The following is a 72,089-nucleotide window of genomic DNA, read 5'->3' as shown; positions in this document are numbered from 1 at the left end:
CAAAAGTATAATTTCTTTCCCACGGACAGTCAAGTTTTGTAAGACATTCTTCGTGCAACTACGATAATCGCGTAATGCTCACCACCCCTGCCCATTTCGATCTGAATGAGCATCGTACCGGCGTGCGGTCGTGTATCACTATTGCGTGGTGCACGTTAAAGACCCCAGGCTATAGCGTTAGTACTGCACTGGCTAAATAGCTCATCTACAGCGAGTGACTCGTCGCTACCTTGAAATGGGTGACCAACTACACGCGGTTATAAATATCCACACAACCCCAATTATTATCTGGTGATCACGACGAGCGTACGGAGAGAAACTGAGGGCGAGGAGGACGCGAGAGCGTGTAAGGACGTCGGAGCGTATATAGCTGCTCTGTCTCTACGGCACCCCCTCCATCCAAGCAGAACGAAGAGCGTTGTCTGCTCCTCGCACAATGTTTCGCCTCCAAAGACGTTCGGATGCGTCGGAACAGTGAGAACCACTGTAACGATTTGCTAAACCCCTAATGACGTCTTGCCTTTACGTCTATAAGCACTGATCGCTCTAATCAAAACTCGCCGCTCTGATGTCCACGCGTGCTCTCATCTCGTCCTCTCCCGGCAGTTGCTCTACGTATAAGAGAAGGAACTCACCCATGTTTTGGGAACGAAAAGTTGTCAACTGCCGCAGCCTACTTTCCGTCGGCGGCGTATCCTGAGGAGGCTTTGCAACTGCATCTCGATTCGCCGATCATATATTTCTTACGATCTTAAATGTAACTGTTAAGCTTACGCTCACTATTGACGATCTTGTGACGACAAAGCCAGGAGTGGGATTAACCTACAATAGTTTCAAAGATGCGATTCTATTAAAAGGTGCGAGCTACTAGAAGCTCCAACTCTTCGGAATGCCATTCCTTTTACACTGCGGCATCGAGCAATGCATCCGGTTGTGGCCGAAATTAATACCCCAAATGATGCTTGTGTACTCACCCAGTTGAAGAATGTATCGAGCTATTCTATCTGGGCGATTCGCCTTTCTATGCATTTTTGCCAGTGATCGTGTTAGTTACGTTCAGTGCTACAGCTGTGTGAAAAAAAATAAAACATTTCCCTATTTTATTGGACTTTCAATCAAGACGGTTTTTGAAATTGAGACACTGGTTCTTCGTATATTACCGTTAACTTAAGCTGGTCCCTTCACATTGGGCAGGTTGTTGCCAAAGCGTCTAGAAAGCTGTGGTCACTACGAAGGACTATGATTCATTGCACTTTTGAAACGAAGCTAACAGCGTATAAAACTCTAATTCGTCCTTCACTAGAATATGCTGACATATTGTGGGACCCGCATTTACAATCGTATATCAACCAGTTGAAGGGGGTTCAAAGAGAGTCTCTTAGATTCATTTATAATTCTTATGGCCAAGAATCGCACGTTTCACCGTTGTACACTGCGTCTGGACTGCCTGAGTCGTCATATTGAAGGAAAGTAAATCGCCTAAAATTTTTACATCACATTATACATAACAAAACTTCTTTAGTTGTTTAAAGTTTGACGCCTATCTTCAGTTTAACTAGAGTCGTGGTACCAGACAGAAGCGTCAGAAACTAATTCGTGAGTTTCGTTGCAGGAAAGATGTCTTAAAATATTCTTTTTTTTCGCGTACTGTTTGTAAGTGGAACGAGTTGCCTCGCAGCTTGATGGACAGGGTCTCCTAAGCTTCATTCTCTAGTGCCATTGATGAACTTTTCTTTGCTTGAATGAACTATGCGGACTGAGTTGCTTACGTATTTTACTGTATGTTTTATTTGTTTTGCTGACCTTTTTCTTCTTTCGTACACTCACGTCTTGTCCCTCCAAAGTTGGCCGGCAATATCTTTCAAATAAATGAATAAATAATATATGGTTGTGTTCCACGAACCGCCCTATAATCGAGTGAAAATTGATAGTTCATTCGTGGGTTTTTGCCCCCAGCAACTGTTGATTGACTGATTTAAGTATCGCAACTATTTCGCAACCTCAACCGCAGCTATAATTCAATTACTCTTCCCATTCAGGAATTGTGCATTTACAGCATATCAGATTCATCTCCAGTCCGCTATCCACAAACGTTGCCGAATCTCATTCGTGTTCGCCGTGAGCACAGACCGCGCGAGTGCAGCGGCCTGCCCCACAACTTTTCAAGTCTCTATCGTCCCCACCAAGTCCCCTGGCGCCATCTCGTGAAAGCCATTAAAAGCTCCAAACGCCTGTCGCGTTTTTTAGGGCTGTAGTTTTTTTTCTTTTTTTTTTCTCCATCGATTTGCAACTTGGCGGGAAGTACGAGCGGCAATACGCAGAAAGAGGAATTGACATCGCCGCTGTCTCTTAGGACTTGAGCCAACGTTTACTGCAGTTAGTAAACTGGCACCTGAACGTTTTTTTTTTTCATTAACGTTTTTTTTTCTTAATATCTGTCGGAAGCCAAACAATTGATCCAGCCCAGTGCTTTTCTTTATTGGTCACCTGTCACCAGTAATATGCCTTGGGGTCTGTCTCAGGATGAACCTGGAAATGGAGACGTCCTTTGTCACATCGATAGCCGTCAGCACGTGACAAAATGTGGCTGCAAAACAAACTTCGGGTGGCAAGATGGCGTTAATAAATAGTGTCAGAATCAGCCAGCGCTGACCGCTGAGCTTCGTCACGCCAGACTAGTGTGAACGTTGAGAAGCATGAAACAATAATTTGGTCTGTATATGGCTAAGATGTCACCACTCAGAAACAAAAAAACGCGTGCCTACGTAGGAAGTGTACCTTTTATAGTCACTACTCACTAGTTACTTGTAGCACCAACGTTTTTCCGCACTGCGGTTGCTTTTTTAACTGTTCATGCGGAGGCGAGTGCAGATTTATATAAGAAGCTGTGAAACTGCGTGGCTGGGAATATGGCGTCCTTTAATGTGGCCACAGAAGCCTTTACATAATTCGCGTGACGGCGCATTTTCGAGCGTCAACCTTCATGGTAAGCAGCTTTGAAGCCTTAAGAACACAATATTGCTCGATAATGTGTGTGTTTGCAGTCAGAGGCGGTAGATGGAGGTCGCTCCGTTTCGCACGCAGCACGTGCACCAAAGGAAAGGCTGCGGTCTTTATTCCCTACTCGGAATAAACTAAATACAAATATAGATATAACAACGCCGAAAGACTAGGGAACTGTTGATTTTCACAATACTCCTCTTACTTTAGTATACTCATGAAAGCGCTGTAGCGCGCACAAACGACAGGGCTTTAATCAAGTGAAAGAAGCGAAAACTAGCTCGTACGACGCAGTTAATTCTACTAAAATGTATATATACAACAGTCAGTGACCACTTAAGAAACTCGGGGTGTACTGAGTCCTGAGCATCTCGTTATTGCACCATATCCAATCAGACTGCGGCATTAGACGATAAGATTGCCCACAAACCAATCACGAGGCGAGAATTGTGAACAAGCCAAGCACGGGTGAGTCCTAAACACATAATTATCGCACCATAGCCAATCAGATTGCGGAATTATACCCCTTCAAGGGGCAGAACGAAGTCCTGTGCACTTCAATACTACACGTTCTAGCGCCCCGCTATTACAGTGTCATACGGCACACGTGGGAAAATCTTAAAATTTAACCCTATATGGCATATAGGGTTAAAATTTAAGATTTTCCCACGTGTAGATTTTAAGATTTTCAGAACGTGTAGTTCTTAAAAAAAACAAAAAAACAAAAAAAAAACAAAAAAAACGGTGTTTTATAATTCACGGGAAGTTCTTTTGCTGTTTGAGACGAGAACGGGATTGTTAAGGAGAAATGCATATACTATATACATTTCTCCTTAATAATCCCGTTCTCGTATCAAACAGCAAAAGAACTTCCCCGTGAATTATAAAACAAAGTTTTTTCTTTGTTTTTTTATGTCCTGCTTTAGTGACCTGTTCAAGTTAATTTCTCTTGAATTCTCTCGCCCCCCCCCCCCCCCCCTTTTTCCAGTTTATTTTTTCTGATTCTTTTACTTCCTTTTCCACATAGCTAGTCTGGTCAGTCCCATCACTAGTTGGTATTTAAATGTGAGCTTTCGTGTTCGGTTCGATTCATTTTGCCTTTAAACTTTGATATCTGCATAAATGCTCGTATATTCTCCGTGCCTGCCACGCATCCTCCGTTTTAGTTAAACTGCATTAAAAGAACGCAGCCTGAGTTGTGACATTAAGCAATGCAAAGCGTCACGCTTGCATTGCCTAATGTCACAGCTCAGACTGCGTTTTTTGGTCTAAACATATGTTTCGGCATTGTCATTCGCTGAACTACCTCCGTAAGTTGCGGTGATTGGCTCTCCGAGGGTTGTGCGTGAAAGTAGACACACAAACGTTTTTTAGAGTGTGGTGTGTTTCCGCTCCCATGCAGTGCCAATCTTCCCACGCTCCTTTGTCGAATTTCAAATCCTAGTTGAACCTTTGACTTTATGCACAGTACCCTATTTCCAAAGGATACTCCCGGAACCATTACTCCTTTTCATGTATCCCTGACGACCTTGTATCTATTATAGTTCCACAGCTCCTTGAGTGTGCCTTGGTGCTTTGAAAAAAAAGGGGGGGGGGAGGGGAAGGGGGCGCCAAAAGAAATGCTGTCGCATCTAATACTGCTAAGTGGCACGTGCTGCTGTACACCACCGAGGTGACCACTTCAAAAGATGTAATGTCAATTCCCGAGTTACTGCAAGCCCATAATTATGAAAACGCACGTTTTGCGCTGTACCATCTTATTATGTCGCATGCACAAAAAAAAAAAAAAATAAAAATGGTGCGTATTATAATGGGCCTTCCCCGCAATCATGAGGCTCCATCTATCGGAAAACCAGAAAGTGTTTATTAAATTTTTGATAAGGCTTTCAAGAACACTATATTCAGATATTATACGTAGCTGGTATTGTTGTTGCAACCGCGTTCGGAACAAAATGAGAGTGTAGTGCAATGCGCCGAAGAACTGAGAGGTATAGGAGTAAACGACAGCCCGCGGGGAAGTCTGAACGCCGAGCTCTGGTTCGAATGATTCGTGGGTAGACCTAAAGCAAGCTGCCTCTGCCTCCACTGCCCCCGTCGAACGCCTTCGAGTGCGAAAGCCAAACGCCGGACGCCGGAGTTCCGCGTTCTAAAGCGTTTGACGACTGCGGTGGAGGGAAAGGCAGCTCGCTTTAGGTCTACCCACGAATCATTCGAACCGGAGTTCGGCGTTCTGACGTACCCTTTCGTCTTCTTCTTTCCTTCAATTTCCCGGGGCAGTGACGGTCAGCAACAGCTCCACTGTTGCTGACCGCCAATGTCACTATATCTTCACATGGTCGACACAAAAAAGTTGGGCGTCTGCTACGCAACTACGTATGCGCACACGCAACCCCCAAAAAAGGACAATTTTGGGCGGAGCTTCTTTTGTAGATCGTATATTGAAGTTCGTGCGCTTGCGCACCTCGAGCAGTGATCGAGGCTCTGCGCGGGCACAGTCGTTACTTCTTCCGAAACGTCACAGCGTTGATGGTTCCCAGTGGTGAAACTGCGGCTGGCTGTATTAGCCCCGAGAAGTTCGCGTGGCGCCCCCTTACGGCGAACCGGAGTGACGTCACGGCGAGGAGAGAATTTTTCCCCGACTCGCCCCGCTCGCCCTGTGGAGGCTGTGACGACGGTAGCTCTCGGCGCGCTCGTTTCTATTGAATTTTTTTTTTAGCGTGTTTTTCGTAGGAAGTGTAAATTTTATATGTGCCTTTATTGAGCCATGGCCTGTAGCTACAGGCGAAACTTCAACCAACATTTTTAGCATGGTTGACAGGCAGGCAACGCATGAATCACAGCTGTTATATAAAAATAGAGAAATATGGCCACAATTGCAGGAGCATCACTATAGATTTACATCTCGCACAATAAATGCTGCTGATAGTCTGAATGAATTGGCGGGTTATGTATACTATATTTTGTTTGTATCTGTGTTTTTAAACAAGATCGCCGAACCAGAAAAGCTGCATGCTGCTCGAGCCACATGTTAAATACAGTCTGGGCCATGGGGAGAGAATCACAAGTAAGACAACCCAAATGCAAAGGCAAAGTAAAAAAACAAAAAACAAGGAACATTTATTTTTTGTTATATACATTGCTCGCATTTGACCTTTGGTGGGTTCGGATAGTATTTCAATGGACTCCACTGGTGGCATCTGTGGTCTTGTTTATATCAACCCTCAAGTAATGTATAACAAACGTAAGCGAAGGTGCCTGGCTCGTTATTAGTCCCTTAAGCCCTAAAATTGAGATTTTACTTAAATCGAATTGTCCTGAAGCTAAAATACGAGAAGCTTTTCTCACGCAGACTGTCGCCCTTCACAGGTTCCACATTTTCTGCTACTAGTGCTGCATCTATACCACTGGACAGACGTTCGAATGCTTGCTTTTACTCCTGCTTTTCTTTGTTGTCAGAAAGTCCAGCTGTAGGGAGTTTGGAGGCTGAGGAAGCTTTTGGAACATTCAGCAGTATCTCTTTTAATTGGAAATGACAATTCAGACTAAACGGTGTATTTTCCCAATACCCAAGGCTGGAATAAAGAATGTCAGGAAAAAGTATAAACATTCCAATTTACGGCACTATTGCTGTGAATATTTTGAGCAGTTCGATACATATCGTACAGGCAGCTGGGGGCAATTCGGTCGTTTTGGCTGCTACCATAGAAACTAATTTCATTGTGCCTCTTCTAAGAAATATGCCTGCATACGTTTATAAACTATATAATTAATTCACGAAGAAGCTACATTTACGTAAAAGAACCCTGTTCCACGATCACTTCAAAGATCATCAGACGCAGGGCTTTTAAAACATCTGCGAATCAGCGCATGCAGAGTGGCAGCGCAGAGTCGGGGTCGCGAGCTAATTTGCCGACCACCCAAAGGCCCATGATATAAATGCCACTTCAAATGCCTTAAAAGCGGGATGTAATATCGTCCTAAATCATGAACATGCAAAGAACAGAATTCCAGCGTCTGAAACACTTGCGCCACAGATTCACCCACCCCTCGCAAGATTGCCTTGTGTCGTGTGGACGGACGGCGAGGTTCATCGGCGGAATTGCCTCCGCCGATAGCTTTCGGGATTTGTAACCCAATTTCAAAGGTAAAAGGGACAAAAAGGCTTATAAAATGTACGGAAGCACGTCAATATCGGCCTAGCTCAACATCTCGTACACCGGGTAAACGAAGTCCAGCTCCTCGAAGAGCTTGCGGCACACAACGCCAAACCAGGAAACCGGTGCTGGGAAGCGAGCCGATGCGAGATCGCGGAGCGGTGTCCTCCCCCTGACGTCACGGTACACCTCACCCAATCAGGGCGCGGCGACCGCAGCGACGCTTGTGTTCGCTCTCGGGGCTAATAGCCGCTAATCTCTGCATCGATAGCCCATCCCCTAAAAGAGGACGGGAAGGGTGTTTTTTTTTTCCCGCAAAAATGACATGCCGATGGCTCGTTACAAAGACCGCGGAGAATGGGACGTGCGGGTATCATTCCATCGCCGTCTTCATCGCTTGGACGAAAAATGAGTATTGATCGTTTTGCAGACAATTAGGCCTATCGGCGATGCCCGTAGGACCATTCTTCAAACGTATAGCCATCTCTTCAGCTTTTATAGCTATTTTTTGTGCGTTTCATTCATGTTTTTCTCTTTGTTTATTACTTTAGTTAAAGGAGGCAGACATCGAGATAATTGTTTTACTTGTTTTTCGTTGCTATCGTTTATCGAAGCTGCCCGTTTTTCATGCTTTACGTTTACACCCGCGAGCGAAATTCAGCGTTATAATATAGCTGATATGTTTTGACTGAACGGGTCGAAAGATATTTAACTTATTATGTTCTACTTGGCTTATCGTGTTGAATTAAATTGAAATGAATTGAACTTTATGTACCATTGCAGTGGGGATGGAGGAGGGTGGGGAAAAAAAGCCAGAATGGTGCGGCGTGACAGAGCTCTTCTTCGGTGCTTTTATCGGTCGATGCTGCAATCTTATTTGCTACGGAACAATAATAGAGAGTTTAAGTAGTGTAACGTTCGGCGGTGACGACAACGACTCGGCAGTCCGGGGTTGTTGTGGAAGCGTTTATTGTCCGGCATCCAGACGGAGAGAGCCGCTTGCTCGTCGGGGCAACCGATTACAATACCCGCACCTGACGTTTACAGTACCTGCGCTTACGCTCCCCCCCCCCCCCCCCCCCTTCCTTCCTCCCTTAACGGAGCAGAATTCAGACAGTGCGTGTCGCATATGCCGACAGCGCGCCATCAAGAGGTCAACATAACAGTACATCGTTCCCTCGAAGTTAAAAATCTTGGAATTTGTGCAGTGGGCCTAATAATATGTGTAGGCAAATTATAATGGCCCTCGGACGACGACCGACACCAAATCAATTGTCATTGCATTGCCGCTCACCTGCTTTGTCGTGCTTAGTGTGGAAGCATGTATCGCTATTCCTCCCGTCGAGGTGATAGGGATCAGGAGCCTCGGAGTAATGTCAGCATCAAGGACAGAGGCCACCGATCATACTCCTTAATGTCCCGCGGTCGCTCCTTGAGACGTGGGCAAGGGTCGTTCGGCACGAACCCTCGGAAGCCCATTCATTGGTGCGGGCACCTCCCGTAGTGGTAGCTGAGAGGTCGTCGGTCGGCCGTTCGCAACAGCTCCGTCTTCATGGGTGCTTTGTTCAGTGCGGACCTACGCTGGTTCTTCTCAACGTCAGGAATGCTTCGGCGGTGGGGTGTCCCGTTGAATGGGCATACTAATGGACAGCCGGTGGCGGTAGTCGTGCCATTGCGACGTAAGTCACCCTCGGTTTGTCAGATGCCGCTTCGCTCGCAGAAGTCTCCGGTCGAAATGCCTGTTGAACTTCTTCCCGAACAATCTCAGCATTCGAAATAAAAGCTGGGCGACTGGAGGCAGGAAATAGCGGATTACCGATCTCCTCCCGGACAACATCGTGTATGATGTCGCTGATGCCTGCAGGAGGCTGGCGTCGTAGTTCCAGCTGGACGAATCGAGTGTCGAGACGCTGGAGAGTTATTGATAGTTGATGATAACGATTGAGTTTTTAATGGTGAAAAAGAGCAACATAGGCTTTGCTGCGCCAAAGAGCTAATTAAATGAGTCCATGGTAAAAGAAAGGAATTACTGTGCAGATGGGCTATAACTGGTGCCAGTATCCAGTTTGTTTAAGCAAATCTAAAATATGACCAAAAGGAACGGAAGGTTCATCTCCCAGCAGGAAGGCTGGATGAAATGGAAGTTATCCTGAAAGTGAAAGGAAACTGGTTTGGGTGTTCTTGATCAAAGAATTAATTCGCAGTGCCATAGAATGTGCAATATAGTTAGCAATTCACCGCAATGCTCGCTAACTGGAGGGTCCTCACCACAAAGATTATGTCGAAGGGTCACACGTGAATGCCCAATTCTCAAACAATGATTGCATACTTTATTCACAAATAAATAACCCAAACAACCAGATTAATCTAAATATTGCGCTTCAACACATCATAAATTGTTGCCATGACTGGCAGATATTCGAATAAAACTGTATTTCTGATCATAACCAATAAAAAACAACAGTACTCCTTTCCTTACCAGATAGGCAATAACCTCTTGGAATAAGTCGGTGAATACAAATACCTCGGCTTCAACATAACTCAAATTTGCGTTGGGACTCGCACATTCACCCCACAACTAATAAAACTTTAAAGAAACTGAGATTCCTTAAACGAGTTTTAAAATTTGCGTCTCCTGTCACTAAATTACTAGCGTACAAAACTTGAATACGTCCTACGTTCGAGTACGCCAACGTCGTCTTGTTCCCCCCCACAGTCTCCGGAATCAATAAAATAGAAAGAGTTCAGAGAATGGCAGCTAGGTTTATTTGCAATAAATATAGTAGGCACGTCTCTCCCTCTGAACTTTACAGGCAACTGGGTCTCTCCTCTCAAGAAAAAAGAGCGAAAATGGCTAGATTTAACTTTTTATATGAATTAGCCAACGATCACTTTAGCCTACCAAACGAAAATTATCTTATCTATACAAGCAAACGACTAACATGGTACAACCATGGCAACCTTTACGAGGAAGACGTCGCTCATAATAATTGCTTTAAATTCTCTTTTTTTCCCCCGAACCATCAACCAATGGAACCACCTGCCTCAAAATGTTGTTAATTCCTCTTCTATTGAAATCTTCCTCGATTACGTAGATGCCCGAATTTCAGCATAAACTAATATTTGATGCTGTTTTTAAAAGTGCAATGTATCTATTGTATTGAAGTTGTTTACTAAATTTTCATTCTTGACTTCTGTATTTGCGTTGAATATTGACCTGCGAATTGTGTGTTGAATATTTTTTTTGCTTGTAATATTTAAAACTGTACCACCCTAAAACAACCCCGAATAGGGTTAATAATAATGGAAATTTGGAAATAAATAAAGAAAAGAAAAGAAAAAAATGGCGACGGTCTTTATGCTATGGTGCGAACTCTCCCATATATACCTCGAAACATAGTTTGACGACATGTAGCTTATTATCTATTTATTTGTCCAAATCTAGCTGTCAGGAGTTATAAATTGCTTTTTTGAGAACTGGTTTAAAATCTTCTTGAGGCAGCCCAACGGCCGTTTTCAGAGCATCCTTAACAGAGGCCACTAGGCTATCCATCTTTTCATTACCTGAAATTCCCACGTGCATGGCTTGGTAGCCAGCTCGGCATAATATTATATCTCATTTGAGAAGCCAGGTTTACCTCTACACGTACTTGTTGCACAAGCCGATTCTTAGAATAACTGAGGGAACATACAGAGAGGATAGCACTCTGGGAGCCTACAGACAAAATAGTTTTCCTTATATTGCTGCCTAATATAGCGTTCTTTTTTAAACTTTACAGATTTGTTTTAAAAAAGTCGTAAAAGTTACACTTATGCGGTTTATGCAGGTGAGTTATACGGCCAGGGGGACATTGTATAGATGGCTAATCGTAACGATCAGTCGGCTAATTAATAAAAATTCGTAAATTAACTTTTTAATTAGTGAAAATAGGCATATGGTCTTAAATTGAAACTTAGAGAGCGTCATCGAAAACCCTTAAATCAACTCTTTTTAGAAGGATATAACGCAGGGGCAGTGTATTACGGCGTTCCGTAAACACGCTCAATTTGGACGCGTTTCTAGGTTTCGATTCGGCCTGCTCCCCAGAGGCTGAGATGCGCAACGCACGTGTCCTAAACTTCCCCCCATGCTACGCGGAAGGCGAGGGGGTTGCTTCGCTCCGGCGACCATCGGGACGCAGGACCGCGGACGCAAAGATGCGCTCCGATGAGAAAGCGAAGCATAGAAACGCGTCCGAATTGAGCGCTTTTTTAGAACGCCGTAAAATGCTGCCGCTGCTTTATGTACTTCTAAAAAAAAGTTGGTTTAGTGGTTTTCGATGACGCTCAGCAACTTTCTAATTGGAACCATATGTCTATTTTTATTAATTGAAAGTTAATTATATATTTTTTAATTATTTAGCCAACTGATAGTTAGGATCCCCAGGCAGGTGAGTTATAGGGCCTGGGGTCCCCCAGGCCCTATAACTCACCTGCACAAACCGCATAAATGTAACTTTCACGGTATTTTTTAGACAAATCAGTTCAGTAAAAAAAAAAAAAAAAAAAAAAAAAAAAAGTCAGAAGACATTTATGGTCTCCCGATGTTGCGTCAGACACATGGGCGGAAAGTGAAACAAAAGTTCTCGAGCTTACTTCCCGTTCCCTTCAGCTCCAGGTTACACCAGATTGCATTGAGCACGCACATCGAATTGGCTCCTTTAATGCTGCCAGATGTCGCCCGCTAGTCATAAAGTTTTCTTCCTTTAAGGTCAAGGACAAGGTACTCTAATCGCGACTAAAATTAAGAGGAAGCACGACGTATATCACCGAAGATTTTTCTCCAGCTACTCGAATTGCCAGAAAAAAAAAAAACTAATCGAATTTGGTAAAGCTACGAATTGCCTATATCAGCTGCGGTATAACAAGCTGCATGTCAACAAAAAAGTGCTACATGTGCAACGCGACTACTGATACGGTTTTCGAGTTCGGTTCCACCCCCGATGTGCGCGCGAGAGATAACACAGAGATTGTTCCAACTAACCTAACACCTGCATCATCATAACGAGTTACGAGGGGTGAGGGTCGTACTGATAAAAACAAACATTTGTCAGTACTTTTTTGTAATATAAGAAGTGTGTTGCGTCATGGGGATGACTTGTGCTCTGCTGTAGACTTATCCAGTGCTGATATTGTGGTTTTAACCGAAACGTGACTTTCCTCTTGTGTCAAAAATTCCGAAAAATTTTGTTGTGAAAAAAAGTTTCAAGGTTTATCGTTACGATAGAGGTGAAAGGACTAATGGCGGTGTGTTAATCGCAATTGAAGTAATATTGAATTGTTTTGTGTGCGCCATAGTAGCGAATTGGAAATAACATGGGTTTGTTTGCATTTGAATCACCAGAAACTTATTTTGGGTGTATGCTGTCGTCCGCCATCTAACAATCATTCCTCCGTAACCAGTATTTATGACGCAATAAACTCATTATTAATGCGCTTTCCTCCCGTTCCAATCATTCTTTTGGGTGTCTTTAACTACCCAAATATAGTCTGGACTGGCTTGCATGCTTACAGTCACCCATTTTTATCGGACGCGACTGACTTCATAAACTTGTGTAACGATTTCAGCTTAAGTCAATTGATGACTCTTCCTACTAGAATTACCCATACAACAGCCAATATATTGGATCTAATTTTAACAACGCCACCTTCTTTAATATCTTCAATTAGCACCATGCAGGGCATAAGTGGTCATTCATTAATCCATCTTGTCATCGATGTTCCATTTAGAAATGCTCCAAACAATCAGAAAAATATACGCGACTACGCTAAAGGTAACTTCGAGGCCATTAACAATGAACTTTCTCTTCTTCTTGACGATTACTTGCCGCTCTTTCCGGAACGCTCAATTCATGAAAATTGGGAGTTATTTAAAATGCAGGTTGTGCATCTTACTAGTACATATATAGCTTTGCGCAATATTTCCGTTTTCCCGCAATCACCATGGTTTAACACCACATTAAAAAGGCTTTCTAACAAGACAAAAGAAAAATTTCAAGCTGCTAAATTTTCAAATGTTGACTCTAAATGCTCTGCCTTCCATATTGCTGCCAATAATTATAAAAGTGCTATTGAAAATGCGAAGGCTACATATTTTAATGTAACGTTCTGCCATCACTTTTAACAAGCAACCCAAAGCAGTTTTGGAATGTAATTAATCGAAATGAAAAATCGTCAATATCATTGTTTAGCTCTTCTGGAAATGCTGTGCCTTTTAGTGAGTGTGCCCTTGTTTTGAACTCCGCCTTTGTCGCTTCATTTTCAGACGTTAACGTGTCATCTTTACCTCCATTTCAACATACTGGATTTGTTCCTATGTACCCGGTTGCTATGATGCTTGTGGAATTGTTAATGTAATCGATAATTTAAAAATATCGTGTTCTGCGGGAGTAGATGCTATGAATTCAAAATTCCTAAAAAGTACCAAAGAATATTCTTCTATAATACTTTCTAAACTATTTAATCAGTCTCTTAATTGTGGGTGCTTACCTGACGCCTGGAAGGCGGGAAAGGCGGTGCCGATACACAAAACGGGTGATCAACATTCTCCTTCTAATTACCGCCCCATATCACTAACAAGCCTCCCTTGCAAAATTCTTGAGCACGTAATTTTTTCACATTTAGTAAACTTCTTGGAGTCTAATAACTTCTTTCATCCCGCCGAACACGATTTTCGTAAGTCATTTTCGTGTGAAACCCAGCTACTAACCTTAACTAACGACCTTTACTTTATTTTTGATCGAAGTTTCCAAGCTGGCTGCATATTCCTCCATTTCGCTAAAGCATTTGATAAGGTATCACATAGTCTACTACTTCATAAACTAAGCAAACTCAGTATTGATTCCAGTACATTATCTTGGATTTACGCCTTCCTAACTAACCGGTCTCAGTTTGTATTTGCGAATGACACGTCTTCTCCTTCAGCTTCTGTGACGTCCGGGGTGTCGCAGGGCTAGGTAATGGGTCCTCTTCTTTTCCTTATATATGTCAATGACTTACCGTCCTGTGTTTCATCTTCAATTAGCTTGTTTGCTGACGACTGTGTTATATATCGTAAAGTGACTAACAAATCCGATGTTTCTTCTCTTCAGTGTGACCTTGACCTGAATGGTGTGACTTTTGGCGTATGCAGCTTAACACTAACAAATGTAAGGTAATCAGGATTTCTCGGCTTCACAGTGATGTCTCTTGTTATTACCTGAACCCTACTCTTTTACAACAAGTAACAACCTACAAATATTTGGGAGTTCATATTTCATCCAATCTGTCCTGGGAAACTCATATTCTATACGTAACAAGTAACGCCAATCGTATGCTGGGTTTCATAAAACAAAAATTTTCAGCAGCCCCCTTATCGCCTAAACTACTTTACAAAACGCTTGTTCGCACCAAACTAGAATATGCCTCTTCAATTTGGGACGCCGGTACTGGCGTATTAACATCTGCAGTTGAAGCAATTCAAAATAGATCCCCCCGATTCATACTTACTAATTATCACCGCACTGCCAGCGAAACATCCATTAAATCAAGTTTGAACCCGCCTAATCTTGCATCGCGTAGAGAAGCTTTCCGTTTGTGCCCGTTTCACAAAATCTACTACCACAATCATACTTTGCGTGAAAAATTATTAGCATCTCCTTTTTACATATCACCGCGTCTCGATCACCGGCAAAAGATGGGCGTACCTTCATGTAACACCTACTGCTTTTCACAATTCATTCATACCCCGAACCACGGTGTTGTGGAACCACCTTCCAGCGTCTTTGGTATCAATATCTGACAGCGTTGCTTTCAAAAATTGCCTTAACAATGTTCACATTTCAGCGTTTCACTAATATGTACATATTGTTTTGCATTCATAGGTTATTTATTGTATGTTGTTGAATTCTACAGATGTAACCCACTCCCCTCTGTAATGCCTTCGGGCCCTGAGGGAACTTTTAAATAAATAAATAAAAAAAAAAAAACTTTTTATGAGTTGTGAATTCGAAAGCATGAACGTGCAATGGAACGTCGCGGAGTGATCCACAGAGTTTTGTGGCGCGAGTAATGTTTTCGAGTTGTGGCAGAAGCACCGGCGACGATCTGGATGCTAGAGGCGGCGCCATGTTCGTCGGCGGCGAAACGAGCAGAAGTACCGCCGACGATGTGGATGATGGAGGCGACGGCGTGTTGGTAGGCGCCGAGACGAGCAGAAGCCTCCGAGCGCGCGCAAACGTGTCCGTTTTAACCGGCGCGGGGCCCGTAGTGGCATGGGGTTGCGGCGGTTAGTTTTATCGGTGCACTGGCGGCACGGACACGTACCGCCATCTGGCGGCAGTCGTTAAAACTGACGCGCGCAGCGGCCAGTGGGAGCCTCGTCGCCACGCGCCAGCCAATGGGACCTCTGGGATCAGGGCAACTAGGTGCAGTTTTTGCGCTTCAAATTGATGACGTCGGCTCGCTCCGTGGAACAGTTCATGCTTTCGCAATAAAAAACAAACAAAAAACACCCGGTATATTTAATAGCCATGAGCACACCATAAAGCTCCGCAATAAAAGCGGTTTTCAACGTGTATATTCTCCAGCCTGCTTTCACGACTTCTTCATTTGACCGCCACGCTCTGTGATAATCTGGTTCGCTCGAGAAGGCTGGCCGGTGGACCTGCCGCCGAAGCTTTCTGTTTTAGATACTAGGTGCAGTCGATTTCGCTGGAGTTGCTGATATTTTCGCGCGCATGCTGCACGGGCTTGCGCCCATAAGGCAGCAGTTACGACGCCATCCGGAGTAGGAATAGAGAGGTCATTTTAGCGGGTCAACACCTCTGTCATACGGGTATGTTAATATCATGATTTGAGCTGGGATTTGCGGGACATGTCCCGATTTTGAAAGGTTTCCCGACAACAGTGTCAGTTACCAGTGCATATCTATCAAGCGATTTCCATTTGGCTTTCATGAACTTCGTTTTCCCGAACTGTCACGTTTTTACGTAGAGAGTCCCGAAAGATTCAATATTGTCCCGATTTTCTATTAAGTGTCCAGTCACTTAACTGAAACGAGTGTGATGCGACATTCACCCATTGATAATAGTTTTGTATCGGCAAGGACCCAGCGTGGCATTCTTTAGCCAACGGCTCCAACGGCGTTCAAACCGCATGCGCGGCCTTATATGAGCCGGCTACTAAAGCGCTGGACGCCTGCGAACGCGCTCTTCAATTGGTCTGCGATGGCGAACGGCGACGTGCCGCCGTTTTCGCGCGCGCTCCTGTTGGCTCGCAAGTCGTTGAACGGCTCTGCGAAAGACAAGTTTTGTGAGTTTTACGAGGAAAACCCTGACACTGAGTGGGTACGTTCACCGCAAAATCCAAATGGCGTTTATTACTTGGATGCCACACGAGCCCTCAGGTTTTTGCCGCTTGTCTTTGAGGAAGTAGAGCGCTCGATCTCCGACTTCAGGAATTTGTTTACAGAGAAAAGGCACAGCCTAAGCAAATAAAAGCTTTAGATATTCCTGGCCATTTCCTTCAACGCACGAGAGTAGAACATGTGTTTTGCAATATTAAAAAAGAAGAATAAAGATTTCAATGCTAATAAACACTCTGAGCGCACACACAGAAGCGTACATTGTCCCTGAAAGTGTTCCGATGCTTTGACATTTCCATCTTTCCGATTTTATCCCGATTTGAGCACTGATTCTGTCCTGGAAATTCTAGCTCTAGCCATGATATACAGATGACATTGACATCCCCGCAAGTGATCGGCCGATCAGCGCGTTCTGTGCACGCACGACGCTCTTATAGTTAGCGTCACTAACTGAACCGGCAATCACACAAATGTCATTCGATGGAAATGACTGAGTTTTCCGCGTGACAGGCCTATAAAAGGCCACACACAAAATGATGCATGGGGTGGAGCCTGATTTCATGTGGGGTAATGTGAGACGTAAATCTAAATTTGACCCTTATTGCGGAATAAATCGTCACACTGCGATCGCGGCTGACTTGACAGGACCCGACCCGCAGCCCCTTCGTATACTGAGGGTTACTTCATGAATGCCGCGAGCTTAGCCGTTACTGGAACATCGCCACCGTAAAGGGGCCTTCCAAGTTTTACCTAGCCAACCCCGACACGCGCCGACTGCCCAGTAATCGACCGTTGCTGCCAAGTCGTGCCTACGCCGTAATGTCTTGCTTGACGCGACATAAATCACTCGCTGAATCTCGTATACCGCGCGTGTCGGCCGCACGGACAGCTCAGCCCATAAACACGCGGTGCTAAGGCGGCCAGCGATTAATCAAGCACACGTTGACTGTATTCCCGGAAAAGACATGCATCATTCTCCCGCGCCCCTTTTCTGACCGTTTCATGTATACGCTTCATGCGACAAGTGTTACCGCTTGATTGAATACGAGTAATTCCGTCTAATCAATTCGCCGCCATCTATCTTCTAGCCGCGTTGGCGTGAATCGCGTACGCCGAAGCGACATTGTAAATCTGCGCTTGTTCGGAGTAACTCCTTTCTAAGAGCTAACGGCGAAAGGTGTTCCTTTTTGTTTCTGGATAAGGAAAGTGGCGGGATGCTATGCTGGACGGCATGTTCCTCACGCCGCGAGTGCGAATGGAAAGGCAGCTCCGCTCGGTTCCGGGAATTTCGGAGAAACGGATGAGCTCAGAGGGAGAGACTACTAAAAAGAGGCGCTCTAAAAACTACCTCATGTCCAGAAAACAAAACAAAACAAAAAAATAAAGTAAGTTTTTTTTTGTGCTGACATGTTTTTAAGGCATAACTTTAAGACATCACAGCCTATTGAAATATTATAATTGTATTGATTTCTGGAGTAATTTCTAATTGTAAGACATTACATTACATTTCTAGAAAAACTTTATACGTGGACAGTCCAGAACTCTTTAGTGATAAGTAGTAATAAAACGAAAGCTGTTGTTTTCAGGTCAAAGGGGGTAAAAATTAGCGGAAATCAGATTCTCTCCTTAGATTCACGTGGTATAGAAATTGTGCAGAACGTCAAAGTTCTTGGTGTCATGTTTAATGAATACATGCGATGGGATGAAACAGTTCAGATGATAGCGAAAAAGCTATCGAAGGTGGGGGGTATAATTTACAAGCATAGAAAAACCTTACCCCAGTCTGTACTACAACTTCTTTATAACTCTTTATTCTACTCTTGTTTTAATAACTGTTTCTTGGTACGGGGAAATACAACTTATGCAAATATTCATCGTATTCATATACTTCAGAAAAAAGTAATTCGTGTTTTGTGTAATGAAGCACATGATAGCCACACTGCACCATTATTCAAGAAATTAGGAATCGTTCCAATCACGAATCATTAGGAGTATAAACTTGCCCTGGCATATAAAGCAGCGATAAACCACCCGGGAAACGGTCTTCTTTCTCTTCTCTCCCTTCACTCACAAAACACCTCGTATGCCACCCGCCATGCCGACGCCTGGACGGTCCCGCGCTCGAGAACAAACTACGGGAATCAAATGGTGAGATACCAGCTGCCCAAAATGTTAAACTATTTTTTGTCGCGGAATATTACAATTGAAAACTGTTCTAACAAACGCATATTATCATTACTAGTTTCGACAGAAATCTGATTGTGTACTCTTGAGAGCGTTTTTTGTTTTGAGTGCCTCTTTTGCTGTTCCTGTTGGGGGAGGAGAGGGCACTGTCAAGCAGTTTTGTACTGCTTTTTTCCCTTCTCCCTCTCTTCTTGTGTGAAGAGGAATAAAGAAACTTGAAACTTATAACTTGAATTTGAATTACAATTACAGATACACAATCAATGATTTGGTTGGAGTTTACTACGATTGATCGAATGCAATTTCATCGCACCACGTTTTAGAGAACCGGCACGTTTTATCGAAGAATGGTTTAGAGAAAGCAGAGCCTTAGTTTAGAGAAACGCCGATGATCGAAAAGGGGACGCTGTATAAAAAAAGGCTTTCCTACTTCACGCGTGTATCACCGGTGCGCGTGTTAACCCAGGCACCCCGTTGCGTTCCCGCCGCCTCGCGGCAGTATTCTGCGGCGGTTCATTACAAAAATGTCAACTCATCTGACCTATCCGCACACGATGCTTCGCGGCGGCCCAATTCGCTAAAAGGAGGCTCATCGCCATTTTCTCTAAACGGGGATTCTCTATAAAGGGTTTCGATAAACTGGGTTAGGTAAAACGGCGTTCGCTAAAACGAACTTCTCTAAACCGCATGCCTCCAATTTAGTGGAGCTAGAGCTCTGTTGTGCGGAGTTACTGACATGAATAAAGGTGCTAGTTGTCTGCCTATATTGGCCATTCTGCCAGCTTCTGGTGATTTGGAATCACGCATCAAGACAGCGCCTTATAAAGTCGACCGTCTAACAGTAGTATCAAAGCCACGCCAGGACACACAGAGGGGCGTAGAATCATGCATCACACAAAGAAGGATGTCTTCCTATGTCACCCCGAATCACGATAGAAAAAACAAATCACGCCAATTTTTATTTTATGCATTATATAAAATATGTATAATGTTTTCAGAATAACTAATGTTGAAATTGGGAGATTCCGTCGCCATTTGATTTTTAAGTATCTACACAGATAAAGTTTACTTTCAAGCGCCACAATGAAAATCCATTTCAATTTTAGTTTTGTTGCAAAATAACCAAATAACTGACCGATATCTTACACAAATCGGGGCGCCCTTTCATGCGAATAAGAAAACTGCTGTACCAAAGGCACAAATCTACGGGTGCGCGAATAGTTTTTTGAATCCAATGGTGCAGTGTAGTTCTCAGCTTCAATAGTGTAAAGAAGGCCGTCTTGTCAGGTCATTTTCTTGCACTGCGAAAGATATGAAGGACGCAGCGTACTTGAGTTAGAACCCCCATTCGCACACCTCAGTTGACAGAACGTGAAAGTTAAAAAAAAAAAAAAACGCCATTTAAATAGGTTTTCCAAGTTTAGCTACCATATAGCCAGCTGGTGGCTGGCTATATGGCTACTTTTGGGCTATTTCATATCCTTGCTTGGAACTTCCGAAATGAGCCATTGTTGATTCATGTACAATCTCCATCAATATAAAAGACCCATTTGACAACGCAGTTTGTCGGCTTTGCAGGATTCGCTTTGGCCAGGCACGCAGTGCTTGGGGCAAGGAAATAAATGAACCCCTGTTTTACAGTATGTAAACTATCGTTTTAGGGCACTTTAGCCGGCCCGCAAAAACAAAAACAAAATACGGTTTCTCAACGTATCGCGTTGCTAATAACTACATAGGCGCAACCACGTAGGGGAACCATGAGGTGAGAATATCAACGGATGAGCTTACCATGTTGAAAAGAAAGAAAAAAGCAAAAAAAAAACTGTTTCGGGCTACCATGCCGCGGCATTCGCAGACGACGTAATGGCCGGGATCGCCTAGTTAAATCTGCCGCCGACAGATGTCGGAAGCGTAAAGCTCGCCGCTCTGGATCGCCGGCGCCGAGCTTAGCAGACGATCTCCGGAAGGTTTTCACTATGCCGGCGCGCGTACTTGCCGGCGCGCTCGACACTTCTGACATTTGTCGATGGCAGATTCAACCAGGCGAGCCCGGTCATGACGTCGTCTGTGAATGTTGCGGCAGATAGCGCGAAACAGTTTTTTTAATGCGTTAGCATTAGTGCCCTAGCACATGCGCTGGCCTGGGACGCAGTGTTGCCGCACTGTCCCTTCGGTTGTTCCCTCGTCGAGCGGCGAAAATTCCCTTTTTTTCCCATTACACCATTTTAGTGACGGAAGTATTTTTTAAGATACGCACGACGCCAAGTTTATTTAAATGCACCAACACCTCACGTATGTTTTTGTTTTGTAGAAGCTTGCATCGCATACATTACGAAAGGTAGAAGTTGACATTCGGCTAACTGTTCCCCCCTCCACTTCTTTCCCCCACTATACATTGATAGAATGAACCAGGGGAACTAAAGGAAGGCAAGTGGGCCATTAACTAAACTAAACTAAAATTGCATGCTCGTTTTCGTGATGTGAAACACACTGTGCAACAGTGGGTTTCACATCAACGCTAGCTTCGCACGTGTGTGCGAAGCTAGCGGTGAGGAAAGCGCGCGAACCGGCAGTACTGTACCGGCAGGCTTGCAGCACGCACATGATGTAAGTCGTGATGAATTATAGCGAGTTCGTTTCACACGCACACGCACCGTTCAAGTTCTCTCCCAGAATGCATCGCACTCGCGGAGTGTTGCACGGAGAGCTGGACTCAAACGAACTCGCCAAATGCACGGAGTGCAGAAGGCTGATGCCGCCGTCATCTGTGTTGTAAAAAAGGTGCAGTCGCTACCAACGTTTATCTACAAACGTTGGTCGCTGCAACCTGTAGTTTATATTTGCGATGACTTCAAGCAACTCGGCTGTCGTAGAGATGGTTACAGACCGCGTAAATTTCCGCAACTAGCTGCCTGCAAAGCAGTTGGTTGCGATCTTTTAATTCTTATAACCGTTTACACTGCAGAAAGCAGGGGGGCTATGTTGCGCTTTTTGCACTCCCAGGAGACTAGGGAGAAGGAAGTGACGTCAACAACGCAGCAAATGCAGATTGGATATTGATTTTGTTTTCTTCAGTCAGCATTCAATCTGCGTTTGCTCTAGTCGTTGACGTCAGTTCCTTCTTCCAAGTCTCCTGGGAGTGCAAAAAGCGCAACATAGCACCCCTGATGATGCTGTCCGAGCAGAAACATGGCATTATGCGTGGACCACTGAAAGGGTACGGCATAAAACTAGTATGTTGGAATATCCAGCAAAACTTTTCGTGGGACTTTCGATTTCGATCGTCATTACAGGTGGGTCAGATAATACTATTAGCTAGCTTGGCGAGCGCGTCGAGAACGAGAGCTTTCGCGAACAAAATACGAGGGGGCAAGTTAGCTGACGTAGGTAAATGCTAAACATGATGATGTTGCCCAAGCCTCGGGTAGTGTGATTATGTTTAGCTTTCTCTGATGCTTATTGGGCAGGCAAAGGTTTCTGCTGGGGGAGTTTTGTCGACAAATGTTCAATTTTTCACCCGCACACGGATGGTGATAAACATCTAGGGGCGCCGCTGATGCGTTTGTTCTGAGCATTTCTTTACACGGTGGTATATTTCAGCGTGTGTATGGCAACAGAGCGACTTAAAACCTGCAAATAAAGCACAGTTTGTGAATTGCTTCCTTCATGAAACAGCAGACGCTCACAATTCAAGCTCGCGTTTGATTCCGTATCCCGCGGGACGCGATTTCTATAAGAAAATCTACTTTTTTTTTCTTCCTTTCTGTTCCGCGACACATCGTAACAGACGAACCCTCGTCGTCTGCTCCCGCTCCTCGCTGGCCTCGCCGGAGCGAGGCATGACGGGAGTGCATTTTGGCGCACTCTTGATTTTCCCGGTGCAGCGAGTGCATGCACGCGTGGGGTGTCAGCGATGAAACGAACTCGGAGAGTGCAACCACTTGTGGAGTGCCGGCCGAAACGAACCCGCTCCACGCTGCGAGTGGGCACGCGTGGGCACGAGTGCCGTGAAACGAACCCGCTATTAGTTTGGCTCTTCAAAACAGCAAACTGTCTGAGTAGCTAGTGCCACTTCCTTTCTTTTGTTCGATGTAGATAAGAGAATTACAAAATTTCGGTTTCGTGTTTTATTAAAAAATATTTCCCACGTTTTACATGTGTTTAAATTCTGGTTTCTCTTTTTCCCTAGCTGTCATGCTTTTTCCCACAATATGGGAAATTTCCCACGATTCAGCAACACTGCTCGGACGTCGTTGGAGCGGAGCCCATGTTTATAGAGTTCACCGCGTCGCCACGGGATGGCGCCACAGCCCAAGCAACCAAAGATCGCCGGTGTTGTGCGGGAGGGCGTGTGTATCACTGGTGCGCGGCCCCGCCTCCATGCAGTCAACGGGTTCATAGCTTTCGCTGTTATATCACGCAACCCTTCGTCTTTCCAAGCAGCACAAATAGTATGGTCCAAATTGGAAACAGGAACAGTGGATTTTGTGTTGGTCTAGAAGAAAAATGACCCTTTTTCCCGAACGAACCTTGACCGCATAAAAATTTCAAAGAAACTGGATTGTTATCTCCCTAAGACCCCTAACCCTGTTTGTACCGAACTTCGAGGTTATGTAGAATGCTATGTTTATGTTTCAGAGCGCAGCTCTTAGGCGCCCGCTTCCGGCTTGAGTGACGTCGCCGTCGGCATAACTGCGCGTTGCATTATTAAAATGTTTCCATAATGACGTCACACGTGACGTCGCGTGTGACGTCACGAGGGTTAGCCTCACGAGGGTCACAAGGGTACCTTACAAGAGTCACGAGGGTTACCTTCACGTGGGTCACAAAAGTTACCCTCACGGGGTCACGAGGCTTACCCTCACGAGGGTCACGAGGGTTACCCTCGCAAGAGTTACGAAGGTTACGCTCTGGAGGGTCATGAGGGTTAGCCTCGCGAGGGTCAATGGGCTACCCTCGGAAGAGTTACCGTCACAAGAGTTACCCTCATGACGTCACACGTGCCGTCACGTGTGACTTCATTATGGGGAAGACGGGACGTATGACGTCACATGTGATGTCGCGTGAAGTCACACGCATCTAACATTGCCAATATTCCAGCTAAATATAGTGGGGAAAGTTTTCCGCTAAATTTCGCGGGAAACATTTCCGTTAAATTTACTCTAGTGTCGTCACGTGTGACATCTCCGAGGGTAAAATTCTCCTGCTAAATTTAGCGGAAAATCTTCCCCGCTAAATTTAGCGGGGAAGGAAGAGGGGCATACCCTCCCTTCCGTACCATCTCCTCCTCAAGAGCTGCACTCTAATTCGGCGTTACAGAAAATTGTCAACGTCTTTAATTTTTTGTTGTTTCTTTTCTTGCCAATCGTGATTTTGTAATTCTGAGTTCTTCGAATATTTCCCAATCTACAAAAAATTTATTGCCGAGTATCTTTCGGATTTCGAAAACAAACACTGAACACTGCTCATGATGGACAGGAGGTGGCGTCTGTATTTTTCATGTATGGAGTGAAGTGTAATGGAAGGAAACGTAGCCGCAAAATGCTCAAAATGTAAGCTTGGGCGTGTTGGTAAGGCATGTTCATTAAAACGTACAGAGCACAAAGAGATGACACAAGGAAGAGGACGCACAATCGCTGAACTTACAACCGAACTTTAATCGTCAAGGCGCAACTTTATATTCGAGGACCAACCATGAAAGCGCACACACACATTCAATGACACACCAATAGATTCCGGCAACCTTATTACGGTCGCTGCCGTCGTGCAAACATTAAAACTCTTTACCACATAACAAAATAGATCGGGTGCTTACACAATCTTCCTTTAGGTGCGCAGCCATCCCCGCGTCGACGATTTCTCCAGTCAGGGCATTGCCGCCTCTTCCGAGGACTGAACCTTTCCCAAAATCACCAGCCCACCCACAATAGCGACAGTCACCCTATTTACATTGTAATAAGGTGCCCTCAATATGTCGTTCAGGCTTCTTTCAGTTAGCCGTATACGTACTGTTTACCATAGGAAAGCGGAATTTAATGTACAGATTTTTCTTGTGCATTAAACGAACCGATTTTTGTGCTTCCTAGTAGAGCCCAGAGATCCACCCTGCTGTATAATTGAAGTTTTTACAAAGCTTATGGTGAATTCCGCTCGCAGATCTCGAGCGCTCCAAAAGCGCTCCATTTGGAGCGCGCATATTCCGCTCGCATATCTGGCTCAAGTTGGCCATCTTCCGCTCGTAGATCTCTGGCAGCGCCCGCTCCACGGAGCGCCCCAAACTCCGCCGAACTTGCTCTGCGGGATTTCACGGATCTCCCCGGAGGTTGACAGAGCGGCCCACGGGATTTCCGTCTAAATCGGCAGTGCGCATGCGCGGCGAGGTTGGAGAGATTGGCGGGCCGGTCGGGCGGTCGGGTCGTGGAGTTGGTTCTGTTCAGGTGCGTCGGTTGTTTACTCTGGATTGTGACGGCTCGAACGCTTCTACCTCGCGTAGATCAGGGATAAAAAGCCGGGAATGTGGAGTGTGGCAAATCGTAAGCGCTGACATCTGTGATCGTGAAAGGAAGAACGAGAAAAAGAACGACAGAAAAGCCGGAGGCAGACGCAAGGTTAGGCCTATTCATTCTGCAGCAAGTGATTGTTTACCTTTTTTCACTGCATTCCGTCTTCGTTTTCCCGTGAAATAAAGCAAGAAGTAGTTGGGCAACGACCGCGTAAGTGATGGTTTGTTACCTCTGGGTTTATTAAAGTCGTACTACAAATCTGAACTCCACCGCTGGCAATCGCTGTCCGTGCCCCGCCGCCTCGAGGCGGCCGAAAGGTATGTGACGGTGCCGAACGCGGACGTCTTCGTTATTTGTGACATGGGCGCCGTGGTACGTATAATTTCGCCCGGCCTGTGTCGCGTGTTACTTCTGCAGCTAAGCAGTGACAGTCGTCACTGGTCGTCGGAAAGATCAGCCGGCTGAGGCGTTGGTGGGCTAATCAAGTTCGAGCACCGGCCATTTTGTACGGCGGAGGGAGAAGGGGTGGGGAGGGGTGTGGGGAGGTCGCTCCAAAAATGCAAGTTTATCTTCCCCTCGTCGATTCGGAACGGCCGGTTCCCACGGAGCGGAATTTTGCCTCCCTCGAGGATTTTGGAAAGCGCTCCAGATCTACGAGTGGAATTCACCATTAGACACTCTGTTAGGGGCAGAAAAGAAAACAATAACATCTACCCTCTTTACTATTTTTTCAAGTCATGACAATTTTTATGTAAATACGGTACAACAGCAAAGTTTGCTTCTTTCTTCTTTGGGAACGTCTATCACATTTACAGCGCCTTATATTTTAATGTTCTTCAATAAACTGCCCGCAACCGAGATCAGAAGATGTTCCGGCTACTCCGCCATCCGAAGACGGAAAATTTGAGCGTCAACTGACCTGTGCTAAATGGGAACAAGACTTATTGAAAACATTTGCAAAGGTCAAGGTCATGATGCCCTTTTTACTAGAGACAGAGAGAAATAGGCGTTTATTAAAACAGTGATGTCCCCTTTTTTACAGCGGAGCAGTTAAGGGCTAGTTTTTCCAGGATCGCGTCGGGTACCAAATGTCGACACAACACTCTGATTGCCGCCGTCGCTCATAGATGGCGGTAGCTGTCCACAGTGTTGCGTTTGCCGGTCGTCTGCTTGCCGCCGTCGCTCATAGATCACGGCAACCTTTCCAGCCTTTTCACTCTGGCTTGTCGACTTGCGGACGGCCATTACTTCATTCCATCCCTAGTACAGCTTCGCTGGTCTTCATTCTTCACCAGAGTGGAAAGGCTGAAAGTTTTTACTAATTTGGAATGGGCAGATTGGTAAGCTAAAAGCGGAAAGTATCACAATAAGCGTCACATCAACATCGGATTCTTTAATACAGATAAATAAAAACCTAATCTTAAACCAGCCTACGTATTAATTGTGCAGCTCATTTTGGGGGATATAGTATACAAGCATCTTACCAGACGACATTTAGCATCATGGCAGAACAGCTAGGCATTTCTGACCCTCGGTATCACGTTCCTGGTAATATTCATATGCAAATCAAAAAGATACGAAGTTGAACCATTTTTTTTGTATGTTATATCAATGAAGTGTAACTAGCGAACTTAAGAAAGGCCGTCATAACATCCCTTAAAGCTTCCGAGCTAAAATGACAAACCCCTGTTGCCAACAATACCTGTCCTTGGCTTGTAACGCGTCTTGCTCCATCGAAGTGCAACGCTCTATCTCGAATTCACACCGGGTGATTGCCTTTTTCGCTAGATCCACGGATGCGGCAAGAACGGGAAAGGTGACTCCCTTGACCACATAGTCATCAGATCCGCAAATACCACAGACGATCAGATACCCTCCACTTGTGACCAGATTGGCGAGGTTTTGAACGGCTTTCTTATACGTTCCCTCATCCAGGCAGGCACTCTCCAAACAGAGGCATGTGAGGACCACGTCGAATGGTTCCTTATGCTCTTCTGGGAGCACCTGAGGATCCAAGACATTGCAGAAAACAACCTTCCTGATGGCCCTACGTGTCCTTTCTTCGATCTCCCTCGCTCCGCTCTTCGCGTCTCTGCAACGTGGATGAAAAGGATTATCATCAGCGGGCCTCATACACGCCAGCACAGTTTTTGCAAACAGGTTGGCGTTTGACCACACCATGTGTGGGCACTGCACACGCGCATAAATCAGATTCACGTGAGTTGAAGCGTCTGTGCAGGCACCGTGCCGACAGCAGCGCCACCGCAGGGGCGTGACGTCGGAGCCGCGCGCTGGTCTATGTGTTTAACATGATAGAAATAACGGCTACAAAAAGGAGGCACAAAATAAACGAGGACCCTGAAAGGAAGTTGGCGACAGAACCAAACCTAGTCTTTGCGAAAGCATTTACTGTTCCTTGGAACGAACCAACGTCATCCGCCGCGCCAAGCGGCAGATAACTTTCCGAAGCCCCGATCTGAGGCATCCCAACTTTAAAACCACGCAAAAAGCCACGCAAAAAGGCAGTGGTATGAAGCCGACAAGCGCCAGTTTCAATTAGCGCCACCCCATGGCGCCGCGTACCCACGGCGGAGCAGAAACGGCCGAGGAACCAAACTGATCCTGTCGGCGCCTCGGCCGTGTCTGTTACGGCGCGGGCACGCAGCGCCGAGGGGATCTGAAGCAGCCGCGGCGCGAAGAACGACATTCATGCTTTCACATTCACAACTCGTAAGAAGTGTTTATGCGTACCTCGAGTCTATTTTTTTTTGTTTTTTTTTTTTGTAGCTGCTATTCCCATTATGTGGAACTCCTACCAACTCGCCCAGTTCAACACTCTGGTCTATATGTTTCCGCATCAGGATGAAGTTTGCATGCATCTTGCTTATCTCTCTTTCCTGCTAAGCCGGAAACGAAAAAAATATTTGTGATTGAGGAAGCGTACTTGTAATTCCGTAATACATAAGTTCAGGATACAAAAAGAAGAGAAAAAAGTGTAATAATACCAGAGAGTTGTTAGTCAGCGTCGCGTAAGTGTCTCTTTCTATTTGGTGTGTGGACTTGAGTGACTGTTTTGTGGCTGCGCTGTTCCCCCTGTACGTCATGAGAAACCAACTTGCCCGACCCTCCGCGTTACTTAACTACATTGTATTCAATGCTAAGTGGACAGGGCGGAAGAAGCTACATACCCACGGATCAATAGACCCTTTCCGAAAGTCAGTCTACCCACCTTGTACAGAGCCAGACCCGACGCTCTAATGGCGGAGCTACACTGTTTCTCCACACCAGAACAATCGAACGTCCTCGAAAGCATAGAGCAGAAGAAGGCAAAGATGTTGGTCACTTCACGTCACCTTCGATGCACAAAATCGAGGGTGCTTGATTTAGCCGCTCATGATCTCCTATCACCGCCATTAGAGCGGCAATATTGGAGCTTTTTGGACTGCCACAAGAGGACTCTGACTTTTGAAGAGGGTCTATTATTCGCCTACCCTTCATCGCCCAACACGGTTCTTCCTAAAAAAAAAACAAAAAAAAACCATTCTCACCAGTGTGATCCCGTGGTACAAGGCAGGGAATTGACTCCTATCAGTGCCAAGCTTCCACCGCCCTGACAGAGTATACTCTTTGTCACATCAAAAAAAAAAAAGAAAAAAAAGAAAAAAAAAGAAGTTTCGCGCCTCATTGTCACGCCGTGCTAAGTAGTTCTCACAAGATTTCGTTATCGACGGAAGAAACGACGCATCTGAGGCTTGAAACGTGTACGTCTTATTAAAATAGCATAAAACTAATCCAAGGTGCACATTCCTATATCCTAATTCGACACTGTGAGAAGGAAAGCAGTGATGTTCCGCAAGAAGCAGGACTTTTTTTAAAATTATTATTACGGTTTTTGAGGTAAATATTCCCGAATGCAAAACGGTTTTTAGATACATTAATCGCTGTACCTTTTGACACGCAGAACGTTAAACTTTTGAAAACTTTTCGAATACAGCGTGGTCCGTGGACTATGAAATGAACGATAAAAAAAACGAAAGACGTTTACAATCCCCCGTAACGCCGAATTAGAGCGCAGCTCTTGAGGAGGAGGAGAGAAGGGTACTGAGGGGAGGGTAGACCCCTCCTCCCTTTTCCTCATTTCTTCATCCTGCCTGCTACTCCTCCCTGTGAGAGGTGTCGCCGTCGCCGTCGCCGTAGCCGTGAGGCCACGTGACCCTCGTGGCCTCACGGGGGTCACGTGACCTCACGGGGGTCACGTGACCTCACGGTGTCACGTGACGTCACCAGGGTCACGTGACCTCACGGGGGTCACGTGACCTGACGGAGGTCACGTGACCTCACGGTTACGCCGACGGCGACGGAGACGCCGCTCGAGCCGGAAATGGGCGCCTAAAGCACCGTCTTTATATATGCCACCGAGTACCAGACCGGTTTTTAAGCCTCTTGTGACGTCTTATCGTATGCGCTGCAGCGGAGCAGGTCCTAAGACTTCGCAAGAGGCTTAAAAACCGGTCTGGTCTCTCTCGGTCTTACTCGGCTGCATATGTGTGAACGGCGCGTAAGAGTTGCGCTCTAAAAATGAAAGACGTTTACAATCCCCCGTTACGCCGAATTAGAGCTCTTGAGGAGGAGGAGGTGAAGGTACGGAGAAGAGGGCATGCCACTCCTCTTCATCCGTACCATCCTGTCCTCCTCTCCTGCTCCCCTCCCATTTAGCAGGAAACTTTTACCGCTTAATTTCACATCGGAAAATTTTCCGCTAAATTTAGCGCAGAAATTTTTTCGATACATTCAGCGGGGCATTTTTCCCGCTAAACGTAGTTGGGCATTTTTCCCGCTAAATTTAGTGGCGAGCTTTTTTCCGCTAATTTAGCGGCAAAACTTTTCCGAAAACTAGCAACCAATTCTTCCCACTAAATTTGGTGGGGAAAATTTTCCGCTAAATTTGGCGTGGAAATGGTTCTGCTAAATTTAGTGAGGAAAATTTCCGCTAAATTCAGCGGGGACCTTTTTTCCCCTAACCTCAGCCGGGAATTTTTTTTTCGCTAAATTTAGCGGGAAAATTTTTCCGCTACATTTAGAGGGGAATTTTTTCCGCTAAATTTAGTGGTAAAATTTAGCCATAATGCAACGCGCGATGACGTCGTTATGGGAAACGTTCCATAATGCAACGCGCGGTTGTACCGACGCCGACACCACTCAAGCCGGAAAGGGGCGTCTAAGAGCTGCGCTCTAAAACCATACGTATAATGCATGGTTTAGAGCTGGTGGCGCGTATGGAAATCGCGTTTGATACACGGGTGCTTTATTCAAGGTGAGACGAACATTGCCTTGACCCTGTAGTTATTTTTAAGTTGAATGCGGTTACAATTATCACAAATTGACTTAAATAATTTTTGTGAATCCTACATTAGGCGTTTCGAGTGGCGTACCAACTTGTTTTTGAGTAAGGGGGCAAACGAGACGCCCCCCCCCCCCCCCCCCCCCCCAGGTAGGGTGGCCACCTTCCAGCTAGCGAAATGCGGGACACGCGGGGGGAGGTCGGGGGGAGGGAGGGAGGGGGGAGAGGAAATTCATGAACACGCACACCACGAACCGAGGCTAGCTCTGTTAACACATTTAATATACTGTGCTGTATATGCACCTCCAAATTGTATTGCAGCAATTAGGCTAAAATAATGTTCACTCCAAGCGATATATTTTTTATACCAAATACGTTATTGAATCTGTCGAAGTTTAAAACATAAAAATCAACTGCAGCAGAACTCAATTCATCAAATGAAATTAAGAAACAATAAATATTTTGGGGGTTATTGTTTCCTGTCAACGCTTACTTTTATCAACATGGTCCTCCACAAATTTTTCATATTACGTGTTTGTGAGTTTTTTTCTTTACCGTTGTGAGTTGCAGGTTTTTGCCTTGTGTAACTGTCTTCACAAAAAAAAAAAAATCACAGCAACCTTTCGCATTCACACAGTGATTTGAAAATAATTACAATATTTTATATTTAAACGTATGGCGAGCAATTTTTCTTACAATATGTTGCCACCAAAAGGGGAGGCACAACGGAGCATGGACGTCGGGTCTCCTGCAAGAATGACGGTCGCTTCCCGCAGTTCTCAGAAAATGCCGTACCATTTGCGGTTCACACGATGACCAGCGACCTCCGCGCTTCCCCGTGCCTCATTGTTCGGCAGCACCATGAGTTGCAGAGCTAATTTTACGACACTGTGAAATGCGGGACATTTTGAAGATTTGGGAATTTCCTGCGGGACGCGGGACACGAGCCCTGAATGCGGGACGGGTGGTCACCCTACCCCCCGGCCGGGGGGCGGTGCCCTTGGTATCCCCTGGGCGCCGCCGGCCAGTGTTTGCCCTAACCAATGGCGGCTGTTTTTTTTTTTTTGGGGGGGAGGGGCAGAACAGATGCTTCGCCCCCCACCCTGAAAACTGGGGGGGGGGAGAGGCGCCCCCCTCACCCCCCCTGGTTCAGGGTGGGGGCCGTCCCCCCCCCCCCCCCCAAAAGAAACGCCCATGGGCGTTTCTTTTTGGGAACCTCACATTCCGCAATAATGCGGGACGTGGAATGTTTGTTATGACATGCCCACATATACACCCCCACACTCGCGCTATAGCCTTGAATACAGCACACGTTATGTACCAAACAAAAATAACGGACATCAAAGATGGTTTATAGAAGGCGCTTATATACAGTTTTTTTTTTTATTCTTACACATTTGTTTAAAAAAAAAACGTGAAAGCTACACTAATGCGGTTTGCGCAGGTGGGTTATACGGCCAGGCGGACATTATGTGGGTGGCTAATCTTTGGGACAAGTCGGCTAATTAATTAAAATTCGTTAATTAACTTTTTTATTAGTGGAAATAGACATATGGTTCCAATTAGAAACTTGCTGCGCGTCATCTAAAACCCCTAAATCAGTCATTTTCAGAAAACCATTCAGCGCGCGAGAAGCGTAGTAGCGCACCGAAGTTACCACTCGTGGAGCAGGTACAAGGCTAGCGGTTGCTGTACGGCGCCCGCGCAATGTTTCGGTCTCTTATCTAGCCCCACCCAGCCTTGTACCTGCTCCACGAGTGGTAACTTCAGCGCACTACTGCGCTTCTCACGCGCTCAAAGTCTTTCTAAAAATGACTGATTTAGGGGTTTTGGATGACGCTCAGCAAGTTTCTAATTAACAAATTTCAATTAATTAGCCGACTTGTCCCGAAGATTAGCCACCCTCATAATGTCCGCCTGGCCGTATAACCCACCTGCACAAACCGCTTTAGTGTAGCTTTTACGTTTTTTTTAAAGGAATGAGTAAGAATAAAAAAACACCCTGTATACATAAACAAATAGGTTTAAAGATATGTTTGTCAAAACCAGGAAGAAAAAAAAAGAGTTATTTTTAAACTAATTAAACCATGGTTTTTGTCATTTAATTCAGATTTATTTGATTAAAATTAGATACATTTGATTTAGTTCACTTTAGTTAGAAAATAGGGATTCTTTTTACTGAATATTTCTGACACAGCAGATTGATTGATCAGTGCTGAACAAAAATTATTGTAAATGTAAAACACCGTTTAATTAACAACTTTTAATTGGTGTGATTCATGCCATACCAAAACAAAGGCAGCTTGATTTCTTTTAGTTAGTTCAAAGGGATTATTAGATTTTATTTCGTGCTCTGACTTGTTGAAACGGGTTGTTACTATTATATTTTTCTTTGGCGTTCTCATTGTGTTGCAGTAGGATTCGATTTAGCTGAAGAACAAAGGGGAAAATCGAAATGAAGCTTAAAGTTCGCAATTATTCCGAATAGCAATTATTTTTGCTTTTACCAGTTCTCACCTTATGGCCAGTTGCTTTTGTACGTGCAGTACGAAGGGGACATCCTGTCCGTAAGAATGCCAAACACGTGTGTAGTTAAACAATTTAAAATCACAAAGAGTTCTGCCTTATATAAACCTTTCTTGCTTGATAATTCTTAGATTTCAGTACAAAAGAAATATTCTTAGATTTCAGTACAAAAGAAATATGCATGGAAAAGCTCAAATGATAAACAAGCTGTAGTTAAAAATTGTTCCGCGATAAATTTCGAGAGAAAGTTTTTTTTGTTTCAATCGTGTTGGTAAAGCTGGTCTGATCCAAATCACGATTTACATCATATTAATTTATCCTGGTCAAAACCCAGTAATGATATTAACTGTGTGTCAGTTGACATCCTATGTTAATTTGCTCTATGACACTTTAGAGAGAACCTACAGAACGAGAAAGCCTTCTTACATGTATCCTTCGAGTGTTGCCAAAAGCTCGCTGTGAAAAGACCAGTCTATCGCATCTGGAGCCTTCTGAATCCATTTCTCCACCGCGAGTCTGTTCTGGGGCACAAGGTCGCCGAGCACAACGTCGTCGATCTTTTTTGTGGCCGGGAGGACGTTGCGAGCTGAGGGGCCACACCCGACTTCCAGAAGCTTTCGTCCATAGAATGTTGCTTCAGTAGAACATGAGACAAAAAAAGGAAAGCGGCAACTCAGCAGAAGAAGCGTATAAAATGCGCACTAAAGAGCATGCGCACGCTTGCGCTGACGGACCCCTCATTGTCGAGGTACGATCCACCTTTGCACCTTGAGGGTGCAAAGGTGGATCGTAGGGGGCCAAGTCGGCCTCTATTGGCTTAGATTTAATATATACTTCATTCATTTACTCTTCGTTCACTATATATATATATATATATAATGGGAATGAGTGAAGATTGACAAGTGCAGCCGTAGTAATATTGTGAACGAAGAGGGGAGAAGGTGATTATTGAATTCATTGCATTAAACATAGGGAAAGGGAAAGAGAGCTGGCGAAAAATTGGGCCAGGAGCGGGGATTGAACCCGCAACCTTCGCCTGTCCGGGGCGACGCCTTAACCGATTGGACCATCCCGGCCACTGGTTTCGGCGGACTCAATTTCTGACCAGCTCTGTGTACTGTTTAGTTTCGAATTCGCTTAACTTGGTAGACGACAACCGTTGTTGATTTGCTTGAATGCTCCTTTGACCCTACGCGCACGGTCTCCGGACTCGGTGCTTCGGAGCGTGACTCCGAAGCCCCTGAGCTACGTGCACCGGAAGTGACATTTGGCCGTCCAGTGGAAGGAGTCAGTGACTCGCTGAACTCGGGGCCGCTACTGAACGCGCCCATTGTGAACGTAAAGGGGGAGAGGGTGATTATCTGAAATTATCTAAAATTGGAGCATTCATATTGCACTTGAGTCCGTCGTTTGACTTCTGTTATCTGGAAGTCCAAATGGTTATCCGGCACCGAAAAACAAAAACAAAAAGAAACTTGTCCGAGCTGTTGTTGACTTCCCAATTGCCCCGATTCCTCTCAATGCAGTCAGCACAATTGCCCAGTGTCGCAAAAAAAGAAAAAAAAAAAGAGGTGCGTTTCACATGGTTTGCAATGTTGCAATTCGACATTAGTTATGTACACGTTTGCAGTTGCGGCCTCTGTACGCCGCCCTAGCTGTTTCTGCTGGTGAGGGTAGATCGTTTTATAGCCAAGCATTGCTGAGGCCGTGGGTACGCCTCAGCAATGATTGGCTATCAGACGATCTACCCACATCAGCAAAAAGATAGCGGCGCCCAGAGGCCGTACTTGCAGACGTCTGTAAATACATGGTGTGCAGATCATGAGCTTGACGTAAGCCGTTTGAAAAAACAAATCATAACGTTCACACGCTTAACTTTACCTGTTCTCTCTGATTACTATCTCAATGAAACTCGTATTAAACGTGTGTCGGTACTGTGTTACCTTGGTGTTACGCAGGATGAGAAATTGAATTTTAATAACCATGTAGGTACTAGAATCCTATCACCCTCCTTAAATAGAGTTCGGCATTGTCGCTCGCCTGAGTTTTCTGTTTCGAGATCCGTTTTGGTTGTTTGGCCTCTTTAGAAGCCTTATTCTGCTTAAATTTGATTTCGTGTCAGTTGTCTCGAACAACCTCAGTGTCACTGCTGCGGTATCTTTAGGCAAGTGCAAAAAAGATTCGTAAGAATGTTTTACGCAAGAAAACGCCTACGTACTCTGATCAGAATGTGCTCTTTTTCTGGGGTTTGGCCGATTTTCTAACTAGACGAGGTACGAATAACCTCGTATTTTTGTTCAAGTGTCTGCATAAATTTTATATCAGTACTAGTACTATCACAGTGATCACATATTCGCCATAAATCCCAAGCATTGTTTACCTCTGCTACACTCGTTGTCAGATCAATAAGAAAAAAACTTGTGCGCATTATCTATACGCTACGAAGTAGCACTTACAATATTTGGCTGTCGGAGGAAGAAACTATGTTTTTGGGGGTTTAAACGGGTATGAACTTCTGATGAAACAAAAGCAAGGTAAATACAATTTACCCATATTTATTTTAATTCACCACTTAAAGGAGTAACTCAGCATTGCTCCTCGAAAAGCCGGACTTCCTTTACCATGGTACTTGAGGTGAATAGGGGTATAGCTTGCATTCAAACATTTTTTTTAATCACGTCGACTCATCTTTTCTCGACGTTTTTACAAATACCTCATGCCTTTCAAGAGCAGTAGTATTTCCTTCTCTTTTTAATGCGAAATCATTGATTGTTTTATGGAGCGAAGACGGCGTTGTCTGTAGCAGCGGAACGAGCAATAAATTTCCATTTGCTGCGATGCGTCATGTGCCGATCAAGGTCAAAACGGACGCGCCTCAGAAATAAAACACAAAGAAAAGCACAGCAACGCAGATACTTCGTCACGGAAGCAGGCGGGGACGCCGTGCCTGCGCAGTTAGGGAGCGTGATGCCACCGCCGGAGCGGCGCGAGCAAAAGGAAAACGTGGCGCGCTGCCTCCGGCTTTGACGGTGCGATACAAAGCTGGTGAACGCTCCCGTCAGCACACGCTTAGCGCAAGGTCAGCGCTACGCTTGCACCGCTCCGCTGCGTGTGCAAACACAGGCCTTTATGATTTCGCATTCCTACACGTAAGCAGTCTTATGTGTTTTTGTCGAATTTTTTATTGTGTTGTTAGACGGCTGTGTTCTGAAATTTGGTTTGTGAAATGACTTGTGTACCATCGTTCTAGGCCTCTTGCTGTTTGTGGGCAATGTAAATAAATAAATAAATGTTTTATGAAGGCTAATAATAATTGTTACACACGCGACACATGCGACTTGTGACATCTCGAAATTAGAAAAAAAAAAAAAACAAAAAAAAAAACAATGCCGTCGCTTTCACGTCAAAAAAAGAAAAAAAAAGAAGATGTGAGGATGGAGTTTGTATCGGGGGAAGAGGACGCGGATATTTGACGAGCTCTTTCGCACGCTAATTTGTTTTCGCGATATTTTTTTGTTTTGTTATTGCTACGCGTTTCTGAAGCGTTTTAAACAATTCTAAAAGAATCGGTATTAAGTTGTCGTGACCCTTTAAGTGCGGCATGCATACATAGCATTGAAAAAGGATTTTGACATTAATAAATGGTGATAGACGTGTGTTATACTCTGTATTAAAAGAAATAAAAGCAGGCAAAAAAAAAAAAACAATCGGCACAAAGAAAACAATTTCGGTCTAATTTTTTTCGTATTCAAAGTATTGCGGTCTGTGAAAAGCACGTAAGGAAACTAAACCCAGTTAGCGCTCTCGCTATTACATACGTGTCAGTTCCAGCGCCTCTTATAATAACATTAGTTGTCCGCGAAACTGCACTCGGGTCATTCAGATCTTAGTGCATACTTACGGGAGGTGAAAATAAAGTGGAGCTCTTTCTGGTAAAACGACAAGAGGGAATGGATCGTCTCCAGGGTATCGCGATAGGCTTCCGGCACAAATTGGCTCCTGTACTTTTCCTGAAGGTCTTCGTACTGCATAATGTACAGGCTGTGCCCGAAGGAGGTTTGTTTCATTAGTATAATTATAGTAGTTTATTTTTCATCGACAATACTATACATCATCGATAAATAATACTATACATCATCGATGAAGGAGGCTGAGGGAAAAAGATGTTCATAGACAGCGTGACGAACCCTCGGCCCCCTTATCAAAGACACAAAGAACTACGCGTTTAAAAACGCGAAAGAATGCATATACTGCAAACGTCATAAACACACTCTATCGTCATTTTACATATAAACACTAAACCAAAAACATAAACAGCATAAACACACTCTATCGTTTTAAAAACATACAACGAATTTCAGGAAAAGAAATTGTTTCTATATTTATTTTTTCATCTAGACACTTCAGAACGTTAGGAAGCTTAAACTTTAGCATTTGATATCCGTAGTTATTTTTACATCTAGACACATTCCAGTGTTACGCATGACGAGTGGAATTGACCGGCATATTGTCTCGAGTGACAATTGATGAGGCGACGAAAACTGGCGCAAACTACACGTTTATTAGGGCGAAATTGTGCCCAAGACCAAATAGAAAAAGGCTAGCGTAGCAGGCGTCTATGGCGGCGAAACAACAGGATCAAAAGCTGGGGTCAGACTGACCCCAGCTCACCACGCTGAGCACCTTTTGTGCCCACGTATGTTTCTGGAACATTCGGCATAGAGCTTTCGGCGCTTAGAACATTTGTAACTCAATCACACGAAAGAGAGAGGTTCTCGAACTTACGAGAACTTCAAGTAGAAAGAATAAATAACATTCCGCTCCCAGGAATCGAACCTGGATTCTCCGCGCGACAGCCAAGCAGGGTAATCATTTGACCATGTACGCGTTCACTCGGCGACGCGCGTGGCAATATAACTCTGTAGGGAGGCTAATGAAGCCAACAAGTTTATTTTCTTATTTTTTTCTGAGTTAAAGCTATTACTATGCTTGTAGTTGTATAGCTTTTTTTAATATAAGCTACTTGAAGGCGTTCAAATAGCTGTTCGGTATGATTATAATGTGAAACACCCAAAATTATTCTCAAGTTTTTTTTTTCTGTAATAGATATGGCTTTTCTAAGTTTGTAGAAAGTTTCTAAGTTTGCCCCACACCAGGTGGCAGAATGTTATGAGAGAATAAAAAAAAGAAGATGCAAATTAATATTTCGAGAGTGGTTGGGAGCATAAACTGATGACGCTAATCATTATTAACCCTATAACCTAGAGTTTTCAAAGAACGGACAGTTTCTGTTGGACATAAATTCAATACAATGTCAGTAATGGTTGTTGGAGCTGATGGTGTTGCTGAGGCCCACGGTGTTGTGCGGGTCAATTATCGATGAGGTCTTCGCTACTGGGTCGGAGGAGTGTGGTGGAGGCTTGTTTACAGTACAGTGAGAGCGGTTTATTTACACCAGGGGCCCTAATCTGGACACTTGGCGAAAAAGTCTGCGAGGAATTCGGGCACCATGATTGGCCGGCGCCAATGTGAAGTGTGCCGTTGTCCAATCACGGCCGCCAGATTTGTCGCCGACTTGTTCGCCAAGTGCCCAGATTAGGGGGGCATGGGTCTCAAACTCATTCGGGTGGAGGGGCCTCATAGCTCACCCCCGGGAGATCGAGGGCCAACGGAGGGTTGGGATAACCTTCGACGACAGTCTCTTTCTCAAGCACTGCACTCCAATCTGTATTAGAAATTTCTAGCCGAAAGCTTTCTAGACGATCCAGTGTTATTTTCTGAAACACCACAATTGGCTTGTCCTTCGACTTATTTAAACCGTCTTGGCACCCGGATATAAATATTGGAATGGTAACTAAGATCCCATCTAACCACACCAGCTCTATTTCAAGTCGGAGAAAAATTTGTTTCGAATAAGTCAAGTAACGTTTCTGGATTTGAAGTAATCCGTGTTGGGCTTGCTATCACGTGAACACAACCATTCATTTTGATAACAATTTCCATTTTTATTTGATGGGCTCTGTCACATAACATGTTTATGTTAAAGTCGCCTCCAAAGGTTAGGTGATAGCGATTTGTGTTTGTAGACATAAGAAATTTTCTGAAAATGAAATTAACTTAGAAAGATTACCGACAGGCGGACGGTAGAAGACAGCAAAAATAATACGATTTGCTTGCATTGTTAGAACTTCGTGTTCCCCTTTGCCACAACAGTACTCCGGAATGGGCCCACCATCAACGCAATCTTTACGTTTGCCGTCAAACTATAAAGCAGCCTTCATCTCGGGACCTCGTACGGTCGGAATGGTGGGCGGTGTGTATAGATAATTTAAAAGCGTTTGCATCATCGGAGTACCAAGTCTCAAATAGCACTATTACTTAAAAGAAATCTAATTGCGCGACAAGAATTTCAATACTAACAATCATTTCTTTTTGCAGATTATAGTACTTAAGTGAAAACCTTTCAGCAAGGCTTTGCTCCTGAGATATTTATTTATTTTGAAAGTAAGAAAACTCTTCATAACCATGCTGTGCAATACGTCTAAGTAGAGGCAAGTTTTGTACCAGCTATACAATCCGAGTAAGGTTGGGCTCACTGAGGATTTTAACTGCGGATTCGCAACGACCGTGGTTCGTCTAGAAATCAGCACACTAATCATACTATATATCTGTTACTAAAAATTGCAACGTAAAAGGTGTAATACATCTCCAACGCTTCCTCTAACATTGTCAGAAAAACAAATCGGCGACTGCCCGTTGCGATCTAGATTTTTTAATCGGAGGTGTACTATTTTAGGCGTGACTTTTACATTCTGAAATTTCAAGGCTTGGCGGTTTATGACCCCTTACTGTTGCAATAACAGTCACCGAATTCTAAATTGAACAAAGCAATAAAGCAGAACACCCAATGAGCATACGGCGCTAAATTACCTTTGAATTCTCTGTTCCTCGTCGAAGGTTGAGCCACGGTCCGGTAAAGCGATAACTGCCGTTTTTATGCTTGCACAGGAGCCCTGGGCATAGTGACATAGAGTGCAGATAACGTCGATAAGCATAACCTGAATGATCCACTTCATATCTAACTTCAATAAGGGTCAGTGATCTCAGGATGGGTGCAGTTAGCATGTTGTGGAGAATCCCCTACAGATGAAATATCACGATCTTAATTAATGCTTATGAAAATATTGTTTTGCACGCATGGAAATATGAACAGGTACCATCTTGTTGGTCATTTGTAGGGCGGGGCGTCGATTAAAAAATTTAACCCGATTAATGGCTGCTCTTTAATTAAATTATAAATTGGTTATTTTAATGTGTTTACCTTCATGCGTAATATCTAAAATAGTGTCAAAACTGCACATTTTTCTTTTTATAATTTCGTCCTATGCTATTCATGGTGGCATGTTAAGCTTCATATGAAAGCCGTCCCTGCACCGTCCACAACAAGAAAACACTGGTAAACCATTTCTGGCTATAAAATATGTTTATAATACTCTTTTGATCTAATGATCACTCCAGATTACAATAATAGGACATCTTAAAGAGTTTTACTGCGAAATACAACAGTGCGGCCTCATAAAATACATAAATGGGCGTTAAAGTAAAAAGAAAGAAAGCATTCTCAAATTCTCCGTGATATTTCAAACTAAAAAATCAATCAATTATAAGGCAATAAATTTTGTTTCAACCCGATTAAGGAATTAATTGAGTGATTGGAAGAAGAATCAATGAGCTGCCTAGCGCTAGTTATTTGCGATTTGCGACTTGGGGTCCGTGCGCGCCGACAAATAGATGACAAGCTCCTGTCGGGCTACCATCGTTGGGCAGTGCCCATCTTTTTTTCGGTGAGGGATAGATATTTAGGACTGACACGTTAGATAAGCCAAATTCATTTGAATCTATTGTGGCGTCTTTTTAAAGACAACTCAATAACAACAAATTGCCTTAACTAAGATCAGAAAAAAAAAAACTAATGTCAAGGGCAGTAAGACAGTTGCTCTTTGGGCGATCGGCGACTCACGGAAGATAATAAGAGAAGTTAGAGGGCAGAGTGAAAGGGGCGGGGGATCGGTTGGCCAGCGCTTCGCATCGGAGCCGCCAAGGCTGCGAAATGCCTGGTGTGCTTTGAAAATGATTAAATTGATCTGATATGCGCTGCCTTATGGCAACAGCAAGCTTGCACCATTGCCTGTTTTGTTAATTTTTAAATGTATATTATTATTTTTTTTTTTGGGGGGGGGGGGGGGGGCGTGAAAGGGAAGGCTTACTCAGTGCAAGCATTTTAAGTAAACCTGTTCACCTGCTCTGATGCCTCCTTTGGGTACGTCTTGTTGATCTGTCACGAGATGAGGGGCTGACGCCTGCAGACGGCAGCGTCCGAGGGGGTTTTCTTACATAAAAGCGCCTCTTCTTAAGGTAAACCTGGGTCTGCGTCCAGATAAACGTTTGAAATAAGGTGCACGTAGTTGTATGCTTTTGGCTATTATTATGTATCCTAATTTGGCTATTTTTGGGCTATAACTTTTATCTCACCGAAATTTGCTGGGTCAAATATGCGTGTGACTGGCAACCCTACTGATGTATCTTAACAGGCGTTGAACTCGGGTAATACATTTCAGTGCGAACAAGCGCTATCATTTTTTTGCACTGTGAAAATAAGGACAACCCAGATAGCTGCATAAACGAACAGCATGTAATTTTTTTTTTATTTTGCCATTTCGTTTTTTTTTGTTCTGGAACAAGGGTCATAATTAGGGTTTCGTGTTTTGAACTTATTTTTTGTCCAACTCAAAAAGTGTTTTACAGTACATTTTCTTCTAAATTAGGAGTTTATTGGAAATTACTTTTGTTAGATACTAATTTTTTTTCCTTAAATTCAGAGTTTAATATCGCTGTGTTTGCAGCTTTTTAAATTTCCAAATAAAAATTAATAATATACGGACACTATACATTTGTGAGAATTACACTAAGTCCATGAAAACCCACCTGTACCAAATGGCATTCCTTCAGCTAGATTTGGCGTTGGCTCCCTTGCCTTTGGCGAAACGAATTTCCCCACGACGAAGCTTGCATACAAGTGTTCCTTCACTAAACGTAGATGCTTTAAAATCCCTAAACTCCTGAACGAAGTTGTTGTGAGGCTCGTTTTCTTCCCTTTCATTTCCACCCTCTCCTCCCTGTGACTACACTGCGTGCAGTGCTGAAGGAAGAAACAGAAGCTTCAGATGACCCCGCTTCTAGGAAATCAAGGAGTTGATAGCTTGCGCTGTTTTAAGAAACAACAACACAACCCTTCATCTCTCAAGAAGCAAATAGAGTGTGGTCTGAATTGGAAATCCGAACAGGGACTTTTGTGGTGGCCTAAAGTAAAACGAACCTTTGTCTTGAGCGAACTTTGACCAGATAAATATTTGACAAGATACTGGTGTGGCCTCTCCTCATAACCCCTGCCCTTCTTCACTGACCAAACTTAGAGAATTCATAAAATACTATATTGTTTTCTTTTTTTCCCGTCGTAATTTTGGACTCAGAGTTTTTAAAAAAAAATCCTAAATGACAAAAAAAAAAAAAAAACTTACCGGCGAGTGCTTTTCAAATTCCCAAAACAAGGAACTCTGGCAAGATGAACAGGAGGTGGCGTCATAATTTTTCATACATGGAACGAACTTAAAACGGAATAAGACGTGGCCTGGAAGTGCGTCGTAATTTTTGTTTTACCAATATGAGAATTCATTTAATGGACGCCGCTACGAATATTTTAGATCTAGCAACCGCGTTCGCAGGGAAATGTCATGGCAACACAGTTGTTCGCCTCAAATGTCGTGGCGGCGTTCACTGTCTTTTGAAAAGCCGTCGAAGAAGTGAGGTTCGGAACTCAACACTTGCTTGGTCAGCAAAACGCCGGCATCCGATGTACGCTTTATACTTCTTTTCGTTTCCAGACGCGGCCGACGCTACGAGCTGATGGGACCAATCAGACAGCATCAAAAGCACGCCCTCATGGTTTTCGTCATGTTTTAGGGCGTGTTCTGTCATCGCTGAAACAATCATAAACGGAAAGTGTGCCATCTCATTATTTATCCACTATATAGCAGGCGATATTACAATTCAAGCTCTTCTGTTCGTTAATCTGCAGCGTGCTCTCACATCCCTCCTTTTTTTAGTTGAGAGTACGAGCCCGCTTGTGCAGCACGTGCGTGTATTCTGCAGCAGGTGCGTGTACAAATAAATGAGGCACTTCAACTTAGGCATGTAAAAAAAATCTGCTGAATGCCCAGCCATGTGGGTATTCCTGGTAATGAGAGCCAGATCAACTTGCTACCTTTTCGAGGGAATGTATTCAAACGTCTCTCGGCGTGCGCCACCAGAATCTCAAATCAATTTTCAGAAAGTCAGTTATATACTCCTGGCAGTTGGACTGGTACATGTTAACCGATTATAAACTTCGCGCCATCAAACTGTCTTGGGGGTGTGGGAGAGATCCTCTCATAGACACGTCGTTTTCAGGTCCTCCTTTCTCGTTTACAAATTGCACATTCCCATCTGATTCATTTGTACTTGCACTGTGGTGACGATGCGAAACTCTGTGAAAACTGTGGGCAAGTGATGATTGTCCTGCATATATTATGACAGTGTAGACATCTAGATGCTCAGCGGCGATCCTGTTTCCAGGAAATTTTGAAAGATCACCTTGCATTCCATTCATACTTTATACTTGCTGACCAACCTATAGTACCATTATAGCGTGTTCGTGACTTTTTAAACAAAGTTGGCTATTAACACCAGTTGTAGCTTTTAACTACTCCTCAATACCCATTAGCGCTTCTTGAGAAACTTGCGTGTGGCATAGTACGATCCTAGTTGCCCCTGTGCCACTAAACTTTGAATCACAACCCTACGTAAAGAGAAAGCGTGCTTACGGGAATCCTTCAATGGTAGCCAAAACCTCGCCATGAAAAGACCGGTCTATCGCATCTGGAGCCTTCCGGATCCATTTCTCCACCGCGAGTCTGTTCTGGGGCACAAACTCGCCGAGCACAACCTTGTCTATCTTTTTTGTGGCTGGGAGGACGTACTGTGGGTCCACAACCAACTTCCAGAAGCTTTCGTCCATGGAATGATTCTTCAGTACATCACGAGACAAAAGAAAAAATGGCAACTCATCAGAACAAATGTGAAAAGAGCACCAACGAGCGAAAAGCCCAATCGGTGAAACCTTGAACGGTATGCACACACATGCGCTGACCAACCACTGCATTGTCGAGGTTGGCCACTGTTAAAGAGGGTCAACCTTTACGGTGCAGAGGAGGATCGTAGGGGGCCAAGCAGGTTTTTATGAGCTTATAAACTTAATAAGAATATATATTTTTTAGGATGGCAAGGTGCTGGAGGAGAAGACCTTTCAGCAATAACACCAGCAGTTTTAAATTAAAGCCTGCATATACAGCGTGAGTGCGTCACTCACGCTGTATATGCAGCGTTCCCTCAATATTCAAAAAAAAAAATTATCCGGCACCAAAAAGAAGAAAAACGAAGAAAACTTCTCCGAGCCGTTACAGACTTCTCAATCGCCCCAATTCCCCCTGCGCCCTCAGTACAGCCGCCAAACGACACCGCAGTAAGAAACACAGCAACAGAAATTAGAGGCTCAGTGCTTCTGCAATGATTCACAATGTTGCAATTAGACATCAATTCTATAAGTACATGGTGTGTACATAATAAGCTTAAAGGGACCATGAAATGACCTTTTTACTTTTTCCAGATAACTTTTACATTAAACCGTCAATGTTCACTGAATGCCGAACAGGCATCCGTTTTCGTCTCGGTTTATTAACTTTTACACAAAAAATTATTGAAATATCGACTTTTTCATTCTCTCCAACTGACCGCAAAAGAAGCCGTGACGTAGACCGTTTCCGGAACCGGAAGTTCTCTCGGCAGTAGGAGAATGGGAGTGTTAGCGGCAACGAGTTGGGGTGCGCCGGTAGGTTTTACTGCGCTGATGTCACCGACGTATTTCCTGAATCGGCGCCTCTCATCGCCGCATCGCAGCTGAGCGAAATTCAATGAGATATGTTGCGCTACAGCGACAGCATGGGACTAGTCCCATACGCCGGTATGCCTGTTGGGAAGTGCAGCGAGTCTTGTCACCACCCCGTCATTGTTGGCAGAAGGGCCGGCCCGTGTCAGTCGTTTGCAAAGCGACGTAGATGGCGTTTTTCGCGGCCTCGGAGATGCAGGAGCGAGCCGACGTTAAAAAAGATACGTTTGAACTACGAGTGTCAGCAAGAGCCACGTAAATACCTGCTTACACTCGGAGCGGACGCGCGCGCTTGATGGAAGTCTTGTATTCGCGCTGTTGGTAAGCGCTTCGGGACCGTTCTTTTACGATTGCAACTCGATACTGACGCGACACTCGGCAAAGAAAGGTTGGACCGGGGTCGACAGTGACGTGCAGTCTGTCAGAATAAAAATGGCATACCAATAACAAAGTGTACATACCGTGTTACGAAGGCAATCCATACGGCGTTTATTTCAGCTCTATATCACACAAAACAAGAAGATAGAAACGACGAGAGTCCCTTTTCGACGAGTGTTCGTCAACACTGCCTCGGAAAACAAGGGGAAGAGATTGACCTCCTCACCTCTTAATCTAGAATTGAGGTCAGTGATCAAACTATAATACGGGAAGGGCCCACAAGGGTCGCGCGGGCATATTCCATTTAGCACGCCAGCCGGTCGTAGGCAGACGGTCTTGCGACGAAGCAACGCAGCGCCGAGTCGGAATGCCTGCTAGGCCTATACGCTTCGTCGGAGTCGGTGAATCCAGCGTTCTTGCTCGTCGTGGTCTGTTTTAAGTACTGTTTTCTTGCTGCTTGAAGTCGGCACGCGCGGGAAGAACACGTAGAAAAATAAACGTTCAGTCAGTCAGAGTTTTGAGAGGAAGGAAAACAAAGAAAATAAATGTTCGTCGGTCGCCGTCACCCAAGTAACTGGCGGCCCTGCCCTACTGCGCACGCGCGGTAGTTGCTTCGTTTACCACACGATAGATGGCGCTTGGCTCTCAGCATTATCAAATTTGGCACTTTTCGCCACACATCTCTAATTATGCTACAAAATGTGGATCTGAATATTATTTAACAAAACTTTTAGGAAACATTCGCCGGCTATTTATTGTTTACGATCGCGGAGCTGGTGAGGTAGGCTCTTACCCAATAGGCGACGTGGATTCGGCTGACGTGCACCGATTCTGCGTATGCATCGTAGTGAACAGGCGAAGGAAGGAAGGCGCAAAAGAGTCCAGTTTTCTTTTAAAAGTTCTATAGCAAATAATTTTTTTGGGCTCCCTATTTTTGTGTTTTTGTGTTTCTTTTCACGCCTTTTACGACGTGCGGTGGATGAAACTCGATTTTAAAATCATTTCATGGTCCCTTTAACATAAACCCTCTGAAAACACAAGTCATAAGGTTCACACGCAAGCCTCTACCTGTCCTTACTGATTACTATCTCAATTGAAACTCTTATTTAACATGTGTCGGTTGTGTGACCTCGGTGTTATGCTGAATGAGAAATCGAATTTTAATAGTGATGTCGGTGTAATCCTGTTATCTTCCATAAACGTGTTTGGCATTGTCACTCACCTGAGTTCTGTGTTTCGAGATACGTTTTGGTTTTTTGTCCTGTTTAGAAGCCCAATTCTTCCAAAATTAGATTTCGAGTCTGCTGTCTCGAACAACTTCAGTGACACTGCTGCGGAGACCTTAGAGGTAGAGCAGAACAGATTCGTAAGAACGCTCCACGCAAGGCGACGCCTTACTCTTATCTTGACGAGGTAGGATCGACCTCGTATTTTTGTTTAAAGTGTCTTCATGGGTACTATGAGAGTACAAGTACTATGACAGCAACCACACATTTGCCATAAACCATATGTATTGTTTAATATTGTCACAGGAAAAAGAAAAATGCGCATTATTTATAATTATATGCTGCACGAAATTTTACTTACGATATTTGGTTGTCGGAGGAAGAAGGTATGCTTATGGCGTTATGCAACATGTATGTTTTGATGAAATAACGTCAAGGTAATTTAACATTTACACATATTTATTTTAATACACCCCTTAAAGGAGTAAATCAGTACTCCTCAGCAAGAAGTCGAATTTCTTTTACTATGGTTATTGATGTAAATACGGATACAGTTCGCATTCGATTTTTTTTTCTTATTACCTCGAGTAACTTTTTTTAGTAGTTCTCACGATGGCATTATGTTTTTGAAGAGCAGTAGTATTTCATTTTTTGTTGTGTTGTTAGACGACTGTGTTCTGACATTTGGTTTGTCAACTAATCTTTAACGGGCACTTTCGCACGCAAAACTTTTTTTTCCGCTAGAAATATTTTTCTTTTAATGTCACACTTTTTTCAAGCGTTTTAAGAAATCATTAAAGCCTGAATGTAGACTTGTTGTGACCTTTTAAGAGGTATTCACAGGGAATTTTTTCTCTTTTTTTTTTTGGGGGGGGGGGGGGGGGGAGGGGGTGACCATTGGTGATCGGCGGAACCAGCGGGACTCCTTCCCCGACTCAAGCGTTCACACGAACGACAAGGAGCCGGAAGGGACGTCAGTGTTATCAGACGCATTTAGCGGTCGCACTCGCGACAACAGGGCCCGTTGCAGGCGTCCGAAAGTAGAAACAGGGATCCGAAAGTAGAAACGGGGATACGCGATTATGGCAGAGCAGCGTTGTTAAGGACGGTCCAAACAACCCGCAAAACATGTGCAGGAATAAACTGGAAAAGTGGAGTGACATCAACGCTCACGTCAAAGTAACACTTTGCAAGTCCCGCATTCCGGGTCCCAAGTTGGATATATTGATCTTTCACCCGTACAGGGGCGACACGGGTGAGTCCGGAGAGTTCCGAGGAGGAGAAGGCGGTCCACCCTCTTCGCCCTATTACCAAACCGCGTGCACGTGGTCTTTGACTACGAGGTCAGAGCCACCGCAACAAGCGTGTGTGTGTGTGTTGGCGACGTAGTCGGAAGACGAAGCAGAGGCATTCGTGGGTGTGGGCTCATGGGCTCTGCTATTGCCTCCCGCAACAAGCGACCTTTTCATTCGTCCCGCCCCCTTTCCATTGGTGGTTGGTCGTGACATAGCACACATTTCGATTGGCCGGCTGGAAAACCGCAGTGACGTCACTTCACCGGTCGCTCCGGCCGTCACTGCTCGTCCAAGCATTTCCGCACACTTCAATGCATTTCCGCACACTTTCGGGCTAAAACGGCAGCCGAAAATCACATGAAAAAAAAGAAAAAAAAAAAAGCGTTCCGTTTTTTTCATTTATCCGTGCGGCGTTTTGATGGTTGTTTTGGACTGTCCTTTAGATGCAAAAGGTGACGAACTGCTTCCCGCTAAAAGAAAGATGCTTCTTGAACACTATAAAAAAAAAAAAAAAAGACCGTGCGTCTACTTCTGTCACAACACTCGGAGAGTCAATCTCGCAACTTACGGAGACAGCTCAGCAAATGACGATGCCGAAACATATATTTAGACCAAAGAGACGCAGTCTGAATTGTGACATTAAGCAATGCAAGTGTGACGTTTTGGATTGTTTCATGTCAACTTACAGTGAGTTTTTTTACCTAGACATATGTTTCGGCATCGTCATTCGCTGAGCTGCCTCCGTAAGTTGCGACGATTGACTCTCCGAGTGTTGTGCGGCAAAGTAGACGCATTGTTTTTTTCTTTAGAGTGAATGGGGTGGATGCAACACAAAGAACGTGAAATCGAAGTCCAGTTGTATGAGGAACGGCTTCAGGACGGCATTGAAGAATATCAAAGACTCCTTCAGGCGTCTCGGCTGACATGCGCAACAGCGCAAGTCACAATTTGAGCGATCCCGACGCCACCGACGGTATCCCACCACTCAAAATCTGTAAAGTTGCCAGACACGCGAACAGAATACCGCCGATTGGGAAGGGATCCCACGTCAAGGAGGGGATCCGGGTAGTGTTAGTGCAGCCCGAGCAAAAGCTCCCCCATCCCCCTGGGATGTTCATGTAAGCGCGGCTTCACGCAAAAGTGCGACGTTGTTACGAGGTGTTGCGCATCCGGGGAGTAAAAGGAGTGATTTTTCCGTAGTGTGAATACCCCTTTAAGTGTGACATGTACACCATGAGAGCCATATTTTGACATTAATCAGTTGTGATAGATTTGTGCCTCACTCTGCATTAAAAAAGGTAATATTAAACAATAAATACAAAAATATCGGCAAAACAAAATGATCGTTCCATTTATACACTCCGTGCGGGAACTATAGGGGGCGCTTTGAAAAACGCGCGTAGCGCCGCTAGCGGAGGAGCTGGCGTTCGACAGCGAGGCGCGCTCAGCAGCCTGCGGCGCCTTTTCGCGTGCGAAGCTGTGGCGGCGGAAGCGCGCACGGGCGGAACTTTTGCTTTTTAAGCCGATAAGTTGAGCATGACGTTGCATGAGTGCTGGGGCAGATTTAAGAAAAGCATTTAGCTGTTCTCCGCTTCTTATATATTAAGTTTGAATCGTCAGTAGGGATAATTTCTCTAGTTGCGGTTGAAAAAGGGGTTTGGGCAATTTTCCGAAAAGCAAGATGGCCGCCACCATAATTGCTCTCAGTGGGAAATTTGTTTCGCTCGTCGCTGTAAAGTTGGTGGGTAGATGATATTGGGAGGCGAGTGAGATGTTCACTAAATTCGTGCACTAAGTGGGCCAAGTTTTATTAAGGCAGCAAGTGTGAAAGTTATGGTTCGAACGAATAAAGTAATAAAGCTGTCAGGAATATCCCATAATGGACCCAAAATGTTGTGTTATAACCGGGCTGTGCGAAGTGCAGATTTAGACACGCAGGTTCTTGGACATGACCGTAACTTGACACAACAGTTATAATAGCAAAAATAGGTGTCATAGGAAAACCAGGTGGAAATTTAGTTTGGGCGGCGTAACTGAATGGGAAACGGTTTTGACTGTGAAAAGGCTGTCAAGAGAATACTACTTGTCGTGGGAGATGGAGACTTTACAGGTAGGAAGGGACTAGTGCACTGTACTTCCACTTGAAACAACTTTACGGAAAGTGGCTTCCAAACCGAGAAAACTAAGTTGCCGGCCAATACACGGTTTGGCCGTCAAACGCTTTTGCGGTGAGCTGTTATGTAGTAATCTGGTTGTGCGAGGTGCTGATTTTCGGCACACAGGTACTTGGACAACGTAACTTGACAAAACACTTATTATACCTAAAAGAGATGCATAGTTTAACCAGGTGGAAATATTTTTGGCCGGCGTAACTAAATGGGAACCGTTTTTAACCGTCAAATGCTGCCAAGAGAATACCACTCATCATGGCCGGAAGGTGCACACTTTACAGGTAGGAAGGGACCAGTGAACGGTACTTCCAGTTCGAACAACTTTGCTATAGGTGGCTCTAAAGCCGAGAAAAAAAAATTGTTGTCTTCAAGACTCGGGGTGTCAGCGTTTCCACATCCAAAAGGAGGCTGATCAAAAAAGAAAGCACACCACATAAACTTTCATTGTCAAACATCGATTGTCCAGAGATTCCAAGTTTCATTGTAGTTTTCCTTAGATTCATATTTGTCACTTTTTGTACCGTTCGAATCTTTCTTCATGAAGTACAGACTGCGTGACATACTGGTCCGGAAATATCATCGACACGTACGATGGGGACGGAACTTCTTTCGAGGGCATTCCTTCAACGAAATTCGCACCTCATACCCACGAGTGTGGAATGGCATTTCAGTTCGAGCTGAGATATGTTGGCGCTACTGGTACGAAGACAAACGCAGAGCGCAAAGCGACAGTGTAGAATATGTCAGCAGTGCCGACATAGTGGTAGACATGATCGGGAGACCAAATTTCTCGCGTCGTACGGCATGGGTCCATCGCGGTCGCTGTCCCACAAAACGTCGTCGAGGTGAAAAACTGTGAAACTTCGTCCCCACGAGATACGACGCATAACTATTGGAGCACTTAGCGACACAGCAGTTCATGCTGTCAACCCAGCGCAACCGCAACGCTCCGACTTCGATGCGTACCAACGTACGCGGCGCGGTTTCGTTTCGGTGGGGCTCTCACTGCCTACCTTCAGTAACGGCCGCGCGGCGGCGCGCCGGTCGCGTCGCACGGAGTGTATATTGAATATAAATTATAGCGCCCCGTGAAAGGTCTGTAAGATAACTGAACCCCGTTAACGCTGACGGTATTGGGCGGCGGAGACTACACTCTAAAAAAAGCCCGCGAGTCTGCTTTCCCGCACAACACTCGGAGAGCCAATCACAGCAACTTACGGGGGCAGCTCAGCGAATGACAATGCCGAAACATATGTTTAGACCAAAAACCGCAGTCTGATTTGCGACATTAAGCAACGCAAGCATGACGTTTTGCATTGCTTAATGTCACAGCTCAGTCGGCAAAGGCAAAGGGTAGGCCAGGGGTGAGGTGACAGCGCCCCCCGCGAATTGCGGCGGGAGGTGGCGATTGCCCCAATTGCTAAGGCCGTAAGAAGAGAGAGAGCGCGCGCTTCCAGTCCGGCCGTGGCACTGCACGCACAGTTGCGGCAATGTGCCGGTAGATGACCTGCATTTGTGCCTTTTAACGATGCTGCGTGTTGTCGTGTCCTGTCGGTGAGGCATCCACCAGTTTGGCCAATATAACACTTGCCACACGATAAGGAAATGTGATAAACAACCTCCTTTCCACATGGGGCGTATCGTGTCCTGTGAGCGATGTTGCAGGTTTTCATGTGGTTGGTGTCCTGGTTTACTTTACGGCACATTGAGTAGGCTTTGTTCGGCGCAGAACACACAATCTTGATGCCCTGCCTCGCAGCTATCTTTTTTAACTTGTGGGTTATCCCATGAATGTAGGGTAATATTGCAATCTTTTGTTTATCTTTTGTTTGCTGCGTTCCACCTGTGCCCGATATTTTGCACTTCAGTTTTGTGGAGATCTTTTCACACACGCTGACCAAGAGAACATTTGGATATAAAGAGTCTCGTAAACGGGAAATTTGTGTTTTAAAATTGGACTCAGTATTATGGTGACACGATTTGTTTAAGGCCGATAGAAGAGCGGTGTTTGCAACACTTCGTTTTATGGTTTTGGAATGTCCTTAATCAAACGAAAGAAATACTTTACTTGACCTGGGTTCATACGTCCAGCAAAACGTGCATATTTTTAAGTTCCAGTTTTACATCAAGGAACTTGATACCCCTGTCCACGGGTAGTTCGTGTGTAAAAACCAATTCTGGGCAGCATTCTTGGAAGCACTGCAGGACTGTCTGTTTGCATCCATTGGTCTTATCCCCCACCTCTTTGGTATGTAGTATCAGAAAACCATCAACATACCTAAAGATGGCCATGATTCGCTCGTCTTTTAAGTTATCCTTGATGTCCCTTCCACGTGCTGCCAGGAACAAATCACACAGTTGAGGGGCTATACGAGACCCAATGCACACTCTACTTTTTTGTAGAAAGTGTTGGCCTTGGTGCGCAACTACTGTCGATGTTAGATATCCACTGAGCAGTTCTAGGAAGGTATCTACGTTGATTCCCGCCCCATTTTGAAACGGTATGCTGCCTTGCTCTTCTATGATGTTGCGAAGAATTGTCGCAAGGCTTGCAGTATTATGCACCAACCAGCTCAATTACAGCCTGTTAGCCAATACAACCTTTTCGGTGAAAAAATTAAGCTGTTTTGTTCTAGTAGGGTAGGATTTTCATGAAGAAAAGGTTGTTAAAATTTCAGTAATTATATTTCCCGCATTGGTTTTCATTGATTGGTCAACAATCTGCGGTGTTTAAAAATGCATATAGTGATAAATAATCAATCTTTTCTAGCTACAGCGATATTAGTCTGATTTAAATCAAATAAATCTTAAAGAAATAGAAATTTTATTTTTTAATTCTAGTTTTTTTTTTTTTTGCCCACTGCAGAGCGATTTGATGTGAAGAGTGTACATTGCGTGAAACAATCAACAAAAACAAACAATGGGCTTCTTTTACATTTTAGTGGTTGTATTCATTCGGGGCACAAACTTACGTTATAAAAGGTTGACGCTGATCAACCCCTTCTGTATGTAAAATGCGACAAATCCCTTTACTCCAACCCTGTTGCAGGGTGTACCGCCTGCATGAGAAGCGCTTAAAATATGGTAGCATTACTGGTTTTAAACGATAACGACCACTTTAGATAAAATATTTATTCCGAGGTGAGCCTTTCTTTTAGACTGTCAAAAGGCTGGTCAGCTTCTCTCCGGACCCGCATGAAAGTAGGTGAGATTTTATCCGGCAAGCTCTTCTGTGGGATTCCTCGTTATTAAATCTGTGCCCGATCCAGCGCCTATTATAAGAACACCAGTTGGCCGTAAAACTGTACCCCGATCATTCAGACATTCGTGAATACTTACGGGAGTCGAAGATGGAGTCCAGCTTTCTTTGGTAAAACAACAAGAGCGAATGGACCGTGTCCAGAACCTTGGGATAGGCCTCAGGCACAAGCTGGCTCCTGTACTTTTCCGCAAGGTCTTCGCACTTCATGGTGTACACTGTTCATTTCATTAGTGCAACAGAGGTGTCCTCTCAATAAGATATCAAACAAGCTTTTTTTTTATTTTGGCTAACTACTGCTGCTAATGAACAAAGCGAAGGAGAGAGAAAGAGAGAAATAGGTAGCAAATTAAGACTGCGAAGAGTTTAGAAACCTTCAAAATAGAAATGAACACTTCAAGGCGCCACGTTTAACAACCATGCAACAGAAATCGCTCTTTAAATGGAGACTGTGTTATAGAGTTGGTTTCCACGCGAAAGAGCATCACGAAAACCCGTCACAATTTCGTGGGTGACATCTACTAATTTTAGCGGGACGGTTACCACGTTAATTCGTCAGAGTAATGTTATAGTAGTCCCGTATTCGACTCGACTTGGTCATGTAAAGTTGTGCAATGAGATGACGTCATCCATTGAGATAATGCCAATCCCATTGACTGGCGTCACGATCATGAGATAATTTAGTGGGATTACGTCACGTGACAGGACATCGCTGACGTCAATCTAATCTGATGACGCGGATTCGGCGCCTCGCAAACGGCGGTGCTACGCCTCCAGAGCACCTTTGCCTGCGCCATCGGACGGACAGACGAAAAATTTGGTAGCCTTAGTTCTTCTAGAAGGCATTTCATGCATCACGTACGTTGCCATTTTTAACCTGCATGCATTCGCAGCGACCGTGGTTCTTCTGGCAATCAACACGCTAATCAACCTATAGATCTGTTACTAACAATTGGACTGTAAAAGGTGCCCGACATTCCCAACGCTTCTATCTAAAATTGGCAGAAAAACAAATCGACGCCTTGCCGTGGCGATCTAATTTTCTTAATCAGGGGTGAATTTTAGGCGTAAATCTTACCTTCTGAAATTTCAAGGCGTGGCGGTTTATGTCCCCCTATAGTTTCAACAACAGTCACCGATTTCTAAAATAAACTAAGCAATAACGCAGAACAGCCAATAAGCATACAGTGATAAATAGACTACGTACTTCCATAAATCCGTCACAGCCCGCGAACCTGTGTGTCAGGAGCGGAGTGCACGTGGGTTTTACTTCCCACAATGCATGACGTGGCATTACGCCGCAATAAGGCGCATCGAGTTTTGGAATAAGTCTATTACCTTTGAATTATCCGTTCCTCGTTGAAAGCTCAGCCACAGTTCGGCAAAGAGATGACAACTGCCGTTTTAAGCTTGCACGAGAGCCCTGGACATGGCGATATAAAGAGCAAATAGCATAGATAAGGCAAACCTAAGTGCTCCTCTTCATGTTTAACTTCAAAAACAAAGCCATAGTTCAATTAGGGTCGGGGACCTCCGGAAGGGAGCTGTTGGCGTCCCTTCCATATAAAACAAAAAGAAAAAAAAAAGTGAAAGTCGTTTACAAATCCCTGTAACGCCGAATTGGAGCGCAGCTCTTGAGGAGGAGGAGTGAAGGGTACTGAGGGGAGGATAGACCCCTCCTCCTTCTCCTCCTCCTCCCCTCAATCTTTAATATGCTCCGGGGGGGGTCACGTGACCTCGGGGGGGGGGGGGTGTCACGTGACTTCGGGGAGGGGGTCACGTGACCTCGGGGAGGCGTGACCTGGGGGTCACGTGACCTTGGGTGTCACGTGGGGGTCACCTCAAGGTCACGTGACCCCCAAGGTGACTCCCACGTGACCTCAAGGGGTCATGTGAGCTGGAGGGGTCACGTGACCTCGGGGGGTCACGTGACCTTGTGGAAGAGACCACGTGACCTCGGGGTCACGTGACCTCAGTGGGGTCACGTGACCTGGGGGTCACGTGGGGGTCACCTTGGGGTCACGTGACCTGGAGATGACCTTGGGAGGGGTCACGTGACCTTGGGGAGGAGACCACGTGACCTCGGGGGTCACGTGGCCTTCAAAGGGCCACGTGGGGTCATCTTGGGGTCACGTGACCTGGAGGAGTCACGTGACCTTGGGGGTCACGTGACCCCAAGATGACCCCACGTGACCACAATGTCACGTGACCTTAAGGGTCACGTGGTCACGTGACCTTGAGATGACCTTGGGAGGGGTCACGTGACCTTGTGGGTCACGTGACCTTGGGATGACCTTGGTTACCCCGACGCCGACGGCGACGCCGACGCCGCTCTAGCCGGGAACGGGCCCCTAAGAGCTGCGCTCTAAAAAGTATATATATATATATTTATATGTGTGTGTGTGTGTGTGTACGCGTGAGCGGTCCCCGCCCGGAACGTCGTCCAATAAACATATAAGTACACCTTAGGCAATTCCTTTCTGAGCTCTACACACACACACACACACACACACACACACGCGTACACATAGACGCACACACAGCCACACACACAGACACACACACAGACGTACGCACGCACACGAAAACACACACACGCACGCACGCACGCAGACGGACACACATATGCAAGGTGTTTCACGAAAGGTGGACAAATTCGATATTGCGAAAACTACGCCCCGCAACAAAAAAAGCTTGTGTCGTTTTGGTCCTCCACCAGGGGCTTATTTAGTAAAATTATTAAAGTGAGTGATAATAATTAATATTAATAATATTAATTATGTTTGCGTCGGTAACTTTTTAATATTGTGTTTGAAAATTGCTCGGCATCATAAAAAAACACAATATAAACAAATTTCAGAACGATAGAAGGCACGCGCAGCATTTTACTGCTTTCTGAAAAACCGCACAAATTCGACGATTTTTTAAGTTTCGGTTTCCAATCGGAGCGCATCTCGGCCACGACGGCACCGCGCCCCGTGGGGAAATAGTGGAACCAACCTCTGCTGCGCTGTCCTTGCGCAACGCAGCAGAGGCTGGTTCCACTATTTCTCCACGGGGTGCGGCGCCGTCGGGGCCGAGATGCGCTCCGATTGGAAACCGAAACTTAAAAACACGTTGAATTTGTGCCGTTGTTCAGAAAGCCGTAAAATGCTGCGCGTGCCTTTTATCGGTCTGAAATTTGTTGATATTGTACTTTTTGATGATGCTGAGCAATTTTCTAATCGAAACCATGCCCTTCAACACAATATTAAAAAGTTAATGATGCAAAAATAATTAACAATCTAATTATCGCGGACTTTAATAATTTTACTAAATAGGCCCCTGGCCCAGGACCAAAACGACACAAGCTTTTTTTTGTTGCGACTCGTAGTTTTCGCAATGTCGAATTTGTCCCCCTTTCGTGAAGCACCCTGTATATATATATATATATATATATTGTGAGGGCGAGTGAGCAGCTCCAGGAACGGCTTTTACCACTGCACTCGATCCCCTCAGTGCAGCCGGGCATATGACGATTCGTTTTCCCGGTAAACTGAGTTTTTTTTTTTTTTTACAGCGAAGCTGTTTAAGGGCTTTGGTTCCGTCGATTTTTCGTGTATGTCAACAGAAATCGCAGCGCCCTCCCTTTGTCGTCGTCGTTTCAAGCGCTTGCGTGCCTTGTTCCTTCCGCTTTCCCAGGGTGGCGGCTCCGTCGCGCGGTATATGGCTAGGGTTCCGTCCATTTTTCAGATTATCGAAGTATTAACCAGCACTGCCTGTGTTAACGAGAGTAGAGAGGTGCTACATGTGGGGACTTCTTAGAGAGGGTTTCCCGTAGGTGAGCGTGAGTGAACTGTGCTTCAATCCAGACGCATCCACGCTAGGAACTTCGTTTGATGTTCCTAGATAATCCTAGCGGGAACCAACAATGCCTGCGTTGACGAGAGTAGAGCTACAGGTGCGCTCTTCGAAGAAAGGGTATCGATAGTCCTCCCTACGGGAGGAACGGTCTTGTTAACTATTTTCTTTAGAAAGGAAGAAACTCCGTCCCTGAAGCAGGGGAGAAAACTTCCTCCATCGCCTACATCTCATTATGGCGGCCCCGAATCGAGCAAATAGAGCTCAATAAGGCTTAACGAGGGAGCTACGTCTCTCGTACGGGACGGGAGGAGCAGCAAATCAAAATGTAACGCGAGCTTTCCGCGAACTGTGTTTATTTCCGAAGCCAGATTCTCCCCAAAGAAACTTGCGTTTCAAAAGCAGTTACCGAGTCTTCTCCTTCGTCAGCCCTGCGATGTTAAACGGAGACATCCGATACCCAGTTACTTTGCGCGCTTTGCATCTTACCTTTGCTATTCCTCGAGTCACAATTCCATCGTCAACCGCACATCACGGAGGAATTGCAAACTAATCCGCGAAACCAAAAGCCGCTCTCAACAGAACCAACAAGGTATATGTATGTACATGGGTAGCAAGCTTCCATAGAAGCGCCCATGTCGAAAAAATAGTGGCCCATGGGGCTGCTTTAGCGTCATCTATGAGTCGCGGGGACACTTCCGGCGGAACAAAAAATAAAAATAGAATGACGACACTTCCGTAAAAAAAACGTGACGTCATGCGTGCGTGCAGTTTGGCACGAAAATTAAAAAAATAAAAAATAAAAAGAATTCCAGAGACTGCAGGTTAAATATACGACATATAAACTAAAAAGTCTCAAACATAGCTCAGTGTTTGAGCTTTGTTTGATACTTTTTTAGTGTGTGTGACGTTTGTTTTTACCTGCAGTCTCGGGTTTCTTTTGGGATGTTTACTCTATACCGGATCGTTTACGTCCTTATTTACCCTTGCTCTTATATTTTGTTCGAAATGTTTTTTTTTGCAGCCGACTTTGTTAGCCGACCTGCTATGAGAGTAGTTTCATTTCACACCATCGTGTCTGCACTGTGGTTAAACTCGAGCCGCAGTGTTTTGCTCTTTGCTCCGTCAGGATCCCTCGGAAATATCTGAGAAACCTTAAAGCGAATGATGTAAATTCACAAAAAAAAAAGAGTGAATCAAATTGCTGGAGTGTGTTGCGTATAAAATACACTACAGTAACTCTAATGCAAGTCCAACGTCGCATTGACAGTCGTGTTTTATTTGTTTTATTCACTTACAATCATTCAATCAGATTACTCACTAGAATTGTGAGGACATTGACAGTTTATAGGCAGCCACTAATAACTCAGAGGTTTCACAGTGTTCCGAGGAAAACTGTGGTCACCACTGTAATACACAGAAAAAAACTACACTTGTCTATACGCTGCCCTTGGGCAAGGTACCATAATGCTGAAAATATTTTAACTTGCATCTGCTGGAACTGCTACACTGCAGCGCAACAATTGTTTGGTGCAGGTCAAGGAAGCCAAGTGGAGTAAACCATCTTGGAGTTCTGTGGTATGCTGCACGTCATAAGCCAGTGCTGCTTCACAGCTTTAAATTCCATATATGTGAATCAGTTAGAAGAGTACATTACTTTTCAAGAAACCGAAGAAAACGAAAGGTTCGAATAGAACATGCCTACACTGCTTCAAAAAGTACTCTGGGTGGTCTTACGTATGTAGCCTGTTTACTTGCTGCCTAGCTTTACACTTTGCTGCTGTATCAAATAGTTCAGCATTTATTTTCCGCGCGAACCAGTGCAGCCTGACTCTGGCAATCAGAGAAAACAAACCATCATAAACACTTTCATCACATACAGTCAGAGACTTTGGAATCTTCTGGTGAAAAAGGACACAAAGAGTATGCCCTACGCTCTCCTTTGAAATTAGGTTGTTGATACATGTCTCGAAGACTTCCCTACAAGCTTCAACAAATAATATGAACGAAGCAGAAAGGAACTGAGAAGTTTCCAAAGTCGTAGTTGGCAGTGCCTTTCCCACTCGTATACAAGGGCACTTGACTTCCCTAAGAAAAACACTTTTTTTTTTGTCCTCAGCTCACATTTCTGGGATGTTCCTACACAGGAATGAACCTAGAGGAATTTCGATGCCAGTCACCCAGCAAAATAAAATATGTTGTTCTCTTCGATTGCCGTAGGGTAGCTTGAAGGCGAATCGTCTGCCGTGGTAAGAAATACTGTGCTTCGTAAGGCAAGAGGTGTACAAGGTGCAAAAAGGCCTGCTGTGAAAGTAGCAAGGAGAGACATCATGTCGTCAACACAGTTTGAGTTTTCCGACAGCTTGAATAGGATGCTAATCAAAAGGTGCCTGAACGCAGTCTGAAATTGACGGAAAGTGGAGTTCGTGTTTGCACCGGATTTTAGATGTATAACAGCAGAAGTGTTTTCAATGGTGTCCTGGTTCAAATGGCACTTTAAAAGGTAGGAAAAACCTTAATTAGCCGTGAGGTGATTGCTGAGCAGCAGCAGTGACCTAACTGTCAAGCAGAAGCCACGAATGCAGTGCGGCTGCCTTCTACACCCGAGTACTTGCAGGCTTTTAAAAACCAGAATGCACTCTTTCAGAAACTCCTCATGGATAGAGCCGTTACACATTGCAGAGGCATATGGCGTCTTTGCAAATTTCCGCCGGTTATTTAGGCTGTCAGAGGCGGTCAATTCTTTCAACGAATCTCGCTGTGTGAACCGCTGTGGCTGGCAATTGATAAAAAGTAACAAGGGCATACACTGCAGCTGCGCAGTGATTGCTAAACACTTGAACTGCTAGCTTCACCGACATGTTTGACGATAAGGTCAAATTAAAATGCTTCTCGTTCAGCTTTGGCATAGAACGGAGCTCAAGTTTACGGTTCTTATCATAAGTTTCCTTGATGTAGGAAATTTTCACTATGTAATCATCAACTTTGAAGTCGTATTTGAATTACATGTTTCTGAGGCACTTAAAAAGGTGCGGAGCATCGAAAAGGGAAAAAGTGGCTTGCCATTCATCTCTACGTAAGGCTTTTCGGCAGTTACGATGCTTGAAAAAAGAGACACGTTCTGGCTCCCTTGATCGCATACAACAGCTACCGGCTGCAGGCCAGCGTCCACAAGGGCGCGCCGTAGCACTGGAAAAAGAGATCTTTTGGGACATCGGAAGGTGTGCCTTTGTGAGCAAAAAAATAGCCAAGCGGCTGCTTCCACGGTTTTCCGACTCCTTTCGCCATGAACATGAGAGCCTTGTTTGCCAGCTTTTTGCCTTGCTGTACACTATGTTCTTCAAGTCCTTCAAACCTGTCAGACGAGGAGTTGTATGAAAGTGCTTTTTTGATGTGCATTTCATCAAATATTGTGCTGCAGGCCCGGTCGGCTCGAGAAAAAGAAGCTGGCCGCCTCTTTATCAGCTCGAAAATGTCAGAGTAAAATGCAACCCTCACTGGCACACGCTGAAGCCATAGCTGCAGTGACCTTACTGATGGCAGCCTGAGCAGCCGCCTGCAATACTTATAGCCTTTGGGGCTATGCAAGTAGAGGCCTAAAACAAAGGCTTTGTTGTGGCTGCACCATCTCCGGCCAAACCGGTTCACATCGCTCATTCTAAGCTGGGCTTAAACTAGTGCAGCGACAGCAGGAAATACATGAGCGCGGACACTCTCAACGACTTCGGCAACAGTCCTCATCTGACGTTGTCGTTGCAGCCTTCTTTGCAGCCTCTTGTTACGCTCTTGAAGCTGCAGCATCTTGGCTCCCAGGGCGTTCATCTTCTTCTTGTCGATGCTGCGGCTTTTGCCAGGTGCTGCAATTTGACCAATGGCCCAGATCAGGTCTCCAAGAAAAACTTGCATTCGCCATCAATTTATTAAATGTGTAATCTATTCACACTCAAGGATACTCCTCAATGATTTGAAGTGTCTTTAAACAAGAACAGCAAGTATGACAGACTACACATATGCAATTCAATCTTTATGTCGGACTGGGCGCTTCATGATGGCCAGAGACCTGATGGTTCAAAAAGACAAGGGCGCACAAAGAAACATGCAAGTCAAAATAGGCATCCAAGCTGTGAAATGCATTTTCTTAAAGCTTTACCATACCTTAGCTATGCCCATGGCACTGTAATTGTGAAGCGCTCGCACAGAGACAGGCAACTAAAGTTTGGCAGATATTACAAGGGATCATGACAGGCTCAGCATCACACACATATGACCAGGGCAGCTTTTCGATAACTATAAAAAACACTGTCTTACATGAGGTTTTGCGGGAGACTTATGATTCATTGAAACCGGTTGAGCTGATGGTGTTAACACTTGCGTGTGTAACATTTTTTTTTCTTTTTGTGTGCCTGACAATGACAATACCGTGAAACACAAAAAATGTGGGGAACTTTAAACAAACTTCGATTTGTAGCTGCCTCAACGCTCTGTGTACTATCGTGGACACTGTTAGCTATAGACCAGTGTCTGCTCTGTTCCATGGGCACCGCCATGTTCGCTTATGCTGACGTCATGACACAGAAGGGGGGCTGCGTTTTTTGAAAGGCTCAGTTTCTTTTAGAAACCTTTGCCCATATCGTATACTTCGTTTCAGCCTAGGTCCGAGCGCGGCCGATGTTATGAGCCGAAGGGCCAATCAAACAGCGAAAAAGGCACAACGTCATGGTGTGCTCTCTGCAGTTGATAGGATTAGCCGGTATTCGCCGGCCCTCTGTGCGTGCTCCTCTGCTGGCTAGTCCTATCAAGCGCAGAGATCACGCCATGACGTTGCGCTTTTTGCGCTGTTTGACTGGTCCTTCGGCTCATAACATCGTCCGCGCTCGAACATAAGGTGAAACGAAGTATAGTGCAAGAACGTAAGAAATGCACAGTCACGAAGCTCCAAGAACCGCACCGACGCCAAGAGTGTTGTAAAAAGCAAAAATATTGTTTTATGCGCAGCCCCCCCCCCCCCCCCCCCCTCTTTACAAGAGCCTGCGTTTGAGATTATTATTTCCCATTTTTATCGCTGGGGGCTAGGATAACGGACACTGGTCTATAACACGGCAGCAGCGGCGGCCGCCCCGTACCCCCAGCGCCCCATAGCGGGCGCCGTCCGAAACCACGCGCATGCGCCGTGTGGCGGACTCGCTCTTCCCGCCTGCGAGCACACCCTCGCTTTGTCGCCTGCTAGGCACCGAGCAGACGACGCCACAGCGCTCGCCAATTTTTGCTGAACATGGTTCAGCGAACCACCGCGTAAGAGGTGCCCACGGTTGATTCCCTGACTCCGCTGGCTAAGGATAATCATGGTATACTAAATGTAACATTACGGTAGAATAAATTTTTTTATGAGACAAACTGTGTGTGACACACAACGCTGCGAAGTCAGAGTTATTTAGAAGTTAAAACATTCCTAGCATAACATATTACGCCTTCAGGCGTAGTTTCTTGTGTGCATCCAGACAACCCTAATAGTTCTAGGTAAAATTAACAAAAGTTAAGAGAAAACCGAACAAGGGGGCATGACATCACACAGCAGGCATGTTACTGACAGTAGCGTAGTCCCACCTTTGAAAGTCGAGGGGAAACCGGTGCAGCGAGTTGCCAGCCGTGCGGGTGTCGCTTTCACACGCTTCCACGGAGCACCGTTTCTTGCGTATCGCGCTGTGCTCATCGTTGCAAAGGACGTTGAACCCCATGGACGCAGTAGCGTCCAAGGTCCAAGCGCACGACTGCCGAATTCCCGCGCAAGTAACAGGGCTAATTACGCCCGAGCAAACAACAAAACTTTCCAGACGGTGTTAATGGCCGCTAAAACAATTAAAAGCGAAGAGCACGTGAAGGCCCAAACACAAGCAAGCAGATGGACGTCAGCAGCCTGTCTTTTCGTGCGCCACGAGGTCTACAAAGAACTGCAAATATCGCTATTGCTAGCCGGCTTCTTTGTTAGTGGCGTACAGAGGACGCTTATAAGAAGTATGCAAAATATTAACAAAAACAAAGACAGTTTTGAATTTTTTTAGCGCGCCAAATGATTGATAATATTTAATAATTATATTTAACTTGTTTACAAATACAAATGATTATACTTCTAGTCACAAACTAATCAAGTTTAATAATGTTTGTTCCCACCTCTCCTAATCGCGCTTCAATCGCATCCTTCACGTGACCTTCCAGGGCGATGTCGCTGGCAGATTGTTTTGAAGCGCGTTTTGGCCGAAGCTTCGCTGCCCATGTACAGTGCTCAGCAAACTTATCTGGAACACATCCTAAGGCTAATCTTGGCTTGCTCTATTTTATTTTATTCAACGTGTGCGTGCATAACTGGCGCTACCCCTAGGCTATTTCTCTTTGTGTCCAACTATGTCCGTAGCATACCTTCAGTTCACATAAATATGCGCAGTTCTCTCACATTTTATCCTTTTTGTGCGTTCAATATTCCACACGTGTTCCGTATAAATTTGACGACGACTGTACATATACCACATACACCATCGAGTAGCGTGAAAGAAAGTTAAGTCGTTTGCCACCAAATGGCAGGTCAAGCAGAAAAATTGCAAGTAGCTAGACTAGGTGACGCTAGGTACCGCCCAGTTCATGTCCTACGAAAATATTTTCATTTCCTCACGCCACCTGCTCTTCGAGATCTTCGGGAACGTTTATTATACACACTTGTAGACACATTACGCATACTACAAGCATCAGCTGAACCTACATTGAGCGCATACACATACATGGCACATACAAACATCAATACAACAGCACACTCACCCGATCCCTACTCCCGAGCTCAGCGTTTCCGTCTTTTTTCTGGTCGTTTTGAACGTGCGGAATTTCTCGGCGAATGCCTAAGCAATAAAAAAGATTCGTAGCATGTTGATTTTTTCCAGCAATTTCATACCTCTGAGAGTATTTTGAGTGGCTCAGGGAACGAATCTCTTAGTAAAGAGTAAACGCTCGATCATGCCGTAATTATTTGAAAGCCAATAAATCAAGCCGCTCCAATCCGGTTCCAAGCCTTGTGTTTGCTTACCCGCACGGCACGTCGTAGCCAGTGTTTCTACTGTAGTGTGTGTGTGTGTGTGTTTTTTTTCTAATTTTGCTGTTCACGCATGGCTGCAATTGTCGTCTTGAATTGATCTCTGTAGAGCGGATATTCACTCAGCTGGAAGTGATGCTTCACGGGCAGAGATATCGTTTTTTCGATCAACTTGAATGCAGTCAAAGCCGCGATTTGCGGCAGGTGTTTAGTGTATGGAGCTACGCCTTGGCGAGCTCGAAAACGTCTAGCGCTCATCCCAGAGCGCCACTTGGAGGGCAGTTTCGCCAGGAACCGTAGTATATTTAAACAGCAAAATAAAGGATAACGTTTTTTTTTTTTCGATCTTACTTACCATTTTTTCTTAATGCTAAAATTTCAAACTGTTAATATGCGTGCTTTCCGCCATATTTTCGTACTGTTCAGTCCTTTCCCCAGGGCGCATTCGCTCTTGGGGAGGACACAACCGAGAGTCACATTGGCCAGTGTACGATAAGAGCTTACGGTTCAGACCAGCGTTCCAACATGACCATCCGCACGTCGATCGACTGCACCTAATCACTCAAGGGGTCAAGCTCTTTAATCTAAAGCGGAATGTCAACCTGCAACATACCGCCCACTCCGATCACGGCCCGATCAGCGGCATCAATGCCCGACAGTTTGTCACCTAATCTTGTTGTTACACCACTGATACTCGAGCACACGGTCACATCGGCGATAATTCCAGTCTTCTGTTCACAACGCACAACACTGCCATCACGATGTTGCTGCTACGTTGCTGACACGCAGAAATTCAGAACCACATTGATTGCCGGTCGGCACTCGGCATCGGAAGACAGAACCGAACTCAGCACAGAAGGCATCCATGTACCCGGCAGCAAAACCTGCCTGTCTTGGACGCAGTTTCTGCGATTTCCATAACGTCGGAAACGTCAACACAGTTTCCCGTTTTTCCGCGTGGGTCCCACAATCCGGAGACGGCCATCTTACCCAGTGTACGTAGCGCTGCTGGCACTGCTGCGGAACTTCGTTGTTTCTAGCGGCATCATTTGCTCGTTTGATAAAATTAGAGGTCAAAACGTCAATGAAACCGAAATGTTCTACACGTTTGGAATGGGAGACGAAATTACAGGCGGCCTTCGCTGCCGCTGAAGCTCAATCAACTCAACAACGTCTATTAAATAACGTGCGCGACGTGCTCGGAGAACGAAACCGAAAGAAGATGAGTCGGGAGTGTGAAAGCTTTCTCCCGTCTGCCTGGAGAAGGAGAAAAATGAAAGCCGTTTACAACTACCCGTGACGCCGGATTAGAGCGCAGCTCTTGAGGAGGAGGATGGAATGGGACTGTGGGATAGGAGGGAAGGGTACTGAGGGATAGGTGACTCCCTGAGGTCACGTGACCTCAGGGGATGTTACGTGACATCAGGGGGGTCACGTGACCTCAAGGGGGTAACGTGACCTCAGGGCGTCACATACCTCAAGGGGGGTCAAGTGACTTCAGGGGGTCACATGACCTTGGGGGTCACCTGATATCAGGGAGGTCACGTGACCTCTCGAGGGGTCACGTGACCTCAGAGGGGGCCACGTGTTCTCAGGGGATAACCCTCATGACCCTCGTGAGGGTAACCCTCGTGCGGGTAACTCTCGTGCGGGTAACCCTCGTGCGGGTAACTCTCGTGACCCTCGTGAGGGTAACTCTCATAACCCTCGTGACCCTCGTGACCCTCATGATCCTCGTGAGAGTAACCCTTTTGAAGGTAACGAACCCTCGTAACCCTCGTGAGGGTTACAAGGGTTACAGCCTGTAACCCTTGTAACCCTGACGAGGGTTACAGGGTTACTCTCACGACGGTTGCGAGGGTAACCCTTGTGATCCTCGTGTAGGTAACCCTCGTAACAATCGTCAGAGTAACCCTCGTAATCCTCCCGAGGGTTACGAGGGTTACGCGCAATTACGGCGACCGTGACGCCGACGCCGACGCCGCTCAAGCCGGAAACGGGCGCCTAAGAGCTGCGCTCTATAAACATCTCGTTCCTCCCCTCTTTTCATGTCCGCTTGGGGGCGCGTCCGTAGAAAGGGGGAAAATGCGGTGTTTCTGCCTTTTAGAGCGCAGCTCTTAGGCGCCCGTTTCCGGCTTGAGCGGCGTCGGCGTCGTCGTCGCCGTCACTGTCGGCGTTGGCGTAACCGCGTGGTGCATTCTGGGTAAATTTCCCCGCTAAATTTAGCGGGGAAATTTTGCCGCTAAAATTAGCGGATCAATTTCTCCGCTAAACGGGTAATATTTTCCTCTAAATTTAGCGGGAAATTTTCTCCGCTAAATTTAGCGGAAAATTTTCTCGCTAATTTGTTTCCGCCAGTTTTGCTTAATGTGGGGACTTCTCAGAGAAGGCTTCCTGTGAGCGTGAGTGGACTGTGTTTCAATCCAGGCGCATTCACGCTAGAAACTTCGTTTGATGCATGTTGCCATGTGGTATTGCTCCTAAAACAATGCTGAAATTGATCGGAAACCATATTTTCCGTGTACGTCAACAAAAGCACGCACCGCCCTCTCTTTGTCGTCGTTCCAAACGCTTGCGTGCCTACTTCTTTCCGCTCTCCCGGGGTAGCGGTCCCGTCGCGCGGTCTATGGCTAGGGTTTTGTGGATTTTTCGTATACGTGATCAATGGAGTTCCTGTATAGGCTACCTACGGGAGCTAGAGCCACTCTATATGGCAGCGTAGCTGCTAGAGTAGCGACACAACGGAAAATTATCTAGATGGACGACGTCACAAGTGCCGATAGTGATCTCTATTTTGGGCCTGGGAGGTTGCCATGGTAACCGTGCCGCTAGCGACGCCGGGCGGCAACTTTGTTTCTAGTTGGTATCTCCAGTTTTTCATTGAAAAGTGGTAAAAGATGCTTGGCATAGCGGTACGGCACGGGCCTCTGGAGGAACGGTGCCTGTTTCTTCTGTGAAGTGAGACGATTTGCAGCCCAGGTACTGTCGGGCGACAAGAGCTGCTAAGTATTGTAGGTGCACGGACACCGCGCCGCCGAGATGGCGGCTGCTTCGTGGGACGTACGTATCGTCCTTGTACTTTCGGACCTTGCTCCTATGGAACAAAACCCGATTACGCCGGCCACGACAGGACGATTGCCTCGGGACATGACTACTGGTCGATCGACTGCCCCATAGTAAGCGAGTGTATGCTTAGCATCATATTTCTTCAAGAACAGTCATCCATTCAAGATGAGATTGTCTCACCGACTGGCGAGGGGCAACGTCGACGACGGTCTCACCCTCGTTTGGGCGATGAACAATCGACGGGGCTAAACCACGGTGGGCTAAACCAAGGACAGCATGGTGGTCTCCAGAGGATTGCTAACACCATCAAAAGAGACGAACGCCGGATATGAGGTGTTCTTGCCGACAGGTCAAGTGGTCGTCCGGAAGTTTACCGGCATGCGAAAAGTCAATATTTTTGTCTGTTTTAGCACACATATCCGTGTTAAAGGGGCAGCGACATGATTTTTTAACTTCTTCTTCCTTAGCTATAATCCTCAACTCAAAAGCGAACTGTGAAATCACGCGGTCGTGACATGCTAGGGCACCGGTGCGATGACCCCAAGCTTCCATCGTGCTTTTTAAGCACACCATAGAACTTGGCATTCGCAAGTGATGATAAGTTCCGTCAGTCACTGGCCACGAACGCGAATTTAAATATTCGTCGACGAATTGATTATTGACGAGCGCATACGTCCGAGTGACGCAGTTCTCGTGTCCAATGCGTGAGCTGGGGTCGGCTGACGTCATTTTGACCTTTGTAAACATTGCAAAGAAGATATTTAAAACCATACAGACGTGATGATAACATTATAGCACACTGACATTATTGCGCACAAAATGGCCCAGATACATAAAATAAATATTACACTCGTAAAAAATAATTGTCTGTAACTTGTTAATTACAAAGACGAACACACCTCTGAACATCTAAGTCTAATAGTATCTGTTGATGAATAGTTATAGAGCAGGTCATTTCATATACGTCATTAGAGCAAACGTCAGCTTGTCACATGAAAAAAAAACAAAAAAAAAAAAAACACTGCGATCAAATGCAAGCTATTGCAAAGAAAGCACCTTACATCTAAATCTCCAGAACTGCCCATTCGTAAAATCGTCGATTGGTACCGAAGGTTAAAGATCGCAGGAGCTTCTTCGCTAAAAGTTTCTGTGATTATGTGGTTACCTAGGACTGGAACAACTTCCCCAAAGCCGAACATGCGCCACGTACATTTCGCATTGATTCTCAGGCACTCAAACGTTGAAACAAAGTCAACAGTATGCGAAAATTGCATGCTAAAAGTCTTATCGATCCTCGAACACATACTGGAATCCAAGCACCGCTACGGCGATATGACTGATACAGTCGCACAAGTGCTAGTATACAGAGCGATCTTCCACAGAAAAGGTATGAAGCCTCATTCTTTCAGATCTTCACGTTATAAATGCGTCGGAGAGCACGAAGAAGTCCGAAATTGTTGGGAAGCAGCGGCACATTACGACTACCGCGCACCGTACAAACTCCGATCCAACAGCTCTGGGCGCTGCCATCTTACCGGTGACTTCACGGCTCTTGCGGGGTCACGTGACGAGTAGTCACTCGGTTGCTATGGGCACGGTGCCAGCTCGGCTCGTTGCTACGGTACCGCCTGTGACCAATCGCGGTGAGAGGCGGCACAGGGAAAAGCGTGGCGCTACTCTGGTAGCTACGCTGCCATATAGACGCTTTACACACGCACCAAATTACAGCCGCCATTGCTGACCTTCTCTTGTCTTACCGAGATGCCGAGCAACTCAAACGGTAGTTGACGATCCTCTACAAAGGCCGATGCTTTAGAAAAGGACACAGCTGAGTCTAATATGGCAATAACCTGGCCTGCTATGCTAATGATGAAGTGAAATAAACGAAATAAGAGGAAACAAAAATTGAAGGTCAGTTATGGCGGCGTCCATGCACAGCTGCTGCAAAGCGTCTATAGACGCTTTCAGGCAGCTGTGCATGGGCGCCGCCATAACCGACCTTCAGTTTTTCTTCCCTCTTATTCCGTTCGCTCCACTTCATCATTACCACAGCAGGACAGGGGATTGCCATGTGAAGTGTTACTGTGTCCTTCTCCCCAGCATAGGCCCTTGTGGAGACTCGTCAACGCCCGCTTCAGTGGCTCGGCATCTCGGTAAGACAAGAGAAGGTCGGCTATGGCGGCTCGATTTTGCGCGCGCTGAAAGCGTCTGCTCTAACGGGAGCCAGAGTTGCGCGTCCATCCCCGTAACGAATGCTTTCCTGCACGGCATTCAGCGTCTGCTCCTCACGTGACTGAATTCGGCAAATAGCGTCGCCGCGCGTTCGCGGCGCGCTGTTTTTTTATCCTTTCCTGGAAAACAGGAAAAGAGGAGGAGGCAAAAGCAGGGGAACGTACGCCGAGGCGCTTGCACCATCGGCGAAGCGGCCGTACCGGTGGCTTTCCTGCAGGGCACATGGAGTCTGCTCCACACGTGATCGAATCTGGCCGAATAGCGGTGCGACGGTACGTGGAAAACAGACGCGCAACCCTGGCTCCCGGAGGGAACCTATACAAAAACTCTAGTGAAAAAAAAAAAAAAAAAAAAAAAACTCGCACCGCTTTTTTTTTTGTCGTCGTTCCAAGTGCTTGCGTGCCTAATTCCTTCCACTCCCCCGGGGTGGCGGTCCCGTCGCGCGTTTCTAGTTTCCTCCGGCTCCTCGGGGCGGCGATAGTCGTCCACGCGAATGTATATAAAAAACCAGAAAGACAAGTGGCCGTTCTCTATTTTCATTTTGACTTCTCTCGTCTTAATGGGGAGGCCGCGCGTAGTCCGGGCTTCCGAAGAGCAATGCACCTACGGAGAGCGACGGCGGGAACGGCAACGAGAATGTCAGCGGCGGCGGTGGGCGCTAAACACTACCATCTGTGTCGTGTGCTAAACAGTTTAAATGGTCATCCACTTTCACAAAGTAAAATGGCTTGTAATTTTTTTTTTAGAAAGGAAATGTTAATTTTTGTTGTACTTGCGTTTTCTAACTAACAGAAATGGAAATCCCAACTTGACTTATATGACGACGCTGGAGCAGATGTGGCCTTTATAAGAATGCAGCTAGACTCTTTTTCTGGAATGTACTATTTACTGCAGTATGTCGAGGTCCCTATTTATTTTCGAAAGCCGCTTATTGGTAATATATATATATATATATATATATATATATATATATATATATATATATGCGTATAATCATGTATAAAAATAGCTGAACAAAAATAAGAGCATGCAAAAACCTTCTCAACACTCATGAGAACCTGTTGCGGAAGGAAAATTTACTGCTCCGCAAGAAAAACTTTCTTAAAAAAGGCGAATTACCATTTTCTGTGTGGTTGGTTTCCTTGTGTCACACAAGGAAACCAACCACACTATTACAACGCAAGCGCGTAACTGTTTCTGCCAAATTCTCGTCCGTATCTTGCATCGTTTATTTTTTTTTTTATAACTTGTTTTAGGTCTTTAGGGCTATACGAACATCAAGTCTCATGCGATGACATAACGATATCATTTAAGTTTGTGCGATAAAGTCAATCTCTGGCATTACCTTCCGCTCACAAGCATGTTTTGACGACGCCCAAGCTTTTAAAAAGAAAAAAAAAGATAGGGGAAACAACAACTGACTAGCACGTAATTGTGATAAAATGACATGTCCGCGTTAAAGAGTCCGATCCCACCAGCCAGTTTCGTTGGGACACAGCTGCCAGAATACATCCTGGGAACGGCAGTCCTTCTAGACGCGCGACAATCCCGCTGCAAGTCTCCGCGAGCAGAGCACGAGGTGACACGAGCTGTCTCGTGCACTGGCACCTCATCCTGTGAACTATACAGTTATTGCGGCGTCAGGCATGCTTTGAACGCTTAGTGAGATTAGTCTATTTCTGCCGCTTGGTCGCCTGCTGGGACGCAGCCTCAAGAGTAATGATGCGTGAAACTCGTCTGCGACTGGTGTTTTTACCGCACCCTCATTTCTGGTGCTTGATTTCCGCCTCGTGACGGCATGGCGAGCTCATTTAACCGCTGGACGCGATCCTGGCGGTGGCGTAGTAGCGGAGGTCGGTGCGGTGGGCACCGGTTCTATTGGGAAGGAGGTCGAGGAGAGGCGCTTTCTAGCGGCCACATCGGGAACTGACACTGTGTGGCTTACAAGCCTTCCGGCCTCAGGCATTAGTGCATTCGCTGCCATGGAAGAGGACGACGCGAGGCGCGTGAAAGATATGTAATATCATAATATTCTTTTTTTCCTTAACGCATGTATATAGAAGCAATCTATACTTCGTTTCACCTTATGTGCGAGCGAAGGCAAAGCTGGAAGCGCGAGCACGAAACCTCCGTGCCTTCAGGCTTTGCTCGAGCGCGCGAGCTGGGCAGAAACGCAAAAAGCGCTGGTCTCGCGCTTCTAGCTTTGGCTTCGCTCGCAGATAAAATGAAACGAAGTATAGTCCCCTCCTGCGATCAATCTCATCGAAGTCCTTTCGAAAGGCCAAACAAGCACTATTGTGGTCACGCGCAGGTGTGCCGGGCCAGACTGCGTAGTGTCGGCCGTGCGCGCGGGACCGTGCGTGACCGGCGCCGCGTTCGTGTTTTTCTGAATGATTCATAAAACACGCACTTCACTT

The 72,089-nt window shown here is 45.3% G+C and overlaps 1 protein-coding gene across 1 annotated transcript; it reads right to left on the bottom strand.

The window, feature by feature from the left end:
• Window positions 1–26,601: 26,601 nt before the first annotated feature.
• On the bottom strand, window positions 26,602–40,093 carry LOC115331767 (indolethylamine N-methyltransferase). Its single transcript, XM_040210820.2, has 4 exons — window positions 40,021–40,093; window positions 36,992–37,131; window positions 33,517–33,724; window positions 26,602–27,315 (listed from the first exon to the last, which is right to left on the bottom strand). The coding sequence occupies exons 2-4, from the start codon at window positions 37,119–37,121 to the stop codon at window positions 26,880–26,882; spliced, it is 774 nt and encodes a 257-aa protein (XP_040066754.1). The 5' UTR covers window positions 37,122–37,131; window positions 40,021–40,093; the 3' UTR covers window positions 26,602–26,879.
• Window positions 40,094–72,089: the final 31,996 nt, after the last annotated feature.

This window comes from Ixodes scapularis, unplaced genomic scaffold (assembly GCF_016920785.2).
Source record: "Ixodes scapularis isolate PalLabHiFi unplaced genomic scaffold, ASM1692078v2 PGA_scaffold3__209_contigs__length_174095766, whole genome shotgun sequence".
NCBI lineage: Eukaryota > Metazoa > Arthropoda > Arachnida > Ixodida > Ixodidae > Ixodes > Ixodes scapularis.
The sequence above is the reverse complement of the archived record's forward strand: the minus strand, read 5'-3'. Positions and strand labels throughout refer to the sequence as shown.

Bases quoted from the DNA above. Each gene is read 5' to 3' on its own strand.
- LOC115331767 (XM_040210820.2), bottom strand. From the start codon at position 37,121: ATGCAGTACGAAGACCTTCAGGAAAAGTACAGGAGCCAATTTGTGCCG. The intron at 33,725-36,991 runs GTAAGTATGCAC...GTTCTACTGAAG, and splicing joins CCACTTTATTTTCACCTCCC to CAACATTCTATGGACGAAAG. The intron at 27,316-33,516 runs GTAAGAAGGCTT...TCCACGTTGCAG, and splicing joins GCAACACTCGAAGGATACAT to AGACGCGAAGAGCGGAGCGA.